At 43.2% G+C, this 59,427-nt stretch overlaps 3 protein-coding genes across 4 annotated transcripts in view; 2 read left to right on the forward strand and 1 right to left on the reverse strand.

The window, feature by feature from the left end:
• Positions 1-113, forward strand: part of CD8B (CD8 subunit beta) — a 5,751-nt gene extending 5,638 nt beyond the window's left edge. The window contains exon 4 of the mRNA XM_009812249.2: positions 1-113. This exon is cut by the window's left edge and continues 9 nt beyond it. Within this exon, the coding sequence (XP_009810551.2) occupies positions 1-113 (113 nt within the window).
• Positions 114-14,596: 14,483 nt separating this feature from the next.
• Positions 14,597-20,965, forward strand: CD8A (CD8 subunit alpha). The gene is made up of 6 exons (XM_059817531.1): positions 14,597-14,642; positions 15,220-15,588; positions 16,200-16,289; positions 16,814-16,930; positions 18,518-18,548; positions 20,914-20,965. The coding sequence occupies exons 1-6, from the start codon at positions 14,597-14,599 to the stop codon at positions 20,963-20,965; spliced, it is 705 nt and encodes a 234-aa protein (XP_059673514.1).
• Positions 20,966-29,538: 8,573 nt separating this feature from the next.
• RMND5A (required for meiotic nuclear division 5 homolog A) lies at positions 29,539-55,720 on the reverse strand. Of its 2 annotated transcripts, XM_059817772.1 has the most exons (11): positions 55,576-55,720; positions 54,981-55,004; positions 51,829-51,849; positions 50,787-50,929; positions 43,545-43,679; positions 43,274-43,374; positions 37,922-38,088; positions 37,020-37,185; positions 34,366-34,468; positions 32,016-32,170; positions 29,539-31,218 (listed from the first exon to the last, which is right to left on the reverse strand). In XM_059817772.1, the coding sequence occupies exons 1-11, from the start codon at positions 55,715-55,717 to the stop codon at positions 31,155-31,157; spliced, it is 1,221 nt and encodes a 406-aa protein (XP_059673755.1). In that variant the 5' UTR covers positions 55,718-55,720; the 3' UTR covers positions 29,539-31,154. The 2 variants fall into 2 exon arrangements, with proteins under 2 accessions (XP_059673755.1, XP_059673754.1); XM_059817771.1 differs by lacking the exons at positions 51,829-51,849; positions 54,981-55,004.
• Positions 55,721-59,427: the final 3,707 nt, after the last annotated feature.

A 59,427-nucleotide genomic window follows, 5' to 3' on the forward strand; every position in this document is an offset into this window, starting at 1 on the left:
GCCCCCTGGTCTGGGTCCCGCTGGCCACCGGTGTCCTGATCCTCCTGCTGAGCCTGGTCCCCACCGCCCACCGCCTCCACCGTAAGCATCCTGCCAGCCTCCGGGGACGATGAGGGGTGTCAGGTCCCGGGTCAGCCCGGGAGCGGGATGGGGAACTGGGAGGCTGTCCCCAGGCTGATGGACACTGTCTCTCCCCAGGTCTACGGCGGAGGCTGTGGCTTCGCATCCACAGGCAGTAAATCGCACCGGCTCCCCCCACCTCGGGCAAGCAGGGAGAAGCTACGGACCCTCCATTGCATGGTGCTGAGCCCTGCCTGGATGTGACCCAGGAAGGACGTTACAGGGGACAGACATGGGCTTGCACTGCAAGACAGACATTTCTTTCCTGCGACAGGCCACGACTTTAACATTTTTCCCTGACACAACAGCTGGCGAAAGGATCGGGCCGGATCCTGCAGCGTGCTGAGCATTTCTCAAAGGGCACCGAGCAGAGCGAACGCCGCGGCTGGCTCTGCGCTGGGGGCACCGGGGCTCTGTACCGAGGGGTTCAGGTGGGCTGGAAAGACGCTGTGAGCTCCTCGGCTCTCCTCCGTGTCCATCTGTAGGACAGCACGAAGGTGCTTTTGGTTTGCTCCTGCTAAGACTGGTTGATAAGACTTTGCTAACGAACACTTTGAGAGCAACCAGCAGATACAGGGGCAGGTCATGGCAGAGCTTGTAAAGGCCCTGTACGGGCATGTTCGTTAGCAACAGTGAATATATAGCTCAGCCATTTTGCTCTGCAGCCTGGTGTCTTGTGGCCCTGCTCGGTGAGGGACATGGTTGCGTGGCGAGCAAGGAACCATGGCCTCTGCCCAAGCAAGAGTTAAAGCAGAGCAAAAGCTCCGGGGGGAGCAGGTCTGGGAGGGTGTCTTCTCCCATGGGAGACTGCGAACAGCCAGGAGTGGGAGAGGAAAGCCAGACAAAGCGATGTACCAAGGCCAAACACCTGGCACAGCCTGAAGGCCAACACCGCCTCTGAGAGCAAACAGAGGCGACCGGGAGCTGGCCCTCAGCCCAGCGCCATGGCACAGCCGGTGCGAATTGCCCTGAGTGATGCCCGTACGTGCTGAGCCCGGAGCGTGCTGAGCCCTGAGCAATATCCATGTGTGCTGAGCCCCAAGAAATGCCCATGTATGGTCAGCCCCGAGCGACGCTCGCATGTGCTGAGCTGCAAGTGATGCCCATGTGTCCTGAGCCCTGCGTGATACCTTCATGTGCTGAGCCCTCAGTGATACCTGCGTGTGCTGAGTGCTGAGCTCCGAGCAACGCCAGAAGCCGAGTAGGTCTCCACAGGGACGTTAACAAGGTTCAGCCGCTGCCCGGGGCTGCAAGGCTGATGTGGGGCTGGAAATTCGGCATCTTGCTGAGCGCAGGCAGTGGGCGCTTACCCTCGGATGCATCCCCAGCCCCACATCTCTGCTCAAACACGGGCACAAGCGCAGGGCTGCATCAGCTGCAGTGAGCGCAAGGGGAAGGTCATCCAGACATCTCCTGTCCCCGGCACGGGTGGGAAGGCCAGCAGCTATTTTTACTGCTGGGGAAGCAGCAGAGATCTCCTGTCCTGCACATCGCCTGTGTCCTTACAGCTGTCCACGAGCCAAGGGTGATGTGGCTCCAGAGTCCCCAGGGCTGGGGCAAACGCAGGCGTGGGAAGAGCTTGTGCAGGTGTAAAACATCGCAGTCGCACAGCAGCATCCCTCTGGCCTTACCCTCCCTCCCCTCCCAGCTGCAGGGAGCTGCCACTCTCCACTTTAATGTAGATTTTTCTGGAGGGCTTGATCTCAAACCCAGCCATGGGTGCTCCTGGAGATGGATGTTTCCCCTAAATGATGCGGTAATAAAGCTGGCAGCGGTGCACGCCGAGCTGGCATTCCTGGGCTGTGATGCTCACCCAGGCGCTCAGGCCACCCAGCTGATGGCTGCAGGGGACACCGACCCCAGACCCCATCCCACCATCAACAGCCACAGGGACGGGTCCCTGAGCATCTCAGCCTTCGGCACGTCAGGTACCTGCGTATTTGGGGCTCTGCGAAAGCTCAAATGAACTAACCCCACAGTTTTTCTACCTTGCAAGCGCTCAGTATGCAGAGCTTCACGCCAGGAGCAGATGATTTTTATGATACGTATTTTTTACAGGACAGATACAAGGAAACACCTTTGAAACTTTCCAAAGGCAAAGATTTATTCTGTAAAAACCAGGGTTTTTCCCTCTGCCTGCAGCTGCTCTCAAAATCCCAGCTCTATTTCCCACACTTGAGGCATCCTGACCTTAAAGTCCACCCCTGCTTCACGTCTCCCACCTCTCACCCAGCAAAGAAGATGGGCTCCCATGGCCAAGTGGCCGGGGCCGGGTCTGGGCAGCAAAAGGTAGGCTGTGACAGCCCTCTCCCATGGGAAGGTGAGCAGCCTCAGGGATATCCCTGACCAGTCCGCTCCTCCTCCCTCCATCCCCACGGTGTCCAACCCTCACTGAAACTACCTGGGATGGCACCATCTTGCCTTGACAGACTTCAGCCACCAGATTATCCCAACTCTAAAAATATCCGTACAAAGGACAGAGATTTCCTCCTCGGCTCTCTGCCCACAGGTGAATAATCCTAACAGGCAGCAAAGAATTTGCTCAGCTTCTGAATTCCCCAATTTGACTTTGTTGTTCCTTTGTAAATTGAAAAAAAAAAAAAAAAACCCAACATCCATCTTATCTGTGTGCAATAAAATCAGGAGAGGACAGCAACAGTCAAGGATGCTACTGTCCTGTTGAAACACAGGTTTAGGCAGTTCAGCAATGGAAAAGATGAAAAATTTTTACGAATTCCTATCATCATCAATAGGGTGTTTTAAGACAGTAAACCTCGGAGAGATTTTAGCGGCAGGTTTCACAAATGCAAGAGATGGTGGAAAAAATCACCTCCTGTTTCATAGACTGTTTTCCCAGAGCATATACAAGAAAGAAACAGAAGCACTAATAAAAAGATGCTTTTACATCTGACAAAATTAGCCCAGTCCCCTGATATCTGCAACTTCTTTAGTTTTCTTTCCTACCTCATCACTGTGCTGAGGGCACGGTGACAATACCAGCCAAGGGTCAGGGACGCCGTGTTGTGGCACATGGGGGAAAAGCGTGCTTCCATCGTGAAAACTAATGGGAAAATATTTCTGTGCATCTCTGCTAATGGCACTGTGCCCAGATCAATGGAGGGAGAAATACAGGTAACAGCATCACCCATCACAATGTCACCCCTGCTGTGATGTCCTGGCAAATGAGAGTCCCTAATTTATTCCTTGTTTCCTTCTGAGGATGGACCAGCCTTCCCCTGTCTCCCGTTGTCACCCTCCTCCCAGCAACAAGGAATATCCATACCTAGAAGGGAAAATAATGGGATTTTGTATATAACCCCGAAACCTCGAGTCAACAGTTAATAAATGATGTCACCTTAAATGACAAAAGGAGATGCCACAAACAAATTGAACAGAGACAAAAGGCCTTTGAATAGGACAAGGAGGTTTTTGCAGATCTATGGGTTTAAGTCCAAAGCTTTATCTGTGCTGTGCCCAGCCCCGCAAATCATCAGGCAAAGAACTCTAGAAGAGGTCAAAAATTACATGTTGCAGTAATCCATTATTATTATTATTATTTTACATTATTTTATATTCTCTATTTACATTTATATTCTACGTATGTTCTATATTCTATATAGAATATTTACTATATTATAAAAAAGACTACCATTAGTCTTTCAATAAACAGTGCATCCATATCTTGAAAGCATTAAAATATTCAAAGGACAGAGAGCAGAGCAGAAATAGAGGTATTTGAGGCATTGCAGTAAATAGTCTTCATGTTTTTGTAAAACTTCTCTAAATGGATTAAAAATAAATTGTCAGTCTTTCCAGAACATCTCAGTTGCTGATCTAATATTGGCAGTGCCCAATTTTTCTTTATTCTTTTAACCTGCCCAGTCGTTTTTATGTGGAGGGCTGGTGATTTTATAATACAAACAAGTAAATATAAATCTGGTGCAGTTGAAAACATTCAATTGAAAAGAAGCTAGTGACACGAGATCGGAGGTTATATCTGATATTAAAGCTCCTAAATACATAAAAAAAAGAATTTTGCAGAGTCACAAACACAGCTGAGTTGGGCACACTAATGGAGAAAGGGTGACTAGCATCTCTAGTGAATGATTAAACTTGAAATCCATGCAAAAGGAAAGGAGATACATATGTCCATGGGTGCTGTTTAAATTCCTTCCAACTCATCCTTGGCCAGAACGTCTCCAGTCACGGTAGCTGCTTATTAAGTATCTCCTCCTGGCAGGAAAAATGGATTCACAGCAGGACTTCTAGGCATCCAGACCGGACTTGTTAAATGGGAACTTCTACAAGTCTTTTTCTGTCGCCGTATAAAACCAGGTATGTCCCACAAACTGCAAGAAAAATCCCAGTTTTTACTTGCTGCTCCTGAATCCCGTTAGTGCACAGACACAGCCCTACACACACACAATTCTCTTCCCCATCTTTCAGAAGCATCCAGCGCACAAAAGCCCTCTTCCACCCACAGCACACACCAACTTACCTGGCTACTCCGCTAGTTCATATATCAAACCATCTACAGGAACCTTAAATATAGATATATTGTATCATATATGTTGATGGTTATTTATATTGACAATTTTAGAACTATATATTATTATATATAGTTATAACATATATTATATATTACAGTTAAAATATATATAATATATTCAATAGAGTTATAACTTATATATTCTATATACCCATATTATATATATTATTTTCTATATTATGTGTTATATATCTCATATATTTAGCTATATATGTGTTATTATATATACATTGACAGTTATATAGATTGGCAGATACCTATAGAAAAAACCACTGGGGAAGAAAAAAACTACCTTCAGGCAGCATAAATACTTCTTCCCTGTATGTACCTGGACTTCATCGCATTTCATTCAATAAACCAGAAGTAGTAATATATTAAATTTCTGGTTTATACAAAGCAGAAATGGTTTCTTTACTATTATTATAATTTTTATTCAGTATTATTTCTGGTTATTAAATTAAATATTATTTGCTGAAATAAAAAAATATTTGTGTCTATCAATATATCTATAGTGCATGCACTCAGGGTAAGATCTGCAGCTTCTGTGGAATTATATACAAATATTTATTATTTCAGCATTCAAGTAACTGGAACACATATCAGACCGAGTTAAAAATCTATCTGTATAAAGTATTTATTTTGCTTCTCTACCACCTTGCTATAGGAAAGATTACTTTGAATTAATACACCAGTGGTTCTTTCGCATGAAACAAAACTCCCCCATGCTTTATATATTTGCAACAGGACAGAAGGTTTAATATTCCTTCCATGGCCATTTGTTTTATCTGCTAAAGTTAGATTTCTCAGTTAGCCTTTAAGGTATCCAAGCGTATGAAGGGGGACTGCATTGAGCTTTTAATTAGGGGAATATCGGTAGCACTATTTGCACTTTCTGATCTAGTTAATAAATTAAAACCAGATGTGAAACACTCCAAAAAATCCCAATGATGGCATCAGCGCGGAATTTTTTCTCTGCCAGGTACAACATATCTTGTTGCAACGGGGATCTCACACCACCAACTTATTTAGTTCATTTAACATAAAAACCCAAAAAACCCTAAGATGAGTCACTCACGGAAAGCAGCTGGCAGTCAATATGAAAAGGAAACCTGCTCAAATGGCAAAGCCTTCTCCATTCTCTCCGAAAAGCTCCTTGGAGGGGTTGGGAGCCCTCATGCAGCCAGGCTGACGCCAACGCCCAGGATCTCGTCTCCTTGGCTTTTTTTGGGTTGGGCAATGAGTAAGGACTAAATTTCATCTTGCCCAAACTGGACCTAGCCTCTGCATCACGCAGCAGAAAACGTGACTCTGCAGAAATCATGGGTGTCTGCAGGTGAAGCCTTGCAACGTTGAGTTTTTCAAGGGCTTGAGCTCTGCCAAGGAACACCAAAAAATACCTGATTTCCCCATGTAGATCATGGGGAGCAACAGATGCCTCCAAAGCAAAGCGATGAGCCCACAAGCCGGTACCAACCACTGGCACCCCACCTGCTGTGGTCAGCCCCATGTCCCACCCCACATATTCCTGCACCCTGCGAGCACGATCCCTGGGAGCCTTACCCAGCCCAAGGTGCAAGCTGCGTTGGTTTTTCTGCTCTCCTTCTCTGCTTGTGGTTAAAACATCCAGCCAGGAGGTTGGGCACCAAAATATGGGGTGCAACCAGCCTCCCTCCCCGCCAGGCTGGGCAGGGAGGAGGGCTGTGGCTTAGGAGACATCTCTGTCCCCAGAGCTACTCGTGTGATCTCGCCCACCACGTTTCCTGTTGCTTCCTCCCAGCGCGGAGAGCCGGGGCTGCAGGCCATGCAGGCAGCATGAAATGCAGCAGAAAACTGGGGTGTTGGGCAGCTGCCTCCGGGGACAGGCAGGGCATTCTCAGAGGAGCTGGGTGCAGGCTGCTCTTCCAAGTTGCAGCGCAGTCCGAGGCAGAAACCACAGCCGAGTCCCACCATATCTGACACCTCTTCAGGTACCACCATGGGAGGAGACGGTGGGCTGCTGAGGGCCCTGCAGCCGGCTCGCAGGCAGGGTCACAGGCAGAACCGCTGCCGTTCCTCGGCAAGGTTGAATCGTTGTCCAGCCTAAGCACGAGATGAACTCGCTGGCTGATGTCTCAGGGAAAGGTGCTGGCCTGTGCTGACACCCAGCTACAGGGCTTCAAAATATTATGCCTTAACATCAGCACCCAATGCAAAATTCAAGTTGGGATGTTTCCTATCAGTCTCTTCAAAAAAATTGAGAAAAAATATTCCTGGGGGCTGGGATTGTATATTCCTGCCCTGAGCAACAAGCTGCAAATAACAGTGCTGTTATTAAAATATATGTCTCAAGTCATCTCGATGCAAGAGGAAACGAGTCAGAGCAGTGGTGGAACAGCCTTTACTAAAATATACGCCTTTCCTCAGGTCGTTTTGTTTTAATCTGACTCACCCATCACTACCATAGCCAGGATAATTTTGATATAATTTAGAAATGTGGGTCTCATCCCACTGCGCAGAGCCCGAGCTGCCATCCCCAAGGAGATGCCGGGGGAAGGCAGCTGCTGCCATGCAAATCCTCCTGGTTCCCAAACCTGGGTCCCTCCTCACCTCCCCAAAGCTGGGACACAAACTGAGCTAGCTGACCAGGGTCAAACATCTTTCCTGGCCTCTTCCAAAAGGCATCCAGGGTGCCCTGAACTGTAAAATAGAGAAAGGAAAAACTCACCAGCCTTCTCTGCCCTCTCCCAGCACCGCAGGTGTCTTGCTCGAGGTCCCAGGTAACCACAGAATTGCTCCGATGGGCTCTGCTGTTGGGATGAGGGGGTGTGATGCGCCAAAGATGGCCATAGCATCCTCAATGGTGTCATTTATGGGTGGGCACACCATGGAGGAGCTGGCGATACAGCCCCTTCTCCCATCCCTGTGCCACTCATGGCTGCGAAGCAAGAAAGGGAGAGTCTCAAAGGGTTGTGGAAAGAGTCCTGTCCCACCATGAGCAGACAGGGACATGGACACAGGGCCTGCAGGGCTGGGTGCTGCTGCCCTGAAGGGCTGGAGCCACATGAAGCTCAAAGCATCTCCAACCCGTCATCTTCCAGCTCACGTAACTGCAGACACAGGTTGGAAAGCCATAGGCAGTTCATGTGTATGTATCTCCTGCATCCTGAATGTATGCACACCCAGAAAACAGTTTCTTTCTCTGTGCAATGGTAACCACATGAAAGAGTTGGACCCTGCCCTTTTCTCTCACTATCTGTGATGCAGAGGACAGAGGTGTTGGGAGATCTATGGAGAACTGCAGAATACATTCTTGGGATAAATGTCCTTGTGCAGGGCCAACAGCTAAGGAAGATTTAAGTGTTCTGCATTAAAGAATGAGATAATTGGAAAATTAATAGTGTTTCAGAGGAAATGGATGTCAAGTTTTGTAGCAAATGGCTTCCTTAAAATGACACATTGTATTGAAAACTCATAGTTAAGAATATAAAAATGACTGGTTTGGTTCAGAGCAAAGGTCTGTCCAGAGGACTATTCTGCCTCCAACACTGGCTACGAGCAGATGGCTAAGGAAAAATAAGGACAAGACAATCACATATGACACTTTCCCTTAATATTCAGACTATTTTAACTAAAAAGGTTTCCTGAGCCCGTTGCTATCTATTGAGTTACCCACAAGGGACCTCTCTTCCAAGCATTTGTTCAGGCTCTGCATCCTCAGTGTCCTTTGGCAGGGACATCCATGGGTAAAGGACGACTTCATCTGCTTTCAGCCTCACCAGCATCAGCTTATCTGCTGCCCCTTGCTTTCTGTATTGGAAAAGGCAGTGAATAATCAATCCCTCTCCATTCCCTCCCAGCCACTCACGATTCCAGAGACCTTTAGTGTATATCCACTTAAATCATGTTTTCAGGCTAAAGAATCCTAGCCTACCTACACAAAACCCATCTCAGACCTCCGATCCTCCATTTTGCCCTTCTCTGAACCTTTTCTGATCCTACTACTACTTTTTTGAGTCCCCTCTTTGAGATGAGGGGTGAGACCAAGACACAGCATTCAATTATACAATGCATTGGACCATGCGTTGACCATGGATTGGATCATTGGAGCATACGATGACATACCTGTGTTCTCTGTTTTATATCCGATTTCTTTCCCACCTGCTAACATCTGATTTGCTTTTCCTGCTGGGCACTAAGTTGATGTTCCCATGGTAGTACCTGTCTTAACCCAAATTTTCACCCCTGAATGGCAATATTTGGCTCTTTATTTTATAGCAAAGCCAGGACTGGTTTTCCTTGCATGCATCACTTCACATTCACCTACTCCAAATTACACCTGCCTCTGTATTGCCCAGTCTCTGAAAGATCTTTCTGCGGTTCTATATTTACAATACATATATGCAAGTAAATTAATGTGCATAAAAATAAAGTTTGCAGGATATGTTTTAAACATGAATTGTTATATGGCTACTGAGCCCAACACTCAGAAACAGGGTGGGAGCAGTACACCTAGGAGAACAGGTATGGAAAGAATAACCACACACTTCTTTTCACAGTAAGGGGGGGGGGATCAGGCTGTTAAAAGTGAAATTCTTAAGACCGAATTTAGTTTGTTTTGTTGATGATGGGAGAACATTAAACCAGCTGCTGCCTTTTGATGCAGCCATCTCTCCTCCCCTCTGCCTCTTTTGAACAAGGTATTGTGGCTTAGGGTTGCATCTTACAGGTCTAATTCTACAGCGAGGGTTGGGGTTTTTTTCAAGTAAATGCAAAATTGGGAGGAAATAACAAGTGCACAAGCCAGCCAACGCTATTAATAGGACCACAAAATGGATGAAGCAAGTAATCTCAAGCAAGCCACAGGTTTCCATACTGCCAGCACTGTCAGCAGGAGGGGTGGATAATTAGAGATGAGAACACTTCCTCCGTTCCACTAGCTGTAACCAAGTCCAGAAATTAAAGTTCCCTCTCAAAGATGTTAACAGTAAAGACGCACAGCAATACCCTGCTCTGGGAAAGTCCTCCTGCACCACGCAGATGGGCCCAGAAACTCCCTGGGGTATCTCCACCCGGCTTTCCTGCCCAAGGTCTTCAGGGAGGAAGGTCAATGTGCAGCAAGGAAGGAGACCAGACATGACAAGACTCTGGATTGATGGAGACAGAAGTCAGCTCCCAGGGTATGAGACCCTGGAAGGGGGCTGAACTAGGAGGACAACTGCCAAACAGTGCCTCAAACCCAACAGAAATTTGATTGTGGGAACTGGAAGTGAGATAACGAGCCCAGCTGACCAATTAAAGACAACCTGAACTGCTCTTCAGACAAAAAATTGTACACTGGAGCTACACAGATGATTTTCCTTTTTCTAAGGACAGCCAATAGTCACTGCTAGAAAATACAAAGTCTTTCTGTAGTTCTGGACTGAATCTCTGTGGTGTTTAGGAGATTGGAGCCACAAAAAACTCCACCTGTCTACTACCAACTCCAGCTGTGGCACTGGCGGAGTAAATTGTCACCAGTCCCCAAAAGATGCCATCACGAATTGCTGATTTACCAAACATCTGCACAAACCAGCTCCGCAGCATGGAGAGAGAAGGTGCAAGAAGCCTGTGGAAGGAAAACCCTCAGCACATTCAGGTTTTCTTGTATCAAACTCTCCACTGAGGTATCGACAAGCATGGAGATTACGGAGATTTTTTGACCCAGCAATCAGGTTAAATGTCCACACCATGGAGAGATGAGAGTGCAGGAGTGTTTGTGATTTGCATATTGTATTTTAAGGTATGTGATATTTACACTACGAGTACCCAGAAGAGAGTGCAGTATTGGCCACTGAATTGGAAACATACAGCTACAGTGGAAAGATGGTGTGTGAGTATCTGGTGTGTGACAGTTTCACTTGACATTCTCCAAGCCCCTTCAATGCTGCAGCTTTACAAAGAAAAGGGGGCAGCAAGTTGCTCATAAACCACAGCTTCAGTTCACACCGGAAAAGTCGTATGCTATGGTCTCAACATTTTTTTTTCCCTCTGAAACAGAAGTTTGTGATTTGTAATTAAATTTTGAAATCTTCATTAAAAGTTTCCATTCCTCCTTACAAAAGAGATCCTTCAAAGGTTAACAACAGGAAGAATCAGCAATGCTGAAGCAAACACAATCTGGTGTCACACCCTGAGTTACCATCACTGATCACTTGCAGGGATCAAGCAGGACCTGCTCATCATCAGCAACGCTGCATCATTGCTTAGCAATGGGAAGTCCTTCTGAAGCCCTACGAGGAGACACCATGGGCAACAGAAACAACGGACCTGAGAGAGCACCGTCATTTTGATGCTACTTTTGTGTCTACCAGCATAACTCCCATGTCCTGAGATGTGCTCCTGGTGCCAGTCACACAATACTGTGAGATGTCCATGAAATGTCTGATATTACTGATGCTAAGAAGCTGAAGAGTTTCTTACCACTACACAAAAGTCACTGATCCTTCCACCAAATGACTATGAAATCAATCATATCTGAAACTCAGCACCTCCTCCAGCTCTGATGCCCCAGGCTCCCTCTCACTTCCCATGTCTTCTCTGTTAAATGGATGTAAGCAAGCACAGAGAAAATTAATCCTAAACTCACCGCTTGCCAAGCCCCATTCCAAAGATGTGGATCCTGTCAGTCTGTCTCTTCACTGTGTGGTTTTGCCTCCTCTGTCCTTGCTCCTGTCTCCTTTTGTTTAATTGTTTGACATTAATAAAATACAGATCTAGGCTTGCCTTAGTATATAAAGATTATCCTCAGTCATAAGCAACTTAGGTTGGAGTTCACCAGCAATCAGAGCCCTGCAACCTTAGCTACGAGTAAAATGAAACTTATGGGTAGGTTTGGGAGAAAAAAGAAATTACCTTCTGCTGTCTAACCAACCTGTCTGGTCTCCTGCCGTCTCTTATACAATGCTCTGCAGATGTAACTGGCTGGCTGAATTTTTTCTCCCTTAGTCATATCATCACTGTGGCACCACAATAGAAATTACTAATAAAACATGTTATGAATGCCAGTGTTTCACTGATTTGACTTAGGTCTTCAGTCTAACAATGACAAGTCTACTGCAAAATATCATCTAAAGGATAAACTGCCAATCCAGAGTACGCTAAAGTCAAAGGGATTTCTTAATTAATCTCATTAACCACCTACCCCTCCCAGTTTTGGAGTAGGTCATCAGTGTAAAACATACATATACTGATCTAAATTATATATACAAGTGTTTATTTTAAATTAGAGTTTTTCCTGGAGGTCCTGTTTATGCCTGGAGCTTTTTATAATCAAATAATTGCCGTTGCAACTGGTTTAGTTGTTTTACTATGCAAAATAGAAACAGCTTTGTGCTAAGCGGTACCTAAACACAGAAGCCATAAAAAGATGATCCCTGTTCCAGCTAATTTATTATTTAGGAGAGATGAGATGGGGGCACAGGAAAGGGCTGGTTTCATCTGATAACACACAGACGTCTCCATCGGAGCTACACTTCCCTGGTGCCCTCTCTGGCCAATGAAGGGTGTCCACGCTGAAAAGAGATGCATGACAGCCCACTTACAGCTATATCTCTCCACTGACAATACGCTTTTGTCTTGCCTTAAAAGGATATATTCATTAGCAGTTTATTGTAGGCAGCAGAATAGCTCCCCCTGAAGCCATCGCCAGTGACTCCCCAATGTCGCCCTTCTCCAGCACAAGGGACAAGCGTCAGAAGAGACAGGGGCTGGTGGTATCTTTCGTGTAGTGCTGAGTCACAAAGCACTTCAGCAAATAAAAGTATGAAGAGGAAAAGGAGAGCTCTGAACGGTGATGCAGAGCCTGGGGTCTGAACATGACACAGGAAACGTTGGCCTCGCATGGAAACCAGTTCAATCCGTGAGCCACAAGGACCAAGATCAAGAACACCTCTACATCCAGGAAAGGAAAGTCTGGGCTCCAGTTTGATACCTGGGACTGATTCAAATGAAATTTACAGAGATAAGAGAGAAGAAAGATGTCCCTACTAATAAAGTCAATAGCCCTTTATGGATGATCCTTCAATTGTATAGGTTCTCCCAGCACAACCATCACCACAACTCTGAGGACATGCACTACGTGCTGTAGGTAAGCTCTACAGCAGAGTGAGAACCTAGTCCTGACAAACATTCAGTCCCCACATCCTCGTTTGCCAGCACATTAATTTCCATTCAAACCACGCTGAATGACGGGAATTGGGAATTTTCCTACTTTGGTCTCAGGGGGATCGTGCTTTTGAAATTTCATTTTCTGACAGAGTTGTGATAGTGATGGAAGTGGGGGGGAACTCACACAACAATCCTGATGGGTGGCAGGAACCAGCTCACTTCAGCGTCTCAGAAAACATAAGACTTGACTTTAGTCATCTACAAGGCAGGCCGATGGTTTCAGTTCCTTGCCTACGTTCCTCCCTCAGCCCATGAAGACAGGCGCTTCCCATTAAAAAGGGAGGATGAATTCTACTTAGGATAAGGAGAATAAACTGCTCACTGAAACCAGAAGGAGCCTACACAAGTAGCATCACTTGATGTCTCATCTGGAGACAGCTGGAGAACCTTGGAAGAACCTCAAGCCTGATATTCACATTTGCTTGACGGGATTTTGAGATCTGGATCCTTGTAATGTGGTTTAATTAACGAATCCTATTTTCTCTTTATTTTGCCAAAACCTGCTCTATTTCAAGTAGACATCACAAGCATCACAGCCTCATGAAAGTAAGAATTTCACACATCTCAGCAGACCTAACAGCAGCTTTCCTCACTCACCAATATGCTTTCAAGCCCAGTGAAATAAACCCGGTTCCTAAATCATTTTCCATAACTCATCTCTAAGTAGCAGCCACAATAGCAATGGCATCAAAGTCAGCAGCACCTGGTTTCTGATGTGCCCAGGAAAAGGGGGCTTTCTTTGCAAAGGAGTAATAGAAAAACACCTTGCACAGAAAAATAAACAGGAAAGCCAGGAAGTTCCAACCAAAGAAATAAATAATACATCAGCCCACAGCCTTGCAGTCTGGTGAAACTGTTGCTATTGTATGTGCAAAGTTCCAGGAAGCATCACCCATACCCACATGCAAGTGGTCACTTGGAAGCAGCAGCAAGGGCTCTCTCCGTTGAAGCATGCAAGGGCTTTTTTGGCAGGGCGGAAGCCCCTGTGGTTGGAGAAGAAAACCACAAGATGTTTTTAAAAAAAAAAAAGTGCATACCCCTGGGGCATGGGGCTTTCTCAGTGGGTTTCAGATCACAGACCACCTGCCTTGCACAAAGCAGCTTGTGCAGAGCAATTGCAAAGAAGAATTGTAAAGAGAACAATCGAGCACCTGAAGAACTCAGCTGAGCAGCAGCAACGCATGTGCTTGGAGATAAATAATACGTATGGATACATGCCATGAAACATCTGTGTCTTGCTTGCTGGCTAATAAAATACAGTGTGCTCTGCCATCCGCACGAGCCCCCTTGAGTGCGCGCAAGCAAAGGCAGGAGAATCCCTGCCAAGAAACACAACCTGGGGCCTCCAGCCAAAGCACGGGGCTTGTCCGCGACTTGTGCGGAGCTGGAGCTGCTGTGAAGCCCTAGACGGCTGGGATGCAGCAGGCTGCGGTGGCTAATCCTGCCTCAGGCAGGAGTGTCATCAGTCTGAGTCTCTAGGGAAGTCATCGAGGCAAAATCCTTGAGGTACCATTAAGATCTGATAATGATAAGCGAGCCCAAATTCTGGATTAGAACTGAATTTCTTCAGAAATCTCTTTTTTCCTTAATTTTGCCGCAGATGCTGACCACCGTCTCTTTACCCCAGAGGATCCTGATGACATCACATCCCCTCCAAAGAGCGACGCAGCCTCCTAAGTCAAGCAAGAAAGATCGTCTCTGCTCCGCCGCACCTTCCCCGAGGACGGCCACCCCTAGGAGAAGATGGACGGGTCTCCTGCACTGCTCCTTCTGCTCGCTCTGGGGCTCTGTGAGTATGGGCACAGGGTTGTGCATCACCCTCACTGGGAGAGACAAGTAAACCCCTTCCACTGAATCCAAGAAATTGGGCTAAATAATTAAAGGGAAAATAAAAAGCAAAATAAAGGGCTGACTTTGAGGTTTGCTCAGTAATTGTGGAAGTAAAGGCGGCATCACCTCAGCCAGCGTAGGGCAACCAGAGGGGTGGCTGCAGCATCATACGCACTGGGAAGGGAGCCTGGCTGGAGAAGTGGTTCTGGAGGGGGGACGGAAGGGGAAAAAAGGGGATTTAGCAGTCAGTGTTTTTAGGAAGTCACTTCAGATAAGCTGGGAAGGGGTACCATCCCCAAGAAGGCAGCTGAAAGGCTTTTCTGAAGGGCAGCACCCGTCTTAAAAGCCCGGGTAGCTGATTGCTGAGCACCCTCCACGCATGATCCCAGCAAGGACTCCAATAAAACCTTCAAGTCATCCAGACAGCATGGTCATCCTTTGCATTTGACCTCGCACCCCATGGACAGGGAACAAGGTTTGCCCAGAGGGCATGTGCCTCTTCCCAAGCAGTTCCCATGAGGATTTCTCTCCCGTAGGCTCCCCTGGGATCCGGGGCCAGAGCTACACGATGAAAGTCAAGTTTCGTGACAGCAGCATCACGCACCCCCGGGTGCAACAGCGGCTGGAGCTGGAGTGTCTAGCCTCCAAGGAGGACAGTGGCGTATTCTGGGTCCGCCTGGACAAGGCTGGCACCCTTCACTTCATCGTCTTCATTTCCTCCCTGTCCCGGGCCACCTTTGAAGGGAACAAGAAGACATCCACACACTTCGAGGCGATGAAAGACAGCAAGGTCTACCGGCTGGTAGTGAAGTCTTTCACACCACAGGACGAGGGGAACTATTTCTGCCTCATGAACAGCAACCAAATGCTGTACTTCAGCCCTGGCCAGCCTGTCTTCTTCCCAGGTCAGAAACACCTCCACCCAACCTTGCTTAGCTCTGCCAAAATGTCCAGCACCCCCTGCCCATGCTGTTTTTAATCAGTCGCCTCTCCCACAAACCCCGTTTCCCTGCTTGCTTGCACAAGGCATCTTGTGACCAACGCACCCGTCCTCCTGCCAGAGGCTCCCTGCTTGCTGTTTCTTCTCGTGGTATCACCCCTGGCCATAGGCAAAGATGAGCGGGCAGACCCAGCGTCGCCTCCCCATCCCCACTTCTCCATCCCATTCGTGGCTTTGAAGGGATGAGACTAAAGCAAAGTCCACTACCACCCCCTCCTTCCTCACCTGACATAGGTCCCAAAAGTCCTACCAACCTCAGGGTACTCAGGCGTTCTGAGGGTGGTGGCAGAAAGCGAGAAATAAGGAGCCTGCAGCTCCTTATCGAGTCTTGGGAGACCCTCCTGGGGGGAGTCACCGTCCAAAATGGGCTCCACGAAGCCCCCCCAGACCTGAGCCCTAGACTGGCCACAGGAGCAGCCGTGCCCTGGCAGGGGTGGGAGTGCAGAAGGGCAGGAGAGCGCTTTTTTATTTTATTTTATTTCCCTGCATTCTGTATTCATCCGTTTTCACTGACAGTCACCACCACAGCAGCACCCACTGCACCAGCACCCACCACCCAGTGTGGCGTCACCGAAAAGGACTCCTGCGTGAAGACCCCGGATCCAGGTAGCCCAGCTGCCGGGAGGGAGAGGGGAAGAGCTGGGCTCTGGTCCGCCGATACCGAGGGGGATCCTGCGGGCATTTTGGGGTGGGAGGAGGAGGGAAAGTCCTTAGAGCTTTATCAGAGTTGGGTAGATGCAGCTGGGAGGGTTAAAGCCCGAGGTTTCACCCCACTTAGGAAGGGCTAAGGGTGACTGAAAAAGCACGAGCACATCTCCTGGCCGGGCCCGCTGGGAAGAGGTGGAGGGAGGGCAGAGCCTTGAGGGCTGGCGCTGGTTTTAGCCTCGGCAGGGGACATGAGAAAACTTCTGGCTCCGTGTCCTCCCTCAAGTCCCCAGGACACTGCTGAGAGCGGCAGCACTGACGGAGACCCGTGCTGCCCCTGCGGACATGCCTGGTGGGCCAGGGGAAGGCCCGTGCTTCACCGCCAGCCGCGCTGAACGGCAGGCAGGGCCCTTAGCTGCACCCGAGCTGGCCGTAACACCAGCCCAGAGCACCTCGTGGACCCTTCCTCTTCTTTATTCCTGCAGAGAGCAGCAAGGAGAAAAAGCTGAATTTCTTCTGTGACATCTTCATCTGGGTTCCCTTGGCAGGCGCCTGCCTCCTGCTCCTCATCGCCCTGGTAGTCACCGTCGTGCTCTGTCAACGTAAGGCTCCCCCGTAACCCTCTGTAGATATTCCTCTAGCCCAAAACCGCAGCCCTGTCCTTCAGGGGAACGGATCTTCTAGCGATCCCCTTTACGTAGACATCAGATAACCAGGACACAGTCAACCCAAGAGAAGGACCACTGTTAAAAAAAATCAGGGTCCGTATTTTCCTCATCAGTAAGCTTAGCCTGAGAAATAATTACCGATTTCTACACTACAAGGAAGAAAAACAGATGATAAACAGAGAAAACTTACTCTCTCGAACTGTATTGGCTCTACCATCCTTAAATTGGTGTATCAGGGGGTAAAGGTACCAGAACCCAAAACACTGACAAAATAGGACAAACGTGCTCCAGCGCAGGGCTTGCAAATTCCAATTCCAAGACTCCCATAGCAGCTTGAGCTGTAACCAAACGAGCAACTTAATTACACAGGTTCAGAGACTGCTATGGTTAAAGCAGTAATGCAAAATCTCTGGGTAGGCAAAAGCCCTTTGGTGAAATTCCATGTTTGAAATGTCTTTAAATTACCCTGAGCAAGCGGTGAGTGCAAATGTATTTAAATCAATTTAATGCTCACTGAAATCAGTTTAACTTTCCTTCGGGGAGTTTCCCGGTACCCCCAGAAGTTACACCGATTTCATTAAACCTGCTCAGCTTGTTTGCCTGGAACACCAGAGTGGTTTGCTGCTGCATTAACCTAACTAGATCCTCACTGACCCCGCAGCCTGATGTGAGATGAATTTGCCAGCTGACCCAGTTAAAAAAAATACGATTTTTCAGCATCCTTCAGCCCTGAAAAATACTGATCACCACAGTCTGCAGCGATAGGAAGGAATAAATGAAAAAACACTGATAAGCCACAACTGAAAATCGTTCTTCTCGAGGGAAGTCGCTGATGATGCAGCAGAGCACCCGGAGTTGGTCCAAATTCCCTCTGAAGGCACCAGGAGCCCTCCATGTGCACTACGATTCCCTGGTGACCTACAACATCTATTAACCTACAAATGCCACTCAGTGATTTATTTCTGCCTTTTAATGCTGATGTGAATGATCAGTGAAAAGCCATTAGCTGCAATTAATTTCTGCAAGAGGCAGCCCGAACCCTCAAGGACAGGGTTTTACCTTGTGCTAAAATCAATGGCTCGACGTCATATTCCACCAAATACATAACGACATAGATGCTAAAATGGGGAAGTGTTATTCAACTTGGTTGCACGCTGCGTGGCATCATTGCCACTCATCTGTTGTAGGAATTAATTGCTGGCAATGGATTTTCAGCAACACGTCAAAGTCGCTGGAGACAGAAAAAAAAAAAAAATCACCGTCAATATTCCCAGACTGACCCTGCTACTGTTACTAACATGAAAATTTAATTCATGAAAATACTTAAGTGGACTGACGGGGAAACGTGAGCTGCAGCACCACTCCCTTGCACAGCCTTCCTCAAAAATAAGCTTGGTTTATCCTTTGTTAATCTTAAAGATAGCAAGCTGCTAGGGAATGCCAGCTCTACCCTGCTGCAGCATTTCTTACTGAGCTGTGACTCGGTATCTTTGAACTAAAACATTTTCTTTTTTATTTTAGAAACCAGAAGACGAAGATGCAGGTGTAAAAGGTTAGTACGTGACAGTTGTTTTTTCTCTTAGTGACATTTTTCTCTTAAACTCAGCAGCATCTCACCCTCAAGCAATAAAGCAGGCAGGTGCTAAAAAGCGACCTAAAAATTCTTCATCTGATATACGGTGGATGGGAGGGGACTGTGTAATGAATTAAGGACAAGAAAGAGAGATAAGAGTCTCTTCTCCTGTGTTTGTTTTTTTTTTTTAAGTAATTCAAATCACTGAGCACTGACACTGAACAGAAAGACAGGAGGTGGCTGTGGCAGCCTAAAAACTTTGAGCATCACCCGATGCTCGTAACTAACGCCACATTTGAGCACTCCCAATGCACCACTCCAACTTGAGCCATAGGGTGACCGTATTTCACCCCTTCCTCTCCCCAGACTGTTCATTTGATTTCATCACTGGACCTTCAGGTTGTGCCCATGGATTAGATGCAAGTTATTGCATCCCAAATCCCCCTCTGCACAATTTTGGACCAACATCACCATGGCTTTATGCCTCTACTTCCCCAACAGGCACGAAGTAAGAGTAGCAGAAAGGCTGATGCAGCCATAGATGACTTTCCTGAGGAAAAAGCAATGCAGACATGTATAGCTTTAGAGTTAACTTATTTTCTAGGGCAGATGGGAATCCTTTTTTTATGCTTTCCTTTCTGCCTCCCCAACCCACCCATCATCCTGAGCGACCAGGAAAACGCTGTAAGAATTGCAATTTGCCAGCAAGTAACACACATTCTGCTTCTGCAAATCGACCTCCCTGCGGCCGGTTTCTTCAGCTCGTCTGCTCTGCAGAAACCCACTTCTGCAGTTTTGCAAGCCCTGTGCCGAGAGTGCGGCCGAGTGCTCGTGGCGAGAGAGCGCTCTAGCACCGAAATCCCCGCTACTGCTCCGGCCAGGCCAGCGCTGGGCCAGCACTTGGAAAAGCTGGGCTACAAGAAAGTTTGGAACAGTATTGTCACACCTCTGGAGCCTTATTCTTTGCAAATCAAGCACCTTTAAAAAAAGGTGAATTCAGATTCCTTGTTACACATCCATGGGTTTCATAGTGAAAAAGTTAATGGTTTTTAGTTGTCCAAATTAATACAATCACTCAGGAAGAACCTCCCTACCCCTGCTTTAACAGAAAATCGATCCCTACAATTTATGGGTTTTTTAAAGGCAGAACACATGAGAAATCAGTGCCTGAATAATAATGATTAAGGGAAGAGGCACTGAGTGGCAATGCCTTCTGCCCTTCGGGTGCAATCTTGCTCTGCGTATGTCAGCATACAGCCGCCCCTACAGACCTGCTTTTTCTTTTACCTGTCTGAAAAAAGGAACAGCCTGTCATTTTTACAATGGATATTTATTATACCCAGTGCTCTTCTGATCCTCGCTTAGCTTTCCAAGGGCTAAGTGATAACAAAGAGCTCTTCTTGCAGCCTTGTTTAGGACGATGCTTGCATTCTTCACTTATCTCAATCCTTGTTGCCAGCCCTGTGCAAAGATGTTCTGTCCCTAAGGGGAAAAACATGCTCTTCAATTTTGCACTGATGGAGTGGTTGGGTTACAAGCGCCTCAGGAAATTGTCTCATCAAGGACAGCTTTCCTTCGGCAGCGCTAACATGACAGAGTTCTGGTTTAAGCAATTGTAGCATATTTAAGCTTTTATTTAGAGAGGAAATTCCTGCTGCTCTGAGCAGTTCCCGCTTATTGAAATGAAGCTCTTTGGAAGTTAATAGTGCAATTCACTCAATTAAAGAGTGCCTCAGGATCTGGCCTGGGATTCTTGCTGGCAGCTGAAGGATTCATTTTCCACCACAAATTAATCTTCGGTGAAAACGGGTGCCAAATCTCCAACTCATTAAAACAGCATAAAACTATCAGTTGCTGGAGACCAGTAATTTCTACTGTGGGAGCACGCTGGTTGTCTAGAAACCTTCCTTTTAAACTCCTCTGCAGGAAACTGCTTTGCAACAAGAAAAAGTCCTTATGAATTGGTAACAGCTTCCCCAACTCCAACAAAGCCCTGAGCTCTTCTTTCTTCATTCATTTCTGAATGTGGAGAAAGGCTTGATGAGAGGACACGAGTGTGCAGAAGTCAGAGGCAAATTAAAAAAAGGCCTTTTATTTTTTTATTTTTAATTAGTGTAACAATTTATTAGCAGTGTGTCTTAAGAAAGTCCTTCTACTGTCTGACGCTAGTTGAAATGTTGATAGATCCTTCACTAACACGAAGAGGATTTAGGAACACTTTGCAGCCTGCTCTTGGAGGTCCCTGGCTGCAGACCAAAGCTAAATGAGCTGATCAGCAGCCGTACATTAATTGCCTTCTTGTTCCTTTCACATCAAAGTAAATCAAAACCTTTTCTCTCTCTAGACCTGCGAATGGGAAGCCCAATGTGAAACCTAGCATGCCAAGCCACGTATAAGCATCTGCACCTTCTGGCTTCTGGATCGTCTTCTGGGAGCTGCCACCACATAAGCCCATCACCTACGTTATCTATACCGCTATTACTCCTCATGTACTCTACCCTGACAAATTTGAAAAGACAAGATGGAGCAGACATGCGGACAGCGAGCAGGCACTTCTTCTGTGAACTGCACACTAAAGCACAGCTCCTTCCAAAACCTGAGGTTTTCAAATTGATTCCCAAGGCCAAATGCCATCTCTATTCCCAGAGACTGAGCTCTCTGGTTCAGGCAAAAGAAACAGGTCCATCTCGATGCTGACATGTATCAGTGATAAGCTGATGAGAAATAAGGTCATCAGCTGGACCTTTGCTCAAGAGCGTGTAATAATTCTTTCGAAAACGCAGCCAAAATTTTAATTTGCTACAAGATGACTTAGAAATAAACACCCTCATTTAACACACCCTCTTTTTGTGGTGCCACGTATCTCCTAGGAGCTTTACTGTTTCATCTAACATAACACAAAGCTGCACCGAGAATGTAAATACGGATTAAAGAGCCTTACTTTTCAGGTTTTTACAGTCCTGGGGGCTAAGGTTCACTGTTCCCTTCTTGCTATCCTCGTTCTGCTGCTAGCCTCTTTTCCACTGATTTAAGCAGGAGTTTTGCCTGAGATTTTCTTTCTTTCTGGAAGAAATGCTTGAGTGGTAAAAAAAAATGTCTTTGTCACTTGCTTTGGCTAAGGAGGACGTTTAGCATACCACCTTGGGACATGCTGATCGACTACAATGAGATCTGTTTTTTCAGCTCTGTATTTGATGTAAATATTTCCTTACTACACTTGCGAATCAAGAACTGAGAAAAAAAAAATAAAATAGATGTTTTTAGTCAGACTCAATAACATTTGTTTCTTTCTTCAGTTCCTAGCCTCAGAAAAGCTAAAATTCTTCGTTAAGATAATAAATGTAACACTCCCCCATCCCAGGGAGGTGTTATGAAGGTGGAAGAGATAAAGACTCTGGAGGTACTCAGGTATCCTTGCCAAGGGGCTGACAAAAACCTGGGAAAAAAAGAAAGAAAGAAACCCTTTGCTAGTCTCCTCTGCAAACAAGCTGGGAAGGAGAGAAATTCAGAGAGAAACAAAGTTCTTCCAAACTTAGTTTTTTGTAATACTTTATCAAAAAGAGTAATTGGGGACTAGGTAAGTGTATCTAAACAACAGCAGGCAAATACTGAATGACAACTACATGTGTCTACACACACTGAAAAGAAAAAATTAACAGAAACGCCGTAACATTGACATGTCTATGAATTCACAGACATTAAGAAACGCTAAGACACATCCAAACTACTAAGGGCAGCCTCGCTCAAGCCCCAGGTGCTAAGCTGGGGAGAAGCGGGGCTCTCACCGCACCTGCAGTGCCAGACCCTGCCCCATTGCAGTCAGCCTCGTCACCGACGTGCAGCTGCATTTTGACAACGACATGAAGCAGATCTGCTCACCAACCTGCTTCTAGGCAGACTAGCTCCAACCTTTAGTCCTGTTCTAATACATTATGGTTATGTACACCAGTCCGATCTCGTCCTACGGTCAGCTCTAACCATGCAGGTGAAAAGCTCATACCTTTTCTCTCTCTCCTATGAGCATCAATTTTATTACTAGCTTGTCCCGGATTCTCTTGCTGACTCAGTTTGAGCTAAAAGTTTTCACTTACAAAACCTTAACTCATAAAGCGTTTCTGCAAAAGTTTACAAAAGGTAGGAACATCACTACCTCACTGGTAGCGTTCTCTACAGCTCTTTCCTCGCTGTTCTCAATCATTTTATCCTGGGTTTTCACATGACACTAGAGCTTTGGTCTACATCATGCCACACTCCTGTAACCCAGGCTGTCAGGCAATGCTCCCTCCTGATCTGGTACTATCCCCCAAACTTAAATCCTCTTCCAACAGATTGTCTCCCCACTTCCACAGTGACCTTCCCCTCCCACTCTGGCTCTTTTAAATAGCTTTTTAGAAAGAAGGGGACCTGACTCCATGCATCTGTTGTTGCTTCCTCACAAAAGGTCACGTATTGTGCATGGGAAGCACTTCCATGAAACCGCGTTTTCTCTAGCACAGTAATTGAGCATGGCATGTGACACACACCAAGATTAAATGTATAGTGTTACACATTGAACAGAAAACCTAGCAGAAGCATTTTTCTGTATTTTACTCCCTGTAAGCTACACCATTCTTTCAAATGCAATGATCATTTCATGATCCACAGGTTAAATATTTATTGCTAGTTCTATTGCCGTGAGAGCCTACAGAGGTCAACCCTGTAGTGAAAAACAGGATACAGGTATTTAAAATCAAAAAGCATTTCAATAAGATGAACACATGTACGACAAAGTCCTCACTACAGAAACTGCACGGAATCCTAATGCAGGATAAAGAGCACAAAATAATGCCCTAAGCAATGTAAATCACATTTATTTGGGCATTGCTAACTACTGACATTACCCATAGCAATGCTCCGCTGTGCAGTGCTGCACTGAGACCCTGGTCCTGCAGCGAGATCGATGTAGCCAAAGTCCTCCTGACACCGCAGGTGAATGTAGCGAAGAACTGGAAACAGTGGGTGTTTGGTTTCTGGTTTTGGTTTTTTGTTTTTTTTTTTTCTTAATAGTCTTCATTTGCCCAGGAAATCAACATCTAGAAAAAAAATTACAACACTGACAGTTTTAATTACCCTTCTGATTACAGCACAAAATCCACTGCACGGTGGGGGCTACCGATTTTTGACTTCTAGTTCAGAATCACAGAACATAGTTGATGTCTTTTAACCCCAATGCCAAACTCGGGAAGCTTTGGGATGCCTCCTGACTCCCTCTATGCACTCTTCATGCTGAACCTCCAACCTGCGCTCCGCAGGCCACAGTTCACGTAGCGCCCCGGGGTACACCGTGCTCAGCACAATCCTCGGGACCCGGGGTTCATCCAGGTATCACAAACCCAGATAAATACTGACCATCACACAACTGCCTGCGGCAACTCGTATCTACTGGTTCAAGCTCTGTTTCTGCAGCCGGATGACTTAAAAGAAGCCAAAGAGGAAATCTCATCTTTGAAAGTAATCGGAGCCTTCGTTCATAAATTCATGAACCTAGCAAGTTCCCAGCAGTTTCAACACTCCGAAGAAAGAACTTTGATCACAATATTGCTGCCTATATAGCACATTCCCTCTTTAGAGGGTATGTTTCACATAAACAAAAGTTAACAGACACATAATAAATTCTCCTGCCTGCCAATTTCTGGACCACTGTCACCACAGCTGTAAGCTATGAGTGCCTGGCTTTTTACTGGGTGTAATCAAGCTATTAAAAATACATGACTGTTCACTGAACTCTAGTACCAGCTTTCAGCTTCTTACTAACTATCAGCTGGGTGTCATCTTCCAATTTTTTATCTTCATTTATGTCTTTGCATCTCTTTAAAACACAGCTCTTGGTGGTCTCTGATTTTGGTTCTTAGATCTGTAGATGACCAAAAGGGATGTATCACCCAAACTGCATATTAAGCTTGGCTGCAAACTGCATATAAAGTATCAGTAGAACTATTATCCCTCTACTGTTGTAACATATATCATGAGTTAACATAAACCTATTAAGGAATTAATTTTAAAAACACATCCAACTCTCCACTTGAGGACTTTCTGTGAGATACTCTAAGTACACGTTCTTGGACTGCTGTTCATCCAAGATACCCAGGGGGAAAAGTTGTTCATCTGTCTCTTCTTACATGGGCTTTTCTATTTGTGAACCACTACAATTCAAATATATTTTAGAAATACACAGGACTGAACTGCTGTGATTCAGCATTTGCTACACAACCAGCCAAATCACCTCTGCAGAAGGTCAGAAGGCAGCAGGAACCCAAAGAGGCAGCTTGGGGCATGCACCAGAATAAGCACTTAGTCTTCTTTAGCCACTGCCCCGAGTTTCATGTTGAACACCCCAAAATGAGGAACACCTCACGGGCAGACACATCCATGAGAAGTTTGCTTCAAGCCACCAGACTGACTTCACCAAGGAAGCCTCCAGCAGAGGTGGTGATGCAGCACAGCTCTCCAACACAAGACTGAGTTTCCCTCGCCAGCTCTTCCTTCCACGCAGTCCCATGATCGATTCACCTTCCAGTTCAGGTCAGCTGTAGCCAGCACTGTGTCTTGGATTTAAATCTATAGCTCAAGAAGGCCTGTAAGTTTTCCACTTACATGTAGAGCTGAGGAACAATATTCTTTATAATCAGCTTAATAAGACCTGGATTTTCTTTACAAGACCTTTACCTTTGCACCCCTTCTGATAAGCTACTGATAGAAGGCAAAAACTGAACCACATCTTTTGCATCAAAACCTTAATAACCAGATGCAAGTATCAGTGCAGCAGTGAGAAGGGAAGGAGCCGAGCACAACTCCAGCCCTGCTGTAGAGGTGAATGACTAACACAGCATCAAGCTAGAAGGCATGTAGGTGCCTCTAGCAAATCCAACAAGTTCGGAGTAATCTGGCCGAGTTTGTGGTTGAGTAGCAATGTCTGGGCAAGAAGCCTGGACTGCTGCTTGCACTGATGAAAGGGAAGGACTAGCTGAGCCGGAGTCTAGAGAAGCAGCTCAAGGGTGCTTGCTTCTCCCTGCAGGAAGCTGTTGTTGGACAGGCGCTACAGATCTGACAGCTTTTTGCTAAAGCGTGTGGAGGAGGTTCTAGGTTACACGGTGAGGTGGCTGCACTGGGTGCAGAGGCAAAGGCTGGGAGCTGTTACGGGTTAATACAAGGCAAACAGGAGTCTGAAATATAGAATGACTTTCAAAGAGAACTGGAAGGAATAAATTTGTTCAGATGTTGAGGGTTACCTAATTGCAGAGTTGCTCAAAACTAATAGTGGAGTAGCTCAAAATCTCAGAAGCTGATGGGCTAAAGGCAAACAACCTAGGAGTTAACACTTAATGATGGAAAGAGTAAGAGCCGATTTACAATTCAAGCATACCCTTTTTTCTTTATTAGTTGAGGTTACAAGATGGTCACTGAAAGCCCTATGAAGCTGAAGGAGGCATCAGATGCCTCCATAACACAGAGCATCCAGAATTTGTTGCCTTTGTTAGATACCTGCTTCTCCCTATCCACTGCTCCACTTACTCTGAAATATTTACTGCGTGATAAAGGACTTTGATGAATTAAATAAGCTCCATATAAATAATACATCCAAGATGACCCCAGAAGAGCCAGTAACCAGACTGGTCAGACAAAGTCACTTTGTCTGTCCAAGCCTCTATTTGACGGATGACCTGTCACAGTGAAGGCACCTAAGCTCAACCCAGACTCCTCAGACTAATGCTGTGGTGCATGTTGTGCAAGTGCTTGGAAGCCACCCCACAGAAACCATACCCTTGCTGCTGGTTCTGCAGCATTCAAGACAGAAAAGCAGAATAAGATGAGGAAAGAATTACAGAAATCTCTGGAAGAACAGTAAAGAGACAGTGAAATATGACCTTCCTGTAACTAAGTTTCTCCTTCTGATTCATCTGAAATCAAATCCATTTGACATGCAGGGTCAGCATGACCTATCCATCACTGGATTCCCATCCTGAGCTGTGCTGAATAAATTGAATACGCACCTATCACATCTGCTTGTGCTCCATGTTCCTGGAAACCTCCTGTGTAATTTAGAAGCCTTGGAAAATACTGGAATTTACTCTCAGTTCGGGGGGGGGGGGGGGGGGAGGGGGGAATTGTCAGACGAAATAGCTGTGTTTGTACATTTAGTTCCTCCCCCTACATTGCAAATATCTCATGAATGATGCTTAAGACTTGAACTGAGACACTATTTGCATCTTCCCCATCCCTTTGTTTCTTTAGCCAAAGTAAAGGAAAACCCACAACGATAACTTGATGCTTAGTAAGAAGGAAGAAACCAATACTGTAAGTCTGAAAATAAACATGAGGCAGAGGAAATGCAGGAGGAAAGGGGATATCCATTTCAAAGGCTGAATTCAGGTAAGCTTTGCTCACTCCAGTCCAGGTCACAGCACCCACCAGCTTCAGCACTGAGTCTTTGTTCCCGTCTGCACTGGAACTGTGCTGTTTGGCTATGTTCAAAATAACCCTCTAGAATGTGAAAAATTCTTAGTTCTAAAGTGGAGTAGGAACTGGACAACACTACCAGGGCTTTTGCGTTTGAATACACAGATGGAGCTGTCCTGTAAAAACTACAAGAAGTCAGTGTCATCTGAAAACACCAGTTTCTGCATATAGGCCCAGCAGGATCCAGTAAGCAGAAGCCTGTAAACAACTCCAGTTTCCGTATTTCCCTATAGCACTGCTAATTTAATGTAAACATGAAGTCTTCTCTCACATATATACATTTTTGTAAACCACTCTTCCTTTATATATATATATATTAGGGCTTGAATTAAATCCAGAATAGTAATGTAACACTACGTTACACCTTTACTGACTACAGATCATTGCTGCCACTTGCTCTTTTTTTTTTTCTCTTGTTCTCAAAGCGCCTTTTCCTACACTGCAGTCTCCTATTCACAAAAGGAAAAATGCAAGAGTTGGGATGGATTAAGGAGCATGAATTTTTTTTCCCCCCTTAGAGACAAATCAACCTCTGCAGCGATAAGCGCAGAAAGGAATACAGTATCTTGCAGTAGGCAAGCAAACCTTGCAAGGAAAACCTAACCCAAACTTACTGCGTTAAACCTGGCGAGTTGGCTCTAAGTAGTAATAAATAACTGCAACCTTAAATTTTAGCAGCAGCCATCCTGTAAAATGTTAGGAAGAAAGAATGAAAGCAACAGGATAGAGACAGGTCTAAGTTAACAGGGATCAGAAGCTCTAACTCATTACTTGTAACACACAGCTTTCACTGCAGCTTCTACACACGTTAGTTAACCTGACTTAAAGATAGAAGACTGAAATCAATACAGTATTTCAGTAGAGAAACACTGATTTTCAGCAGGGAAGATTGGTTGTTCAGCCATGTCTATGTGCAATGTGTAGTGCTGAACTCACTGCAGAAAAAGACAATCCTTAATTCAAAAATACTTCACAAAGCAGCCAATTATCGAGAGTACTAACGGGAGGTGAGGATATGAGCTTTGTGTTAACGACAGTCACAGTACTACAAAAATGGTTAATAGCCTTTTTGATCTCAAAAAGGCTATGTACGATTTTCATTTCCTACTATCTGTTTTTAAGGTTTGATTATGTTCTATACTGCAAGTCAGACTTGAAACCCCACAAGAACATATCACAAAAGACTTCCCATTTAAGACATTTACAAAAATTAAAACTCAGTCTATTAATAGACATAGAACTAACACTACTAACAAGCTGCTGCTACGGAAATCATATTTATAAACATCCGTTATTTTCGGAGCACCCATAAGCTAAACTAAACCTTTTATATAAGCGTGGTCAAAAAACCCTTGGCTTAAGGCCCATCTACATTACTAGCTGGTGCGCTTGTTGCCACAGAGCTGCTGTTCCAACATGTTTTGCCAAGGAAGGGGGAAGCACCAGTTGCAAGCCCAATGCAGTATGCAGAAGTGACACAGTGATCTGGATACAGATACTAATGCATTAGATGAGTCTCCTTACTCTCATTATGCAGCAGTCTCATTAAAAGGCACTTGCTGCACAAAGAGAGCAGCTAAAGTCTTCACAATCTGGTCCAAAAGTGTAATAGGAGATAGACTTCAGGTAACGCTGTAGCTTTAAAAAAAACCTACATACTTTTTTACTGTGGATATTCCCAAACTGTGTTAGAGAAAATGTACACATATCAGCTACTCACTATATTTTAAGTACAAAACCCTCATATTATCATTATTATTCACTTTTCCCTGTGCAAGCACCTTCTCTAGTTACCAGAGGCATATCAGGCAGCAGTAGGAGACAACTTGCATCACCTCAGAGGGCAACCTGGATAGCTGTAACAACCAAAACGTAGACATGTTTCACAAACCCCCAGCACAATATCTCATTACTGTAAGCACATAAGCATTCTATATCAAACTGCTAGCATCATCTGTTGGTGGAGCTTCAAAACTGCAAGCAATTATTTTTAAGTAAACATACACATAGCTAGGAAAGGAATTGCAATTTTCTGGGGAAAACAGATGAGTTTTTGAATGAGTTATGGATTATAATATGCACTATTTAGAAGTGCAAACAGGACCACACTGTATTAAAAACATTCTAATATGTAAGTTGAATTTGTAACCTATTGCCATTTAATAACTGTGCCATTTTTATACTCTAAGCAATTGCATTAGAGGCACTATCAACACTAACCAGTGTTCACACCAATGCCAAAATACCAGCAGTGTAACAGAGGAAGAGATGCACCACTTACACTTCAGGGTGGTTTTTCTGGATTTTGTGGTTGTTTTTTTTTTTCCTTTTTTTTTTTTTAAATACTTCATATGTCATTTCATATAAATCCAAAGCATTAAGCACTTCCACTCAAAAGAAAAGATTAAAAGCAATTTCAGCAAGACTAGGAAACCTACATGGAAAATAATATCCTCACCCATTTATTGTTGATTTTACCACTTGGTAACGCGGTTGTTTTGAACTCAGTGTGAATACAATTTAAGTTTTGCAGAAAATCACACACCTGTATTTTTCACATGTATCAAACACATTTAAAGTTTAAAATTTGTGTGCCTTGACTTGCTCCTTTTAACATCTCTTTAGGGATGTCCATTGTCACTGATCCGATAGAGTCCAACTCAGTCTCTCAAGTCAGGTGCCATACAAATTCAAAAGGTGTAGATTTCTCAAAGACGGTCTTCTCTGTAGTGCATTGTGCTAGTGCATTCAACCAGTGTGTCAGTATTCAACCATATAAGCTTGGGGGTTTTTTTAACTACACAATACAGAAATATAATTTTACATGTAGCTTTGCATGCCTTATGGCTGCTTGCCCTACTATAGGACAGTGCAATAAATACAAATATATGCACACTAGAAAAGATTTAACTGCCATGATCTACATCTCGTTTATGAGTACAAATTTAACTAGTCAACAATATGACAAATTTAGCAGAAAAGTGGCGATGGCAGTAATGTTCTACTACAAAAAACAAGGCTAGAAGCAAAGTGTTCTCAAGCTACAGAAAACTTGCTATCTCCTAAGATATGATGTAGGGCCCAGTTCTGCCAAGTGCAGAGTTGTGATCAGTTGACTGCATCAGAACATGCTTTTCCCCCATTTAACAATGAATACTTCTACAATTTATTTGGTTTTGATAACTGTTTATAAATAGCACACTATAATGACTATTAAACTATACAGCAACATGACATTTATAGCCTAATCCTGAATACAAAGTTCAAAGAACATGACTACAAAGGCCAGAGAGCAAATGTCATCGACTAAAAGCATTTCCACTCCAGAATTTATTGAACGTTCTCTTACACAAACACTTCTCGATCGTGAAACCAAAAGGAACAGGATTTCCTATTCCCTCTCAGCTCCAGTAGCAATTTAGCCACACATCACCCTTATAAATTAGTGATGGATTTTAAAGGGTAGCCCCAAGGGGCTATATATTTTATATACTTTATATATATGCACATTTACTTTGAATTCTATGTAAAAGTTGAAAAAATGTTTGAAAGAAAAACTCAGAATATATCACAGCTTTTTCAGCGAAAAAAATACAAATTAGTTTTATAACCACTATTCAATTTATCAAACCTTTTTTTCTGAAGTATTTACCTTTAATTATGTACACATTACAGGAAATAAAACTTTTTCCACAAACATTCTCTAAGGTGACAGTTATCAATAGAATGATAGAATAATAGCAGGAAGAATATTAAACAAATGGGGGTGATCAATTTCTGCTTTTAAAAAGTAAAAAGTCACCATATAATTAAGTACAAAAACCTGCATTGAATGACAACTGCTGGTGTAGTAACTTGATCAGGTATGGAGACCAAGAGTATAGTAAAGCCCTATGGAAATAATATTTCTGTAGCATTTCCACTTGGTACGTAATATACTAAATGTTGGCAAAGTTTCTGTAGCATTAGCTTATACAAACATAGGAGTCCTCAGTCTGCTGCATAAAATGAAACAAGTGTGTTTTAATTCTCCTGAAATGCACCTGAAATCCAGAGTGTCACTTACAAACTGCATAATGAAACTTCTCTTCAGAAAAATATCTGTTTGGCATCCCCAGGGCTCTGTTCCATCGGACAATAGGGGCATTTTAATCTGGGGACAAAGACAACGCATTAGAATTGCGGCAATGTGCGACAACCGAGCATCAAGCTTTTTCATCCATTACAAGGTATCGAGTTTGCAATGATAGTCCTTCCTCTTTTCTCCCCTGTAGCATGAAACAAATGTACTCTTAAGCCATAATGCTTTACTTGGCTCCATTAAAAGTCACCTTTAGCTGAGAGGCACCTTATCATGCTTTTTCTTCTAATTATATTCTTTTTCATCTTTCAACCACACACCCCTGAATTATTAAATAATAAGAAATTACTCTTCATGATTAATCTATTATTTCTACTTCCGGATTAGGTTGTTGCATTTTAGTCATTTTAAGTAGGCTGGTAGCTTTCACTTTGACTTCCTCAGCATCCAGTGCGTTTTACTCTCTGGTTCCCAAAACGCTGTCATTTTACAACCCACTTAGATCAGCTCCTGCAGGCTATGACTAAAGAGGTCAGCCTGGCCTCCCTGCTGAGGTCTCCACTGATCCAATTCCACCTGCTTAGAATATTTCTTCTAGCATTGATCCATTTTCCCTACGTACAACTTGGAAAAATCACTCTGTTTGTTGCATTCCTTCACGTAATCTCACTTTCTACAACATCAAAGGGTTTATTAAGCTTTTCTCCAGCCCATCAACCCAGCTTATATGGCTGCTAAGTCATTCACCAAGGTTAACAAGCTTCCACCAATTATGTAATTATGGACTCAGTTTTACTCGAAATACAGTATTCTAGTCTTAAGATATGTCCTTGTCTATATATTGCTTGAAATAAAAGAATGGTACTTACTTGCTGCCGTTAAACATTTTATTCAAAGCATCTCTTGATATAATATGACCACAGACTAACTTCATAGGTGGATTATTATCTGTTGTTTGCTGACGAAGAATGGGACAGGCAAATATTGAATGATACCAGCACTTTTTTCCGAGGTCCACTTCAATCTGTGAAAGAAATTAACGTAACATTTTATCATGGGAAACTACATTTCCAGATAATTATCCCTTTAGGTCATGGCCCTTACTTAACAATTTCACAATTCAGCTGTAAAAGCAGCAAAATGCATTGTGTAGATGCCTGACAATTTCCCAGCCAAAAATACTTACATCACTTTTTTAAGATCACAATTATGTTGCTTCTCCCCATCCTCAACAAAGCAGAGTATTCTGCCAAGGGACAAGTGCGTATTTTAGTGCAGATCTACGGCCTGGCAGGAAAAATGAGCTGATGACCCAACAAGACTTTCTGTATTTCCTAGCCAGTGATTTCCAAAGTGGTTTAGATGATAGATCTCATTTAAGGGGGAAAAAAAAGAGAAAAGAAAAACCTTGGATTGATTATGTTAATGTTCCACAGCTTCTTGAAAGACTCTCCCAACACCTACATGTCATGTCAATAACAAAGTGGATCATTTATTTTCAGTACCAACACAGAAGACACTGGTACAGCACAACTCTTGCCATCAGGACTAAATGATTTCCGAAAGGGACATCTCACAGAGAAGAACAGGTCCGTGACTTCAGGAATCGATTGAGAACTGCAAAAATTACAGCTTCTGTACCTGAAGCTCCTGACTCTGACCAGTCCTCAGTTCTGACAGGTTTCACCTTCAACAAAGTCTGATAATATAACCTTTTCACACTACTTAATCTCTGTCTTTGCACGATGAAAATATGGCTTCCCATCCTCATACTGCCTTAGCAGTACACGCTAGAGACCCTTAAGTTTAGAATATGTGAGGAGGCATATAAATACTATTAACTGATCTGCATCTGACAGCAGTCTTTTCCCAAACGCTCCCTAGCTATTCATTCCTGTCTGGGCAGCAGGACATGAATCTGTCACACTTGGAGATTACACTCTCAGCATTACAGACAACATAGCTGGGAGAAACTTATCACATGCACTTACACTATAAATGAATCCCTTCCAGCTACAATCAAAGAGGCTAACTCAGTTCATGACCAGTTTGCACTAAATAGGTTTTCTTTCTAGATCAGGAGCAGGCCACTGGAGAGCTGCACACGCCTGGTAAGAACTATAAAGGGAACCCGGGGTTTCATAACAACTGAACTTCATTTCAACGGATATAAATGAGTTGTACTGGAAGCGTAATGCACTGGATCCCAATTCAGTTCCCACATCCCCACATGTAACACTAATTCTTTCACCTCCTATCTGCCTGATAAAGAGTCAGCGCAAAGCAACTCATGGACAGAGTTCAAGCATAGTTAGAGGAAATTCATGTTTCTCAGTAGGATGCATTTCCTTTCCAGTTATATAGAAACATCTCACATGTTCAGTGTAAGGCTAAGTAGAAGGTGAGAGCACCTGTTTTGTTAAGGTCATTTGATCAAAGACCTTTTCAATGTGAAAGGTGATAACAAGTAAAGGGGGGAGCAACAAACAAAACCAAGAGATACAAACCTGACAGACAAACATAACGGAGACAATAACTAGAAACAACTTTGTCAGTCACTCCAACTGATAGATAATCAAGAAACTGCAACAAAACCTGAACTTTACAACAGATAAGAAAGCAAACCTGAGGGTCCTGGAGGACAAGGGGGTTAGTAGAACTATGCAAACTGTGGGAGAAACATGCAGGAGAAGGGGATTGGGGAGGAACAGATGGAAAGGAGTGTAAAAGGGGCCAAAAGGGCCATGCCAGTATTTGAGGGTCCACAAACATGCATTTGCTTGGGAATCTAGAGTGGTGTGTGTGTGTGCTTTCACCAGTGAATTTCAATCTTTACCAGCCAGAGAGGAGGAAGAGATCTTGGCTGTCTATACTTATGTTTTATGCAAGTCCTGCATGTGGGTGCTGTTGAAGGCAGTGCCTTGTCTGTGGCAGCCTGTGGAGCTGGTCATATCAGTCCTTTGTGTGTGTGCGTGGGTGGGTGTCTGCGATTCATGCTCAGCTTCGCTACCGGTTGAACCTACAAACAGGGAAGCAGCAGCCACGTCTATTGGCCTGGGATGGAGACCCTGAGGTGTCTGTACAGTAGGAAGCCCCAAGCCCCAGAGCTGCTGGAGGTGATGGCCATGTTTAACATCCCTTAACATTCAGCACAGAATAAACCTGATAACAGCATTCAACATTAGAAATCTGCCCTGGAATAGCTTAACATCAACTCACCGGCAGTTCGTCCTTCTGGTTCCAAACACCTGTGCACTGCCTTTGTTCAATAACTGCCTTGATATTAATTAGAGCTGGTAATGCTACACAACCTGCTGAAAAACTGCAGAAAAAGGAAATGTTAACATACGGTGCCCGTTAGGAAACCAGCATTATTCCATATTCTATTTTAAAGGTTAACTGAGACACAAGAGTGTTTACTACTTCATTCAGTTATTGTCTGTACTTCTAAGCTCCCTTCAAGTATAACAAGCAAGAGTTTTGGGGCAGGTTACCAGTTTTCCTGCATCTTAGGCTAGGGCCCTCATGTACTACATTCTAGACTGAAAACAACAGTTAAGCCCTGCTCTGAGTCTTATAATGAATCGATTTTCTACACCACTTACTTTGATTTTGAGCTGTACAGGAGGAAGACATCATACTAGCTTATATAGGTAGTTGCTCTCACCTACAGAAGAGTACATGCAGCCTAAGAGTACACATGTACACACAACCCATAATCCTTTAATTATATGTAATTACCATGTAAAGAAACATGTCTTTCCACCTTCATCTTAAATCAAGAAAACAAATGTAGAAAAAACATAGGAAGGCAAGTGAAGGAAGGAAACCACAGCCTGTAAGAAGAATGGCAGTATACAACTGACCAAAATCAATGCCCCAACAGCTCAGCCTGCTCTGGGAGTTACCCGTTACCAGAATTTACCACACTATTTTGAAATATTTCACTATATTACAAAAGAAAGTATGACACTGAGTTTCCACAAATCAACAGGCATTTTGATAGATTTAAGTCTAATGACAGCACTATAGGCCTGGAAGTCAGCAGCAACAGAAACAGGATTTGACCTTGATATCAGCCTGCTCTGTTTCTTTGGCAGATTATTCTCCTATTCATGCAAGTTTTATTGTCTACAGAAGTCATGACCTTCCTTTCCACTCTGCCCTTCCTTCTGGCTAGTTTACTTACACTTTGCTTTTTGGTTATTTCAGCCCTGAGTGTAAATTGTGTTAACCCTGTGGAAAGTTTAGACAAGTAGTATTTGTAGAAATAAAAGTATTACTACTTTAATGGTTCTGTATGAAAACATCTCTGGAAGACCCCTTTAAGAGTGTAACAACTCAAGTAAATAGTAAATTCAAATGGTGTCCCATAGTCCTTCAAGACTCTGAATCACAACCTCCTTAGTACAACAAGAGTTTTCCCACTGACTCCACGCAGTAACTCAGACCATGAGCCCTGTACGGAATTAGATTAAGTATTGGAGAAACCAATCAGCCTTAAAAAAAGTGACTGCTACTCATGTTCTAGAAAGCAATATATTTTATAGCAGGGATTTAACTTCAAGTTGGTTTAATTTCTAAAGGATCTGCAGTACTCAAAGGTCATGCCAGTTTAGAACAGCCTTGTTAATGACAAGAGTATCGCTACCCCCTATACAGTAAATACATTTCAGTGCAATCAATTTCATACCAGGCGCAAAGCAAACGTCCAACCAATCCAAACATCAATAACAGGGATCTTCCATTTCACCAAAAAAATCTCTTGGCCATTTGCGCTGAAAACTATATTACAGCGTCAGTGCACAAGCAATTAAAATGTAAAGGATTGCTGTTAATTTGACTGAAACAGGAAAAAGATGAAAACCTGAGATAGAAGTTTTAGGTATCTATAAAACCCTCAAACTGAAACTGGTAATGTTTACTGTAGAAAGACAATTAATCTGAAAGTGCTCCCTTTGTTGATTCTGTTGCACTTTGTGACAGAGGTGCAAACAGGAGAAGCAGAAGGCGTGACAATTTTAAGAGCTCTAAACTAAGCACATAAGTCTAATAATAGAAACATGCAAACAGTAAAAAGAAAAAAGCCAAAACAAAAACAACAACAACAACAGAAGAAATTGTGAAGCTTCGGCTAAGTACCAAATCTAGCTCAGGAAGAAACATGTAATTTATTTTCTGTTTAATGTCTGAAATGAAAATGAGAACATCAGGCGAGTGTATCAGGGGAACTGACATCCAAAGGCTAAGTAGCGGCTAATCTGTTTTATCTTCAGAGAAGCTAGAAGAAGATTAGGTTGGTTTTTCTTCACATTTCCAATAGCCTCCTACAGATTTGCATTTTGTCAGATTAGCTACTGAGCTTGAAAGTGCCTCTTTCTTCTTTGTAAATGAGGTCCAGCAAACAATTTGGAAATTTTAGTAGCTGAAATCACAACATAACCCTTAAACATTCTTCTAAGGAGAAGACAAGTAAAGTAATGTGTGGATTAAAAACCAAGATGATCAAATGCTGACAGAATCATGGCCAGAGTTTTGTGGGGTTTTGCAGGGACAGTTTTCACACATTTGCTGTGGGAATAACTGGCTGATCGTCATCCTCATCTTTTGCACTGAAGTCTAAACTACAGAAGCCAAATTCCATCCACAAATGCTTCTTCTTGAGCTGAGAAGGTGTAGGGTAAAGCACAGCACACTGGAACCTCTGACTTCTAATTTTTGCAAATCTTGCTAAAGCTAATTGTAACCATACCCTTTATTTAATACCAGCTAGATGAGACTACATCTCAAAAGCCATTTCTTTTGTCCTCAGCAAGAAATAGAAACCAAAACACTATGTACCTGGTCTTAAAAGCAAGTGAAAACCAGCATACCTAACACTGAGAGGTGATTCAACTGAGAGACCCAGAAGAGCACAGGCATCTCTTGTAAAGATGTCACAGATGTCCGCCCACTGGTTTGCATCTAATAGATGAACGTACGGAGAGTTCTCTATACCTTGCCGCAGATATACCAGGCTGCCCATCAAAACCTGAATATCTGCGAGAGACCAGGAACAGTTATTTTATACTACAAATATAAGCCAGTGACTACAGTTTTAGCTTTTGCATGGAAAACAGGCAGATACACCAAATCAATAATACACATCCTCACCTCTACAAAGTACAGTTACAGCCATCACAGAACAGATGTCTACAGCTACAAGAGCTCCAGTCCACTATGAATAGGCTGGGGGGGGTGTCGCTGCCCCTCTACAAGCACAGCTTGCTGCCTATTAATTTGCTGCAAGCTTGTAAGCTTTATGACACACACAGTACTCTAAAAATTAGGCTTTACTGGATTCAGTTTGAGATAGTTCACTTAAATGAAACTTCTGAAAAATGGGGACTGTGTGAGTTCTCTTTGTATTACTCCCTGCAGCAGAAAATAGCAGATGACTATTCCAAGAACATTTCTGCGCATTTTTAACACTTCACCCTGGCAGCAGGCCTATTCTAGATGTAATCTACATGTTATTTAAAAGAGTCAAAAACCTTAAATTTAAGCAAATGTGCAGACATATTAAAATATAATTTTGTGCCCTCTTTAAAAAAAAAAAAAAGACGAGTTAATTCAAATTGTAAGGATTCAGGTTATATATGTTAAATACAAAAATAAGAAGCCTCTAACAAAATGAAAATAATGGGAGTAAACCACGTTTGGAATACAATTATATTTTACTACGAGGTGCCACCTCCAAGTGCTTTAAATCCCCTTAATGTGACCGAAAACTTACCCTTCTGATGATTTAGGGCAAATGGCTGGAAGTTTTTCGCATACTGAAGTGCTTCTCTTTGATTTGCTGTTCCACCCATCAATAAACTAATGAAATATAATCTGTGTAGTTTAAATTCCAACGAACTATTCTGTGCCATGAGCATTTCTCTGTTGGATACCGCCCACCTAGAAGAAATGAGGAGGTACAATGGGACATGACACAAGAGTAATTAAGTGCCAGCCTACACCATATGAAATTATTACAATTATAAAACATCTATTTCAAGGAGAGTATGACTGTTCCCTGAACTTCTATGAGTCTATACAGAGCACAGAAAATGACAAGACCCTTTAACAAGTTACGGAGCAACACAGGGCACACAACACGTGAACGATGGTACTTCTGGTGCTGCCGTACAGGTCAACCTCTGCAAAATTCAACACACATTGGCTGAAAGGCAAGATTGAATTAGGCACAATATAAGGTAGCAATAGCTAGAATCTACTGTATTTGGATTAATACCACTCTGAGTCTTAGCAATTACAGGTAGTCTTCAGCTGCATGTGGACGACTTTAAAGAATGTGTTTTCCAACTTCCTCATTTGCCAAACATTTTCTCTAAGCCACTATGTTTATATGCATGCGTTATGTTGCCCTGGAGAGGGGAAGTGCATCCATGAGGGCCTTGAGACATTATCAAGACCTTACAATGGGGGATAGAGGGAAGGGACATCAGTTTAAATATCATACTTTACCCTGCTTAAACCTTGCTTTCTATGTTATTTTCAACTTGGGCAATAAAAATATTTCTCACTTTCTGGGTCTCATTCACCATGACAATACTAATGTTTGGCTCCCAAATAACATGGAAGAATTCTTAAACATGCACCAAGTAAAATGAGCTGGAATTTTTGAAGTATTTCATAAGAAGTTATTTTATTATTTAGATTTTATCCATCCCTCTTTGTGTTTTGGGTTTGTTTTTTTTTTTTCCTTAATTGAATTTAGTCAGGCCTAAATCAATCCAATCTTTCTCTTAAGAACTTCCAAGTTTCAATGTTCTTCAGTACATCTGTTTCTCATTAATGTTAACTAGTTATACTATTTTCACCGTGGGGGCCCCATTAAGCAAAGAGCTTTTCACTTTTCAGCAAGGAAGTGAGGTAGTCTCTGCTCCTTAAAAAGAAGGGGTATGCGACAGCTCTATTCTTTTCAACCAATACTAAAATAAGAAAATTAAGCATTCTTACAGTGCTGGTAAAGCTTTTAATGCAAGTTAGCCTTCTGCATTAAGATGTAGTGCTAATGAGCGACTATCTACCTTCAATTTGTTGTGGTGGAAGCGTCAGGAGTCTGTCTTCACTGGCAAGGCTTTATAATGACATCAGTAACCTTTCAGTAGGAAACAGTGAAAAAGGTAGCCTTTGAACTAAGAACAAGCCCTAATTTCAAGCAGTTTCAGATAGGCAGCCTCAGAAGACTGTCAACACTAATCTCCAGCAGGAGGGTGACTAACGATGTGTTGTTTTGGGGGGTTTTTTTTGTTTGTTTCGGGGTTTTTTGGTTGTGGGGTTTTTTTGGTTTTTTGTTTGTTTGGTTTTGGGGGTTGTTTTGTTTTGTTTTTTAAATGATCAGCGTCCACAGTTTGAACCAGATATAGTAGCAATAAAGCTCACTCCCAACTACGAAAACAAGAGCCTGAAATTCACAACAGTAGACCAATAAGCAGCTGAAAGACCCAAAAAACCCTATTATCAATAAACAATAAGACTAGTATCAGTCCATAGTCCCATTAATGAGATATTAATCTGTACTGCATCAAAAGGGAGGCATCAAAAGAGCCTCCATCCTCTCCCTGCCAATATTCCCAACCACATGACACGGCACTTCATCTTGCTGAGACACAGTCTATTTTTCCAAATTAGCTTTTAGGCAGGCTTTCCATTTTTAGCTCTTTGACTGGCAGCACAGATTTGTATCAGAAGAAAGCAGCTACAGAAGCGAGGCCTGAGGTGTTTGGTCTAGGACGTGCTGTTCCTATTTCTAATGGAAAGGCAAAAAACCAACAAGTGAGGTTTAAAACATTCAAGCCACATACTCTCTACCACCGTCCAAAATCATTAGTAATCACAACACCTGTCCTCCTACCTCCTCTCAAAACGATGCTTTCAGAGTGTTTTCACTTCCGAGACTCAAATCCATCCGAATTTTTTGAAGTTTACAGTATACTATTCAAACCACTGGTACACAGAGCTCTCTTCTAGCTCCTACACGGGATTTAGTTAAAATGAATTTCACAAAGCCCAGCAAAGATTAAATTTAGTCTAAACCATACCCTAAAGGCCCCAGCAAATACAAGGACCTGTCCACCTTGCTGCTTTACAGAATCACAGAAGAGAAGACAACATCTCTTCCCCAGGAGATTACAGTCAAAAGCTTTAAACCTGCAAGTCATTCCCACTAGACCTTCACATGGCGACCCACCTGGGCGCAGAAAGGCCAAAATCCACCCAAAAAGAACCTATGGATTTCCCTCCCCCATCACCAATTACAATGAGAAAAGTCACTGGAAATTAATGGGATCCTGCAGAGGTACAGAGATTACATGGCTTAGGGTGCAGGACCAGACTGGGCATCTACAAAGTCAAGTTGCACACCCCACAGAAAAAGAAAAATGTTATGGCCAGTCGTACTAAATTTAATTCTGAAATGTAGTGTTGGAATTTGTATTAGTAAGAAAATCTGAAAAAACTACAGTTAGGGTCTCTCTATTTATTTTTTTTTTAAATCAGATACAAATAATAACTTATCTCCATCACCACAGCAGGGCTTTGGAAGTCTTTTCAAAAAAGTCATTAATCTGACAACTCCCTTTCGATGGCGGTGACCAGGAGCCACCCGTGTTTGCTTCATTTTCAACACTGAGTTAAGCTGAGCACCAACTGCAGAGCACTGGCAGAGCCAGAGAGACTGGTTATTGTTTTCATCCCAACCTTCCGCAATTTTGCATGGGTAAACCCTGCTATACTGCCCTTCCTGGTTCACGATACTGTTATTAATTATCCTTGTGTAACACCCGCTTTCTGCTTCAACACTACTGTCAGTAGCCTAACCCTAGAAAAGGCCAGTTTGGGACTGCATTTATGCACCCCTGAAGCTGTACTTACTGATGCCAATTTTAGCCATTTATTAGCTTTTTGCCCAAAGAGCACAATTCCAGCCCTCCAAGCTCCTCTGGAATAGAGGCCATCCCTCTGGGAGCAGTTTCTATCCCTCCTCCTGAACACCCACATCTGCTGGGAAATAATACGGGAAATACCTTCACTGCCATCAGCAGTTCTGCAGGATAACCGGGCATTTAAGACATCAGTTACCTCCTAAACTGTATAGTTTTGTCACAGTTTGATCATCCTCACTAACAACCATGTTTTTTACCTAAGCATCACTATCAATAAGGACCCTCTGTGCCCAGCAGCAGGCAAAGAGAAGCAGATAGCTTTTGCACTGAAGTTTAAACAGAATAAACATTATAAACAGGAATGAGAGATGGTGGGGGAGGGAGACCAGCATACAAACTGTGCTGACAATACACCCTATTCTCTGTCCATTCAGCTGTCTTGGGAATAAGAGTTCTTTTGAAGAAGGACCATGCCTTCTCCTTTGTTTCAAAAATATTTAACACATTGCAGGAACTACAAGATACGACTAAGTAGCAATGAGTAAGGGATAAGGCCTAGCAAACTGGAGTTAAAATGAATTTAGTGACTTCAAGTGGATAGACATAACAGCAAGTTACTGTTCCTCAGAGTGTCCTTCACAACAGCTATGTTACTATCTGAACGACAAGAAATATGTGGTGTAGCTGACAGTAAATCCTGTTTCAGTTGCAACACCAGCCATTTCAGTGTTGCCTACCTTCAATTGGCCAGTTCAATAGCAACAAACCACCTGAGCTTTCCACCTGTGTAACTATATTCAAAGACTATTCAACTATTTAGGTCAAACTTTGCATGACCCAGAGGCATAATCCAGGATTTAGTTTATGAACACTATGGTTTGAATATCAGAGTATCCCTGCACTTAGTTTAGATGCCAATAATCTCTGAACTGACATATCTGTGCTGGTTCATGTTAAAGGGAATAGAAAATGTTTGTTAATATGACAATGTACTTAACTGAATAATGCAAAAAGGTATCTTAAGTATATGAATTATGCTCTGGAATGAAACATACAGATTTTGAATTTGCTTTGGTTTCGCTGTTTTATTTTTAAAAGGTCACTTCAAAGCTGCTTTAGGGTTTTTTGTTTGGTTTTGGTTTTTTTGTTTGTGGTTTTTTCTTCCTTACTTCTGAGATCAACCTAAGCTTACCAAAGCTCTCGCAACTTAAAAAAAAAAAATAGACTGAGGGTTCGTTTGGGGTTTTCTTATTTTTAACATAAAAGCTATTCTGAAATGGTACTGCGCAGTTACATGTCCACTACTGTAAATCATAAAACAGTAGCCCATGAGACATTTCATCACCTTTCCCTCCTCACTGTCACTTTTAGCACCAACTTACATGTCTAATGGTTGTAAAGTCTACTAAGGTCAAGAAAATATCCTGGTCTAAGGTTGATTGACAGACCTCAGATACTCCCAGACTTGGTTTTCATCTGAGCGTTCAGCATTATCCACTGACTTGCATTAACCGAATCGTTTTGTTCGGAAGAAATCTCACTAACAGATCTGTCAGTCCAGGCTCTCAGCTCACGTACCGCAGAGATGTTTCCTGCAGAGGGAAGGGACACACCTCTCACCCAGCATTAATCAGCACCTACCTGGCAGCAGCAGCAGCCTGCAAAGTACACAACTATACTTTCACTCCTTCTTCCCTCCCTGTGGTCCCTTATCTGGAAAGGGAGAGTGACTTGAAAAGTGAGAACTTTGATCCCGAGTCAAGTTCTGCTCTCCCCAAAGGCTTGGTGAAGCCAAAAACAGTTGATGATTCCTAACACCTTTAATAAGTCCTGGTATCCTTCATACTCGGACCTTTTAAAATAAGGTTCACTAATAATTCACTATAAGGCTAAGTACCATCATGGCAGACAACTGTTTCTCCAAGTGATGGTTCTTCCCGAAACCTTAAATCAACACCACAAATGATTCAAGTTCATCCTTAATCTAAGAAAGAGGCCCTTAGTTAAGCACTGCCCATGGGAGGGACACAGAGGGGATGAAGGAAGGAAGGGGTTCACTCAGTAACTAGACCACTCAAAGGAGAAACAGGGACACATCAAAATACACTGAAGACAATATTTAAAGTGAAAAACTACAGATTTGTTAAAAGAATTCAAAACAAAAGGGAGGAAAAAAACCTGAGTAGACTCACTCTAACGCAGGTCTCAGAACTCTAACTTTTAATGCTTCCAATATTCGATTCAACTCCACAAACGGTTCTTTTTGACTTTGATCTATTGATAGACCAGATTCCTGAAAAAACAAAGGCAGTTTTTAGTTGAAGCATAACAAAACATGGGATTAAGCTGCTTTTTTTCTGACAGTTTAAATATTCACCCGGAATATTAAAATTCAGATAAGGATGCTAAAACAAAGCATAATTTTCCACGGTCGATATTGTTCAATATCCACACTATTGTTACCTGACAAAGTTCCTCGGCTACATCCAACATTCCTTGCCGGAAGAAGTGCTCCACCATCACCTCGTTGAGGATTCGCTGGCTGTCAGCCTGCCAGCACCCATCTATCCCCACGCTGCTGATGTCAGAGTCAAAATTCTGAAACGTATAAATTAACAGTTAATAGGCTGGAACAAATCACCCCATGTAATTTTTCTTTAATTATGGAGGACACCTATGTCTCCACCCTGATGCTTTCTGCCTATTACTCAGTTGGCCCTCAATTACCTCCTGTTCAAAGTGAAATATATCTGTCAGCTGCTTCATTATGTCCTGTGTACAGAAGAAGAAATCCTTTGGCTTGCTCATTTCAAGTCTGAATATTATCCACTATAAGGAATTACACTGACAAATTACAAGTCTAGCTAGCAAATTAGAAATATAGTTAACTAATAAAGGGGTTTCCAGACCCCGATGCAGTTTTGAAGGAAGTATCTGCAGAAAAGGCTTTTTCCACAAGTGAAAACTGAAAACGCATAGAGAACAGAAAACAAAATCTCCTACACTAGACTCAAAATAGCATTATCAATGCATCGCTGTCACTACAGTGCACCAAATTAGAAGTTTTAGCTCAAGAATTTTTCACATAGCTGGGGGGGTAGACAACGCTGAAAAAGGAAAATGCCACTTCTCCCCACCCCCAAACAACAATAAAATTCAAATCTCCAAAGACCTCAACATCCCAGCAACAGAATGAGCTTTGAAGATCTGAGCAAGCTTTTACAGATCTAACCCCGATGATCCTACTGCTGTGTATTTTTAGGCCAGTGGCCTAGGGACATATTCCAGGAGTAAGTAAAAATATTGTCACGGTGACTCTTTAGTAACATTTGGCATGGCTTGGCATTGCGCCTCTTGGCAGCAGGAGAGGAACACTTACTCTAACCCAAGATATAAAACAGGATTTTAACTGCTAACATGTTTTATGATCGGGGCAGGCAGGTTAATTTGAATAAAAATCCTCACCCATCGCCTAAAACAAACCTCTTGCAAAAGAAAGGGAGTCTAGAAGTCAGTTTATTGCTTGCTGCCTGACCTGATGGCCTGCTAACTACAGCACTCTTCCAAAAAGGAACTTCAGAAGTCAGAAGTTTGGTGAAAATAGCAGTTCTTCAGCTACAGCTCTGTGATGATCCACCGATCCTGCCCAATATGGAAACACCTACCTAGCACAAACGCACACTTCTGTCAAAGCAGGCAGAGCAAACAACACAGATTTGGTACGAGCTATCTGCCAACCACGTATCATCGATTCCCCGTCAGCCAGCACGATGCTGGAGTGAGTGGCAGGTTAGCCAATACACGACCTGCTGGAAGGTTTGCCAGCGCAAAGCTGGATAACCAACTTCAGAACAAATCCGAGCAGGTGATGTGGGTTTACGTTAGAACAACACTTTGTATCCCAGGAACGCGACACTGCCGACCTGCAGTAGGAGCCCAAAGAGTCATACGTTGTTTTGTCAAAACACACGCCAGGCAACAGACATTTGCAGAGTGACGCTGCCAAAAGCGTTTGGGAGCCTACTATTAACCTGTTTCAGAAGTTAAATCGAGTTGGAAGGAGATTCTTAAATTTAAAAAAAAAAGTAGAGAACAACATCATAGCAGCTTCAAGCTTTCAGACCAAGGGGTCACTTTTGCCTCGCACAAGTCTCTCTTGTGCAATTATGCCTCGATGCTTTTTCCTTAGGAGGCATCAAATAACTAACCACAATTCAGATGTCAGCCTCCAAGACTAAAACTGCTGCCTTTGTAGGCCGGCTAGAGAGGACCGGAGTGGCATGCAGTGATTAGCTACAGTAAAGACAAATGCATGGTGGCACCTCCATACAGAGGAGATCAGCCCTTCAGAGGCAGCCTTACCAACAGCGAGCATGTCCACCTCTTAAATGGCAAGGTGGAAATTAAAGGAGGCACAGTAGCATAAATCTGTAAAGCTTCTCCTTCCAGTACTCTGCACAGCTCAGCTTCACACCGCGTCTTCCTGTTATTTGCCAGTTACTAGTTTCCTTCATCAGCCACCTCCACATCTCCTTTGATGCTGCTCTGTGTCATTGTGAGAAAGGGGCAGCCTTCTCGTCCCTGCGTGCGTGGCTTCAGAACTACCACTCCCTTCAGATCTCCTTTCCCTCCCTTAGCAAACTTTCAGTAAAACATTAACCTTAGGCTAGCAAATTGTCTCTTCCATCTTTCAGAGATGGTGGAGCAAGATGAACATTTAAATTACTGCCATTGATTCAAGTCTCATGTTTAACAATGTTTTCACTTGGGTGTCTTAAACTGTAAGCTCCTTGTCATGTTGCTCATTTTCAAGCTGTATCTGGAAAAAACTTAAGCATCTTCAAGACTAAATAATACTGTTCTTATTTGTGCCAACCCTCCAAAGCCTTTAAGGTTCACCACCATTGCCGATTCTGGTGTCGCTGTCCAAACACCACTAGCAGGTAACATAAATCCATCAACAATGCATTAGAGAAATACCAGCGGCAGTAGCAAGAACACACAAGCTTGCTTTTGCTGCTTAGGTTTCGGAGGGCGGGAAATCATCAGTAATCTAAAAATAATCAACTAAGTTATTTTTCATGCAATTTCAAGTCCTTCTGAATGTATAACCCCGTAAGAAGAAACTGTATTCTTCTGAGCAGTTACCAACCATCAGAGCTGAACCTAGGTCTTAAACATCGTCACATTCTTCTCACTGCTTGGGGACAGAGGTGGTGGAGCCACTTACCTCAGTTCTTTCACAAAATCCACATTTTGTTTTGAAACAACAAACCTATGAGCCTTGAGAACCTTTTCAAAATCCCATCATAAATTAGCTTTTTTAAGTCACATAAAAGGTGGTAACAATGACTTATAGTAACCTAATGTGCTGTAGATTCAAGTCACATCACACAGCTGAGGACCTCAATTCTTTTTCTCCCCCTCATCCATTCTCAGATCAACCCAGTCTTGACCAGGTTCTCATTTCAATAACTTTAAAAAAAAAAAAAATAAAGATATCAGAAATTGTTTTATGTGGGATTCTATAGCTCTGCCTCCTCTGGGTCCTGAGGAGCTTCAAGAACTGACTGCACATATTACAGTGAGTGACTATCACATGTCTGAACAAAGTACCGCTTGCCTTTGGCTTATATATTTCCTAACTGTCATGCATGCATGATATGCTGGTGACTACACATCGCTCCGTTTTGTTTTCTAAATGCTAAAAGTATGCTAACTGATAGCATATAGGGTTTAGTAAGATTTCAAAAGCTGAAATAAATTCTGTAAGTTACAAACTCCAGAAAGGTTATTTTGTGCTTTTCAGGTTTTAAGCTTAGAAGAGTGTAAGTTAATATTCCTGAGAAACAAGCCTTTTTTTAAGAGCCTAACTGGTAAGCCTAGGGCTAAAATGTAGAATATTATGTGCTAAATATACCAATGATACAATGTAAAGTACATTACTGATAATTGCCGAAACGTGAGAAGGACTTCAAGATGCGCACACACACAAAAGATGGACCATTTTAATCAATATAAAACTTTCCATGTTATTAGTACATGATATGAAGGGTGATGATAAAGGACAGTTTTATTCCTCAGCTTCTCAGTTGAGATTACTTTCTGTGTTCCTCCCTTCTTCTGAATTCTGACCCAAAACACAAATAAATACATTTGTTTACCTTCTCTGTTCAATTTATTTGTTCAGAAGATAAAGCTCAACTTGCAAAGACTCTGTATTTATCTAGCCACATTCTTAACAGCAACATAATTAAATGATGTTCAGTAAGGTTTCTGGTTTGTTTGTATGCAAGTTTTTACATGAAACAAACACTAACTTAGGTAAAAGTTTGCTTTCCCAAAACAAAGAGTGGATTAAAATTTTGGCCCTTTAAAAACAGCCTTAAAATTCAGGGGAAAAAATTGAAGGAGCTACCATTTACGCCACTTACTCTCCCGAATGAAGGCATTTAACCACTACTCAGACAGATTGCTGCTAGAGGGAAAACATTTACTAGCCCCATCAAACATGCTTTGAGATGAATTCAAATCATTCCAGAAGAATGACTGATTTACAGGGAGACTGATGAGTGAGGTACCTGATAACAACTTGCTGAACAACAGTGACATGATGAATTCTGGAAGAGGAGCAAATACTACTACAATAAAGAAGAAACTGGATGCAAATGTTTCCTTTCAAAGGAGAAAATGCTCTTTGGAAGAAAGGGTAAACCCTCATGGATCAGAAGCATGTAAACCATGTAGAACTGCTACGAAAAAAGGTCTAGCTGATTAGATAAACTTTCCAGGAACTGCTAACTAAAAAGCACTACACAAAGTTTTGGCATTTCAGACTTTAACATGGCTCGTATTTGATGCCAAACTTGAACTTCATTTTTCAAACACTTAAGAGCTTCTGTTCTCAGAGTGAACCCTGCAGGCAGACAAATCTAGGTCCCATCCAAGTTCATAAGCAATGACTACACTAACTTAAAAAACGACCAGACTAAACTTTACATATAGGCATAACCCTGCCTCAACACTGCAAAAAAAGAAATTTAACCTGAAGTTTGCCATGAGCAGATAATACAGCAAGTTCTTTCAAAATCCAAGCTTGTTAAGTAGGAAGTTTGTTGATTCTACATGTAACAACAGCTGTCATTTGGATGCGTCATGTAAAATTGGTACCAGTGTTAGCATGTTTCCCAATCTCAAACCAGGCAATAAAATAATGAGTTACATTTATCTGTGCCTGAGCATATATAGCTAGGAAGACCATAAGCAGTGTTCTAGTGATGTTAATCCACCTATAAAATAAATAAGGATTTACATGTCACAGAAACAAAACTCAAATCTCATGAATCAAGGCAAGAGCTGTGCTTCTTTAAATTCTAACGAGCATTTTATTTAGGAAGCAGTAGTATTTTGCCCAGAATGTGTTGAGAATCAATTCACTACATCAATTACACTTAATTACTTCTATTGGTTTAAGCTTAAATATGTTATGGTGAAGGAATGGGGGAAGGAAATTTCAATAGGTTATGGGACTCTGATGCCAACAAAGACTTTGCAGGCAGGTTTCAAACATATTTTCCAGCAGCACAAGGAAATTGCATTAAGTTCGTATGGAAGATTTCCTTCAAATGTCACTGTCCACGGAAGCATTAAATTCCACCTGGATTTAAACACTACACATATTCATCTGACAAGCAGGCCAAGACTTCAGGGTACATTTTAAAGTAGTTCCTTTAAGATACTACAGTCAGGGAAAACTAATAAAATTCAAACTACTTGCACTAAAAAAAAAGTCAAAGAGAAAGCTCATATTTAAGGAGACAATCCTAACTAATGCTCTGAACTTCATAAAAATATGTCCTTCATTATGAGCAGGACTGGGGACTCATGCAGTGCCCACTGCTTCTAGTCTTTTGAAGTAAACACCACAGACACTAAGCAAGATTGAAAATCCAGAGAAATGAGCACACTGAATACAGCAAGTTGAACTCGTTTTTGAACACCTCACTGAAATAGCCCTTCTGACACTCAACAGGCACAGAGCGCATTATTGATATCCTTTCTACTACTGAAATTTTAAAAAATGCTTTTATTTACAGCTATCCTTTTTCAAACAAAAATAGCAGATAAACAGCAGGACAGAAACAACACTGGAAAAACTACGCATATGACAACTGAAAAAGCAATTTGGAGATTCGACTCAAGTCTAAACTTTATTAAACTTGCAAGTGTTGTTTTCTTTGGCTTCCAAGAAATACTATCACCAATTTCCATTGAATATTCACACCCTCTATACACGTCCTAGGGCTGCTTTGTCTCAGAGTATTTCAATGAAAAGGTAGAGCCAAACCTGAAAGCTTGTACAAAGTCTGCTTGATAGAGCGAAATAGGAAAGTTTCAAACGCAGGACAAGAGTACATAGATTTATTTCAGGCTTCAAGCCAGTAATAAGGATGGAATTTTACTCTAGTTAATTGGTTTAGATACAGCAGCAAGGATTAGAGACAGATGCATCCTTAAGCTTTGGATAACAGTGACGCTTGGATTAAAGCTATTAGTACAAAGGTTGAGCTCTCCATGATGGTCAATCATAGATATAAGCAAAAAATATAACAGTTGCACAGAAATTCTGCCCAATAATGCAGCATTATGCACTTTGTCTCTTCTCACACTGCTGTTAAATTATGCTTTAACAGATTATCATTACTAACAAGGTTTAAATGAGATTCCCAAAGGATGAATGAGTATTCCGTAATGCTACAAACGTCTTTGTCCAGAGGAAAAGACTCACTTACTAGTGTCTTCCTTAGTGAGACTATAAGGTGCACCTCAAACCAAATGTTTAGACCCTATCAACATAAGCATGTTCTGATATGAAACTCTCACATAAGAATGTCCAAAAAAAGCAAGTACAGGACTCCCTGAATACAGAACTATATACAAAAGAACACACAGATGGAGAAAAGCGTGACCTGAAAGTATACATATAGCACCACTTACCACAAAAAGTTTTTAATATCATTTCAAAAAATTGATAACATCTACCGACAAAATATATTCAGATCCCAGTTATTCTTGAACCTGGAATTCATGTAAGAATGTCTCATATGCAAAGCTTCAGAAATAAGCTGCCCTACCTTATTATTTGTTGTGGCATAGACACAGATACTAGGAGAAGTTGAATCTACTCTACTCGCTTTAAGAACACTGCGTATTATAAAATTAAGCTCTAAGAACCGACAACACACCTGAAAGACGTACAAAACATCTTTCTTAAGAAATTCTCTGTTTTTATACTGCCTTCTAGAACAAAATGCCACTTTTGAGCTATTTGCTACTGACAATTAACTAGAAATGCAATATATATATATATTAAAAAACAGTGTTTCTTATTGAGACAGATATTGAGGCAAACGTTTTACTAAACTGATACAACACATACTGTTACTAAGTCTAGTAAAAGCCATAGGACATGTTCTCTCAGGAATTAAGAGATTTGAGCTGCCCCAGAAGGAATACTCTGTATACAACGAGTTCTGAAAGCAAGTACTGTACACCCCACTGTCTTGCCTCTGCCCCGAGCCTACGCTTCTGTAGTTGACAGGAAAATTTCATTAAGATTAATTGTAATATAAATCCAAATTTTGTAAAGCAGAGTATACATCACAGAATATACGCGATAATACAATCAAACCACAATATAAATACCTTATCAATGGCTTTTCCAACTCGGGATACACTGCTGTGAATGTCTTTATGATCGGAGGCCAGTTTTTGAACTGTGTCTTTTATTCTTTTACAACACTGTGTCATAACAAGTGAAATTGTCCCTGACAAGTCTCCATCTTGATCTAGACAAAAGAGAAGAAAATTACTAACTTTGTTACAAACAAATGATAACGTTCAGTTTCTTAATATGCAACAACATATAGAGACAAGAAATGGTATTAAAAGAAAGAAACGCAATCTAGAAAGTATTTGCAAAGGAAGATCAGTTTAAATGAAGGAAGATATACAGGACACGGCTCATCTGTGGAATTACAATCCAGGCGAGTATACAATAACACTGAACAAGTGCAACAGTTTAAAAAATTAATGCAAAATTCTCATGTGTCTCAGTCACAGCAGATTAATAAACACATCTCAAAGAAACACACAAATCCACAAGTTTCACAGGATGTAATAGGAAGCTACTGAACCTACTACAGGATCAGTTTTCTTTTAGACAGTTCCCTGAAGATATGTCAGAATGCCATGTTTAACCTCAAAAAGGTGCAAGCAAAATTTGGATTAATGAGGGCCCAATTCACTCTTGGCCTGCAAGCTACCCACTTATATCAAGACTCTGCATTTGAGCTGCATGAAACTTCTGCTTCCTGACTTGTGGAAACAGCTTTAAACAGTTCAGCCAAACAGATTCAAATTCTCCTCGATGGATGAGAAACAGCCCATAAAGGACCTGACTGTGAACATCAGATCCACTCATTCTTGTTATAAAACTTATTCTCAAGAAATTGTGACATTTTTAAACTGATGCCCAACCAACAGGTGCAATGCTGTATGACCCATTCTGTGGACAAGATAATAAATACGAAAGGTTTACAAGCCCCTGACCACATTACCACACTTAACAGTTTACACCCTTCGTGCTTTGACTCAAAACGTAACTCAGTAGCTTTAGTCGGGAAAAAAACTACATTCTTTTGTGCTTTACTCCTGTCCTTTCTTCCACCTTTTGATTTCAAAATACAAGGAGAATCTCTTTTCCAGTCTTACCTCTGAAGGTCTCTCCTTCCTCAAAGTTCCTTCTACATCAAGAATTCCTCCTTTAGGGCCACAAACTTAGCAGCCTTCAACTGCATGGAAAGGCTAATTTAAGTGGGAGAGCAGCCCAGAAATGCTTCCCTAACATTCCGGATCCAAACCCTTCATGTGAAAAAATAAAATCCCAAAAATATCTCTTTAGAAGAAAGATTTAAAAAGCAACCACGTTTTCCATAAAGCTTGTTCCTTTGTCATTTCATATTTTAACACGCCTTTGGTTTCAGCAGCATTTTAGAGTCCAGTTTCTGGTATTTCATGGAAAGCAAAATGCAGGTGCATTAAACTGCTGCTGCAGGACCGGCAACCCAAGAACAACAGAAATAAACTGTAATTCTTGCAGTGTACCCTTAACAATATGCCTCAGAGAGAGCAAAAGAAATCCAGAAAAAAGCTGTAATCATAGGGGGTAAGTAATAATTTACCAGCCACTTATTCTAGATACCTTCTTTTATGTATCCTAACTCTCAGCTCTGCTGCTGACATCAACAGCAAAACCAACCTTCTGTTGTTACACACCAAAACTAGCTCATCTCTAGAAAAGTAAACAGATCTGTTCATCCCCACAGGCCCCAGCTGAGGAAGCTTTAATAGCCTTTTTGTAATAGCCATAGCTTCTAAGAAAATAAAAACTTTTTTCCCCCTCCAGTCTCATGAAGCTAATGATCACCTCCCGGGCAAAGGGCTAATAGGGCTCTGTATTTTTCCTGTGAAAATTCCTTCCTCTGTATTTTCTCTGTGAAAAGTAATAGGATCAAAACAGTCTCTTCAGTGCACGTTCACTAACTTGACTCTATGCATCCTGAACTAAAAATGAATATTTCACACAACTATTACATAAAGTTCACCTCCTAAAATTATTTCAATAATCATCATTATTTCTCAGTTGCTATTTAATTTCTATGATAGACATTTAAAATCACATGAAGGATCTTAAATAACTGTCTCATTACTTTTGCCAAGACAAAATGATCAGTCAGAGATTACGCAACAGGCAAATGGAAATACTCATTCCCCAATAAACAGAAAGGTTAAAATACCCTCTCTAATAGCCATTTTTTGCGAAAAAAGCTATTAACCTAAAACCCAAACAACTTACATAAGTAACTGTTTTTACCCCAAGCAAATAAGTGAATTACTGTCCCTTAACACTTACTATAGCAGAAACCAACTACAGTAAAGCAATAAAAATGTCTACACAGGAAAAGCCATCAGAGCCGAAAGAGAAAAGATTCCCCCCCACTCATCTCTTTCAGCTTTAATTGAGCTATGAGCTACTTCTAATAAATCAGCAGAAGAAAGCCTGCAGACAGTCCTCCCAGTAATTCAGTGTTCACAGAACACTACAGACCAACAGCTTCTCTCTGTGTACGTACAGTCACAATTTAAAAAAAAAAAAAATACATTAGCGAGCAGACACCTGGCACAGTGTAGAGTCCAAAGCCAAGTTTACTCAGCCAGACACATTTATACCATCCAAGAATACGCAATCCTGCCTTGTCCACTCCAGGTAGTGAGATATATTAGGGGAAGAGTGAAGAAAAACAAACTTTGTCTTCCTATTCACAGGCCTTAGCATAGGGTTGTTCTGTACTCAGGCTTTAATATGAAAACAGCTCAAGAAATTTTAAGAGACTGCATGAATAGGGAAAAGAAAACCAGTTTAGAGGTTGAAGCAGCTTCTAACAGTTTCTTTTTCTCCACCCATTTCCTTTTTATATCCACTGCCTATTTAAGGTCTTTTCATACATCTTTACTTTCAAATCTTGTCCTACAGAATTAATTTCTTCTTCAGCAGTTTTCCTTTTTTCCTTTTAAATTATATACACAAGCATATTTCTGCAGTTCAGACCCCTGAATTACAGAGGTCCACATTAAGATGTCTGGCTGCTTCCACTTCCATCGATTTTCAAAAATACTCAGGATACAGTATATAAATGCTGCAAATACCTGTTCTTATTAGAAAGTTATAAATAACATGTTAAAGAAAAAAAAATAAGAATTTTGCCACCTATAAAGCCAGCTTACCCTCTGATGCCAAAATTGAACAGAGTCCCCAGATCTTTGAGGGTGCACTAATAACATATTGGCTTCATTCTAGAGTACTTACTAAAAGAAACCTCAGTTTGGGATGTATTCTGCTGGGACAGCATCGCCATTTATTTCGTAAGTGCTGAAAACATGTCCAGGGCCTTCATGGGACAGTCCCAAAAGCTCTTAACCCAAGTCTGGGTGGAAAACCCAACGAGGACCCTGAAGGGACTGCTTGCTGTAACCCTTTAATTTTATTACGAAGAGAATAAAAGCTCTGGACCTGCAACAGAATTCTCACAGACAAATCTTTACAGCCCCACAGAGTCCTGCAAAGACCAATACAAGTGTAAGGGTCACACAACGCAGCTTTCCAGGCAAGGTCATCATCTCAGTTTGTGAAGACAAATGTTTCGTCAACTGTCCTTAATGCACAAGCCCAAACTGTTTTGAACAGCACAAAATACATTTATTGACACACAGTTCAAAACAATGGCAAAAAGACTGAACATTATTTCATCCCAAATAAATGCCTCAGAACTGGAGTTCCACGTTTGCTCTCTATGGAAATTGCTGTGTACACAAGGCAGCTCTAATACACTCATGTTTATGTTCCTGGAATTATACGCACTTGTAAGCGAGCTTTGCACCTGTATTTGTACAAGACTACAGCAAACACATTTTGCCACCTATAAAGCCAGCTTACCCTCTGATGCCAAAATTGAACAGAACCAAACAAAAGCAGATTCTGCAAAACAGTGAAACAGCACAGTTTGCTCTCAAGTTCGGGCTCAGGAGCCTGCAAGTTCCCATTTTTAATCCCTGAGCCATCACTCGCTTCCTGCATGGCCTTGGGTAAATCACTTCAGCTGTCTCACCATCCCCTCCCACTCCGTCAATAAACGCTGCATTACCTCCATCTCGAGGATTTCGCAAGGTTTAAATGTCTCATGTTTATAGGGCGCTTTGGCCATCTAGCCCGCCTGCGCAAGGGCTCAACATCAGCTGTAAAATACAGACAAGACTTAGGAGGCCCTGTTTACTTCCTGCTAAAGAGCAGCTTTACCCTAAACACTTGCAAACCTAGCCACATCAAAAGAAAACAACTTGGTGAGTTAGGAGAAAAAAAAAGAAAATAAAAGGAAGGGGGGGGGGGGGGGGGGGAAATAAAAGAGGGCAGCCCTGCTGTTTATTTCCCCTGGGGGTGACTAACCCCACTGTAACTCAACACGAAGGCGCCGGAGGTATGGACACGCTGACCAGGGTCACACCGTACCTGCGATCAGGAACACACAGAGCAGCGCCCAGAAGGCAGGCGAGGCCCGGGAGGGCCGATACCTGTTCCTACCTTGAACTTTTCCCTGCCAGAAGCGCACGCAAAGCTCCGTCTCCAGGAGGGTGAGGGCGCAGACCTCCAGCTCAGCCTCCCCCCCAGCAGAGAGACCTTCCCCGGGGCCGGCCACGAGCGGGGCGGGAACCCCCCGCGAGCGCTGTTCAGCCCTGAGGCTGGAGAGGGGGTTCTCCCTGGAGGGGCCCCCCAGCCCACAAAGGCCCAAAGTTTTGGGCCTTTTAACCCCGGAGGAAGCAGCCGGGTCCCGTCTCCCCGGGGAAGGGGTAGGGGGGAATGGGGGGGGTCTCCACGTACTCTCGGTCTGGAGGATCTCCCGGCGCAGCCCGCCCGCGTACTGGATGAGCTCTTCCAGGCTGCGCTCGCAGAGCTGCCCGTAGCCCGAGAACTTCTGCAGCACCTTCTCCAGCTCCCGCTCCACCGTCACGCACTGGTCCATAGCGGCCGGCACCGGGCCGCGCTCCTCCTCCGCCGCCTCCGGGCCCCCCTCTCTGCCCGGGTCCCCCTCGCCGCCCGCCCCACCCTCGCCGCCTTCCGCCAGCACCGTCCCGCCGGCGCGGCCCAGCTCGGCCCGGCCCGGCGCGCCGCTCGCTCCCAACTTCCCCGTCTCCTCAGGGTGCTGCAGTTGTGCGCAGGCAGCGCCGCGGGCAGACAGGGACCTCGGCGGCGCTCAGAACAGGCACCACCATGGACACCCCGGCCAGAGACCTCCCCGCAACCCGCGAAGGGAGGGGCAGCGATTATTACTCAGGCAGCGCGGCGGACAGCCCTCGCCTGCCGGCGGGACGAGGCCGGGAGGCGGCTAAGCGGGCGGGTTATTTCTACCGGTGCCCTGCGGTCTGGGGAGGCCCCGGAGGTCCCGGGCAGCGCTGGGCTTTAGGCTTTTCGGTTAGGTGGCCCGTGGGGCGGGCGGTGGGGAGATCAGCCTGGGGAGAGGGGATCCCTGAAGTGTTACGGCTCAGGCAGGAAGGTAGGCAGCTAAGAGCGGGGGCCTGAGGGGGGGCTGTTGCCATGGCGACGTGGAGGCCGATGGGGGTGCGCGGGGAGGCGGTGGGGCCGCGCTGGGGCTGGCAGCTCCCCGGGCTGCCCCGGCCTCGCAGGAGGCCTCGGAGGGCCGAGACGGCTCCTCTCGCTTTCAGGGTCGGGCTGCGCGGCGCCTTGGGCCGGTGTCTGGCGGCGCGCAGCAGCTGGGAGGCGGCAGGCCGAAGCCTGCGCTAGGGCCGATGGGGTGGGTGTAGTGTCAGCGCTGAGGTAAACACCCGGGCGGCGGGAAAGCGCGGCGGGGGGACTCAGCGCAGTAGTGTGGCACCTGAGGTAGAATGGGGTTCGCTTCCAGTCAGGCTGTGGGGAATGCATGTCGCAGCTGCACCAAACATTCCACAAGTACATACTGAAGAGGGGCTTTAAACAGAGTCAGGGCTGCGTTAAGAAGCCTGGCGTGCCGGAAACGGAACATTTAGCCTGTCATTAGGTTATTAACTTGGTCAGTAAACTTCCTCTTGAATTTTATGTTGACTTACAGACTGAAGTCATGCATCTGACTGGCAAGCATCCTGTAAAAGTGTGCTTGAAAGAAATGTCTCAGCTTGAATACCACTTGCTTAACATACTCCAACTTCAGCACAAGCTAGAGAGGACCCTGTGTTTTCTGCAGCACAGTACAACCAAAGCTAATAAACTCGGGCAAAGTTGACTGCAAAACCAACATTTGGTCTGAGTCTGGGACGATGTTGGTTCAGCTGTGCCCATACTGCTGGAACAGGACAAGAAAACAGAGAAATCTGTGTTCTCGTAAGAATGCATGACATGTAGATGCTTACAAGTCACTGTCATTCTATCACATTTAGGCCCAAACTGCTGCTTTTGTTTGTATTCTTCCTGTTTATGTAATCATAGATTATGTTTAAAGACATGCTGATATCTTCTTGTTTCTCAGGTCGTATTTGTTTATTTGGTTTAATTTGTTAAGTTCTTACCGCTGTGGGCTCCTTGGTCATCTCAGCACATTCAAGCAAGGTCTCCTGATATGGTTTTTTTTTTTTTTTTTTGTCATTAAACAGAGCCTATCTTCTCTAGGGGGCAAGAAATTGTTTTTCACTGTTAGAAAAAAAGAAAATACTAACTGCCTGGGAAAAAAGTGTCCTATATTTCAAGCTTTAATTAATGTATTCTGTTCCTGGAAGTTGGTTTGGCCTTGATCGATGTACATTTCTGTGCTGTTGACCACTGCATGTTTGTAGGCAAGGAAAATTGCCATAAGAGAGGAAGGGGTGATTATCAGATAAAACTGTACACTGCGTAAAGCCCTGAGCAACTTGCTCTGGTGTCGCAGCTGACCCTGCGTTGAGCAGGAGGTTGAACTTCATAACCTCCTGAGGTCCTGTCCAACCTGAATTACTGTCTGAATCAGTACCGGGTCACGTTGGGATTGCCTCACCCAAACAGCCAGTGCTTTAGCTGAGGTGTCAGATATTGGCCATTGTATTACAGAATAGCACCTATATATTAAATCTACTTCTGTTTGGCCACTTGGAGATAGTAGGAGACATCTGATTTAAAATTCCTCTACATACAACAAAATAGCATCTGGGCTGCTGTTGTCTTGCTTTGAGACTCTCGTACAGGCTTGTTGGTTTATTTAATAAATATCAGATAATGACAATTACAGTTTCATGTCATGCATAAAAATGTGTTGAGATGCACTTACGTCGCTTAAAAAGTACATCAAGAGACTCTGTTGGTGAACTAACAATTCTATTTACAGAGTTCACTGACTCTTAGGAAAACTGGGTTTCAGGTGGTTTAAATACTAGTTTGCTGAAATTTATCTTGATATATGGCAATATTAAAACTGTCCAAAAAAAGGGTATTATAATATTTTAACATGGTAAAGGATTGAATTAAGATTTTCAATCTTTGGTTTTAGTGCCTTCAAAATGACAATAATTTTCTTAATGTTCCCCACAGAAGTCTGGAAAGTGGATTATTGTCCATATTCCCAGGCTGCGCAGTCAGCAACTGCTCGTAGGAGAGGATAGGGGAGGAGAGGGAATACTTGCCATTTATCAACGGGCAGCAGAGACTTCAGATTTGGCTGTCTGACAAGAAAAGGTGGTTGTCCCAGTTCTCGGGATTTGATCTCATTCTCTCGTAAATCATAGTAAAATATTTTTGCTGCCAGGATTGTTTAAAAGCAGATTCCTGCTTCGGGTTTTTGTTTAAAGGTGGAATTTATATTCTTTATTCTCTTCACATTTGTAATATTTGCTCTATGAGCACAGGACTGACTGTCTGATGACCGTTTAATGTTGTTAATTAGGTGGAGTGAACCCCGGGGTCTTTAAAAATGTCAGCGTGTGTCATCTTTGTCTTCAGCCCAAATGAATTTTAATTCTCTCTTATGATATTTGAATTTTCCAGATAATTAAAACTCCATGAAAAATTGTTTGCAGGTGACATGTCAAAGGCATTCTGAGTCGCAACTGGAAACCGACAAATGACGGCTGTATCTACAAAATATAACATTTTCTGGTAGGGTCAGCTTAGTAAATCAAGGATGTAAAGGCAGGGAGGAAAGAGAGGACCAGAGAGCCTGAGAGAGGAACTGCATTGGTTTAGGTTTTCTTTGCCAGGCCTTTGGTCAACTCATCACCTGCGGTTCTGGGTTGTACCCATCCCTGCTCTTCATGTGCAGCTCTGCCCTTGTCCCTTCGTGTTGCCTGGGTGCTTCTGTGTTGGTAGCTGCTTTGCTTTTGGTTGTTCTGGGGGGTTTCGAGTAGTGGTTTGAAACAACATTTTTACTTTCCTGAAACGACTCCAAGGTTTTGAGTTTTGGCAGATGATTAGCTTCGTCTCTGCAGGGGACTCGTCATCAGTTACCACTGGGGAATGTTAAGAATTGATTTAACTCAGCCCATGAGCATTAGGAAATGACATATTGGTGACAGCCTCCCCAGCAGTTGGTGTTGCAAATAGTTTAGCTGTGAGTGTAGACTCGTAATTGTCGCTAGGTGCTTTCCTGCCGGAGGAAGCCAGAGCATCCCCGAACGAGTTACAGGGGAGAAACACGGGGTTCGGGTGGAGATGGGTCTGCAGCGCTCATTAAAAACAAACTAACCAACAACAGCACACACACACACACACCCCCGC

The sequence above is a fragment of the Gavia stellata genome, chromosome 5 (assembly GCF_030936135.1).
Source record: "Gavia stellata isolate bGavSte3 chromosome 5, bGavSte3.hap2, whole genome shotgun sequence".
Classification (NCBI taxonomy): domain Eukaryota; kingdom Metazoa; phylum Chordata; class Aves; order Gaviiformes; family Gaviidae; genus Gavia; species Gavia stellata.

What these genes read in the sequence shown, in the direction of transcription:
- CD8A (XM_059817531.1), top strand. Translation starts at nt 14,597, where the DNA reads ATGGACGGGTCTCCTGCACTGCTCCTTCTGCTCGCTCTGGGGCTCT. An exon ending in CACCGTCGTGCTCTGTCAAC is followed by an intron (nt 16,931 to 18,517) that starts GTAAGGCTCCCC and finishes TTTTTATTTTAG; the next exon opens with AAACCAGAAGACGAAGATGC. An exon ending in CGAAGATGCAGGTGTAAAAG is followed by an intron (nt 18,549 to 20,913) that starts GTTAGTACGTGA and finishes TTCTCTCTCTAG; the next exon opens with ACCTGCGAATGGGAAGCCCA.
- RMND5A (XM_059817772.1), bottom strand. Translation starts at nt 55,717, where the DNA reads ATGGACCAGTGCGTGACGGTGGAGCGGGAGCTGGAGAAGGTGCTGCAG. An exon ending in TGCCCTAAATCATCAGAAGG is followed by an intron (nt 37,186 to 37,921) that starts GTAAGTTTTCGG and finishes GGTCTCTCGCAG; the next exon opens with ATATTCAGGTTTTGATGGGC. An exon ending in GAATCACCTCTCAGTGTTAG is followed by an intron (nt 34,469 to 37,019) that starts GTATGCTGGTTT and finishes CTTTTTCTGCAG; the next exon opens with TTTTTCAGCAGGTTGTGTAG.